Source organism: Juglans microcarpa x Juglans regia, chromosome 5S (assembly GCF_004785595.1).
Source record: "Juglans microcarpa x Juglans regia isolate MS1-56 chromosome 5S, Jm3101_v1.0, whole genome shotgun sequence".
NCBI lineage: Eukaryota > Viridiplantae > Streptophyta > Magnoliopsida > Fagales > Juglandaceae > Juglans > Juglans microcarpa x Juglans regia.
The window spans coordinates 28287968-28359681 of NC_054603.1; the positions used below are offsets into that span (position 1 = coordinate 28287968).

The 71714-nt window shown below is 38.0% G+C and overlaps 6 protein-coding genes across 10 annotated transcripts in view; 4 read left to right on the forward strand and 2 right to left on the reverse strand.

Moving 5' to 3' along the window:
• LOC121266963 overlaps window positions 1-872 on the forward strand; it is a 3179-nt gene extending 2307 nt beyond the window's left edge. Inside the window, exon 3 of the mRNA XM_041170830.1 lies at window positions 167-872. Coding sequence (XP_041026764.1) covers window positions 167-538 — 372 coding nt within the window. The 3' untranslated portion in view covers window positions 539-872. The remainder of the gene's footprint in view (window positions 1-166) is intronic.
• Window positions 873-3392: 2520 nt separating this feature from the next.
• LOC121266962 (pentatricopeptide repeat-containing protein At3g53700, chloroplastic) lies at window positions 3393-6249 on the forward strand. Its single transcript, XM_041170829.1, has one exon. It carries the CDS (start codon window positions 3504-3506, stop codon window positions 5817-5819), a length of 2316 nt encoding a protein of 771 aa, XP_041026763.1. The 5' UTR covers window positions 3393-3503; the 3' UTR covers window positions 5820-6249.
• Window positions 6250-28337: 22088 nt separating this feature from the next.
• LOC121267278 lies at window positions 28338-29006 on the reverse strand. The gene has a single exon (XM_041171126.1). It carries the CDS (start codon window positions 29004-29006, stop codon window positions 28338-28340), a length of 669 nt encoding a protein of 222 aa, XP_041027060.1.
• Window positions 29007-31606: 2600 nt separating this feature from the next.
• LOC121266964 (eukaryotic translation initiation factor 3 subunit A-like) lies at window positions 31607-44001 on the forward strand. Of its 3 annotated transcripts, XR_005940950.1 has the most exons (16): window positions 31618-31757; window positions 32018-32292; window positions 33837-33915; window positions 34440-34921; window positions 36466-36681; window positions 36821-37189; window positions 37291-37320; window positions 39192-39419; window positions 39526-39687; window positions 41303-41524; window positions 41627-41833; window positions 41912-42118; window positions 42349-42429; window positions 42729-42930; window positions 43186-43765; window positions 43801-44001. XR_005940950.1 is itself a non-coding variant. In XM_041170831.1 (14 exons), exons 2-14 carry the CDS (start codon window positions 33870-33872, stop codon window positions 43668-43670), a joined length of 2937 nt encoding a protein of 978 aa, XP_041026765.1. In that variant the 5' UTR covers window positions 31607-31757; window positions 33837-33869; the 3' UTR covers window positions 43671-44001. The 3 variants fall into 3 exon arrangements, 1 of the variants encoding a protein (XP_041026765.1); XR_005940949.1 differs by lacking the exon at window positions 32018-32292 and having other exon boundaries at window positions 31607-31757; XM_041170831.1 differs by lacking the exon at window positions 32018-32292 and having other exon boundaries at window positions 31607-31757; window positions 43186-44001.
• A 1685-nt stretch (window positions 44002-45686) lies between these two features.
• On the forward strand, window positions 45687-46252 carry LOC121266965. The gene has a single exon (XM_041170832.1). It carries the CDS (start codon window positions 45835-45837, stop codon window positions 46186-46188), a length of 354 nt encoding a protein of 117 aa, XP_041026766.1. The 5' UTR covers window positions 45687-45834; the 3' UTR covers window positions 46189-46252.
• Window positions 46253-46289: 37 nt separating this feature from the next.
• LOC121266966 (short-chain dehydrogenase TIC 32 B, chloroplastic-like) lies at window positions 46290-53541 on the reverse strand. Of its 3 annotated transcripts, XM_041170833.1 has the most exons (9): window positions 53182-53541; window positions 52832-53025; window positions 50949-51180; window positions 50755-50834; window positions 50511-50664; window positions 50137-50215; window positions 47051-47135; window positions 46878-46922; window positions 46290-46748 (listed from the first exon to the last, which is right to left on the reverse strand). In XM_041170833.1, exons 1-9 carry the CDS (start codon window positions 53190-53192, stop codon window positions 46573-46575), a joined length of 1056 nt encoding a protein of 351 aa, XP_041026767.1. In that variant the 5' UTR covers window positions 53193-53541; the 3' UTR covers window positions 46290-46572. The 3 variants fall into 3 exon arrangements, with proteins under 3 accessions (XP_041026767.1, XP_041026768.1, XP_041026770.1); XM_041170834.1 differs by lacking the exon at window positions 53182-53541 and having other exon boundaries at window positions 52832-53162; XM_041170836.1 differs by lacking the exon at window positions 47051-47135 and having other exon boundaries at window positions 46645-46748; window positions 53182-53384.
• Between the last annotated feature and the right edge of the window lie 18173 nt (window positions 53542-71714).

Here is a 71714-nt window from a genome sequence, read left to right on the forward strand (position 1 = left end):
AATAGATTGCAAATGTGTGAGACGTGGCAGAATCATGTGCGTTTTAAAAAAAAAATTGCTTATTGGGTTCGTATTTTGATATGCTTTCAGCTTCCCCAGGTTTCATTGTAAACTGATTTTTCCCCTTTCTTTTGGCACTTTATCCTTGGATCTTTCAATATCATAGACTCCTTTGAAGCTTGTATCTGCCCTGAAAGGTAGCCGTGGGAAAGAAGGGGTTCTGCAGGAGAAATTGACAGTGAAATGGGCTCCTGATGTGTATGACCCAACGCCCACATCAGTCTCGCACTCAGTCAAAAGCAAGAGCTTGCAGAAGTCTAAGAACAAGAAAAATGAAAAGAGAAATGGGAAAAAGGGGCAGAAGGGTAACTGTTCACAAGGAGGCGGTCGCAAAGACAAGAAGCAAACACGCAAATCCTCCAAAGTTCCTGATAAATTTGGTAATTTTGAAGTTGGCAGCTCCAACTCCTATTGTGGAAGTAGCTTCCGTCAGAAATCACACTCCGAGGTGCACTATTCAGTTGGAGAAGCTTCGTGAGTCACATTTTTGTTGGATATATCCCATCTTTTGTGACAGTGTGTGGATAAATAAGTATTCACCTTGTTGGTTTTGTTAGTTTTGATGGACTAAAAACTAAGTGGATGCCACATGCAAAGTTTTGTTGACGCTTTGGTGATAAGCCTCAATGACTTGGTTTGAGATATTGTGTGTGATGCTTTGTAAATAGAGCCAGTTTGATTTCTAAGTTTGTATTGTCATGAGTAGAATTGTAATCCATGTCTTGTTTGTGATGAGAGAGTTCTGCCTAGCGTTAAGTATTGTAACATATATTCCTTTTGATTCCGTAAAAACTGGTACAATTCTACTTTCAGTGCTCACCGGTGTTTTGCTGGCTTTTCTTAGGCTTGCGAGCTGAAGGGTTGTCCTGAATCCTGATGTTTGGAAGTGGGAATGTTTCAGTTTCCAGCTTTACCATGAATTATGGCTTTTTTGCACCAATTTTACGTTTTAGCCTTTTTAGGTTGATTGCGTTTTGAATGATGGGGCTGGCTTATGCTGCAAAACTCTCGTTTCTTTGAGTTTAATCTCTTATGCCATATCAAGGTTCTATTTATTTAGAAAATTCAATTTCAGTCTAGTAATGTTACATACAGTTGTAGAGTGTACAAGTATCATGCAATCGTTTTGAAAAAGAGTAGAGTTTATTATTAAAAAATTAATATTTTTTTTCATGAGTTTTGTATTTATTTATTTTTTTCAAAGTGATTGTGCGGTGCTTGCATATTTACGACTGTAACTATTATTTTTCTTTCAGAAATAGAACCCATTATTAGCAGATAATATGGCAACAAAGTTAACACACTGTATTTCGTATTTTAAGGAAAATGATTTGGGAACCTTGGTCATAAATATAATTGCTAGAGCAAACTGTCAAAAATGGAGTTTGGAGAAGAAATGAACTGTCGGAGAGAGAGAAGAGAATTAAATTGAAGGTAGGAAATTCTTGACTATGTAACGCTCCGATTTCGAAGGTTTAGAGAGTTGGCTTTTAATATTTAATATCAATTTCAATAAAACAACTATTAAATCCAGAAAACTCTATAAAATGTTAATCTATTTAATCAATCTAAATATCTAAGTTCTTTCATGGGGACAACAAAGAAATTCTCAGTAACATAAATTAGAAATTCTTCAAAAACTCAAAAATATCCTTAACTCATTAAATCAAAATACCTGGAAAATAAATCAGTTTACTAACTACGACTCTCAAATAAGTACTTGTACCCTCAGACACTTATTCCACTACGATCATCACACCTTGCTAAAACTTCATACTCTTGTTCTCTAGCTGAACTATCAAAATTATCTGAAAACTATATAGAGATAAGGGGTGAGTTATCAATAACTCAGTAAGCAGATGACATATACTAGTGTGTAAGCATGAGCATTTATAGAGTTCAAAATGTAGAACAAAATATTTTCTTTCAAAATGCAGAATCAGAATATTGTTTTCAAAATGCAGCGTCAGAACATGTTATCAAAAATATTAAAGCAAAAGTTCGAAAATATTCATAATCAAAATCTCTTTGGCATAGCATAAACTGAAACATCACATCTTATCTCATCACATCAGAACATATACCATGTTTAACCCCCATGGTAGGGTTGTGCAAATCTCGGTAGCTAACCGAGCAGAAACAAAATGTGAATCTTCCCCTTATTCATTCTCGGAGCCCTGAGTGTGTGCCCATAGGAAAGATCATGCAGAAAACCACTTTGTTTCCAAAGTGTATGCACCAGAAACAGAAAAGTTGGTGCCAACCCGAACAGAGGCCACAGTTTTACACTCGTGGTAAGGTCAGAATGGAATAGAAACAAAAACAGAATGTTATGCCAGAGGTTTTCAGAAATCACATCATATCATATCAGAGTACATAACATGTTCAGAGCAGAACAAAATCAGACTACAAAAACAAAATTTATGAACAAAATTTCATATTCGCTCTCTTTGGCAAAGTTTAGAAACAGAATGTAAAAAATAAACTCATGTCTACACCATTCATAACAGAAAATACTTTCTTCTTAAACAGAATCTCATGAGTAATGCAGAACAAATAACTGAGGTAGTTCAAATTTCTTTTCATAACCAAATATGTATATTTTTCAAAAAGTCAACCTCAGCTCATTTTATTTTAATGCAAAGTTTAACATAGGAATCCCGCTTACCTAGACTTCTTAGCTTTTTTAGAATTTTCCTAAAAAATGTCGAACAATAATTAATCGCCACCTATACATAATAATGTAATTTTCATAAATTTCCAATCCAATACATATTTCAATATTTAAGCCTAAGATGCTAAAATGACCTATTTTAATTCTTCAAAAACATAACTTCACGTAATCCTAAAATATCGTCACATTTTCTAAATTCATCAATGCCCCAATAATTAGTCCGAACAAAACACAAAATCTAACTTATTTACTAATGAGATCAAATTATAAAATAATAAACTTGTATAACATAATTATATAAAAAAACTATTAAAGTATACAAAGCAAAAATACCATCTAATTAAAATAGACTTAATTAGTCTCTCTTTAAAGAGTTCAAAATAAAAGTCTTGCACTACATTGTACTTCTAGAAATATAAAAAAAAAAATGAGTTTGACTGGGTCGGGTGTTACAGTTATTTCACATTAATAAATCAATCTATTCATTATTACCACATAAATAATTCAAATAATACTGATAATATTAGGGATTTTTACAAGTATTATTACTCGTACACGAAAACGACGGGGTGTTCGGTACCCAACACGTCAAATTACAAAGGTTACTAAATGCTACGGCCGTTTCCGTCATACAATTACAAACCGAGTCTTTTTCGGATTTTTCATTAAAAAAAAAAAAAATCCTATCTACTGGAAGTCCCTAGCTTCGTCTTGGCACTTAAAAGTTTGAACTCTCCTGGCGTTGTTACATGTTTGTCAAATTGCCCAAATGGCTGTGTCTTCCTTTCCTTTGTCTCTCCCTCTCCCGCATGCCATAAACCACCACCAACTCCCATCATCCCTCTTTTTATCTCGCAAACCCACCTCCTGTTTCTTCATATCCTTCGCCTCCGCACAACACCACGAGCAACTCACAGTCCCCTCTCCGCTCTCTGATTCAACTCCAACCCATCAGCTCCTTCCAGACTTCACCCCAAAGCAACTCCTCGACACCCTCCGTCGCCAGAGCGACGAGTCTTCAGCACTTAGCATATTCGAATGGGCCTCAAAGCAGCCCAATTTCACACCCGACTCGTCGGTATACGAAGAGATTCTTCGTAAACTTGGGAAGGCGAGGTCTTTCGAATCCATGACAAGTATCTTGGAAGAAATGAAGCTCGCGGGCTGTGAGATTAGCGCAGGTACTTTCTTGATTTTTATTGAAAGTTACGCCGAGTTTGAATTATATGATCAAGTTCTTGGTGTTGTGGAAATGATGGAAGATGATTTTGGGCTAAAACCCGACACGCATTTTTGTAATTTCGTGTTGAATGTTCTTGTTGATGGTAACAAGCTTAAACTGGTTGAAAATATGCATTCAAGTATGGTTCGTAGAGGAATTAAGCCGGACGTTTCTACATTTAATATATTGATAAAGGGTCTTTGTAAAGCCCATCAGATTAGGCCGGCCATTTTGATGATGGAAGAGATGCCAAGCTATGGTTTATCACCCGATGAGAGGACTTTCACTACGATAATGCAGGGGTACATTGAGGAAGGTAATATGAGTGGTGCGTTGAGATTTAGAGAACAAATGGTGGAATCTAGGTGCCCATGTACCGGTGTGACAGTTAATGTTTTAATTAATGGATTTTGTAAAGAAGGTAGGATTGGGGAAGCGTTGAGTTTTATTCAGGAGGTGTCCAGTCAGGGCTTCCGTCCGGATCAGTTTACGTACAATACATTGGTTAATGGTTTGTGCAGGGCAGGGCACGCCAAACATGCTTTAGAGGTTATGGACGTAATGCTTCAAGAGGGGTTTGATCCAGATATATTTACATATAACTCTTTGATTTCTGGGTTGTGTAAATTGGGTGAAGCTGAAGAGGCCGTGGAAATTCTCAATCAGATGGTTTCGAGGGATTGTTCCCCTAACACTGTCACCTACAACACTCTAATTAGCACATTGTGTAAGGAGAACCGAGTGAAAGAGGCGACTGAACTTGCTCGTGTTCTTATGAGCAAGGGAATTTTACCTGATGTTTGTACTTTTAACTCTCTGATTCAAGGTCTTTGCTTGACCAGTAATCATAGAACTGCAATGGAAGTGTTTGAGGAGATGAAGAATAAAGGGTGCCAACCTGATGAATACACTTACAATATGTTGATTGACATCCTTTGTTCTCTAGGGAAACTTGAGAAAGCTTTGAGCCTGCTTAAAGAAATGGAGTCAAGTGGCTGTGCACGGAATGTAGTTATATACAACACTTTGATCAATGGGTTCTGCAAAAACAAGAGAGTTGAGGATGCAGAGGAGATGTTTGATCAGATGGAACTCCTAGGGGTTTCAAGAAATTCGCTGACCTACAACAGCCTTATTGATGGCCTTTGTAAGAGCAGGAGGGTGGAAGAGGCTGCTCAGCTTATGGACCAGATGATAATGGAAGGACTGAAGCCTGACAAGTTCACTTACAATTCCCTGCTCACGTACTTCTGCAGGGCGGGGGATATTAAAAAGGCAGCAGATATAGTTCAAAGTATGACCACAAGTGGCTGTGAACCAGACATTGTAACCTATGGGACTCTTATTGGGGGCCTGTGTAGGGCAGGTCGAATTGAGGTTGCAAATAGGCTTCTCAGAACTGTTCAGATGAAAGGAATGGTCCTGTCTCCTTCGGCTTATAATCCTGTGCTTCAAGCATTATTCAAACGAAAGAGAACAAAAGAGGGCATGATGCTTTTTAGAGAAATGGTGGAGAAGGGGGACCCTCCAGATGCTATAACATATAAAATTGTATGTCGTGGGCTTTGCAATGGTGGAGGACCAATTGGAGAAGCTGTTGATTTTATGGTTGAGATGATGGAGAAAGGATTCATCCCGGAATTCTCATCATTCATGTATCTGGCTGAAGGACTTTGTGCTTTATCCATGGAGGACACACTATTTAAGCTTGTTGATATGGTCATGGAGAAAGCCAGCTTCTCAGACGGTGAAGTTTCTATGATAAGGGGATTTCTCAAAATCCGTAAATTTCAAGATGCATTAGCAACTCTTGGAGATATCCTAGATAGCCAATATCCCAGAAAAGCATACAGGCGAAGATGAAATTAAAATGCTATTGCACTAAACGGTAGGAAGATAAAGGCCGCTCTTCCTGGTTGCTAATCTGAAGCTTTTGGATTACCCTTCAGTCCAGCAGGTCATCTCTGTAAGGGTAATGCAAACTATGAAGGGATTTTAGAAGATGATGTTTGACTTATACTAGATTGAGTCAATACCAAGTAGTAATATTGTCTTTTGGTTTGCCTTGTGGAGGAAATTCCCTCTCTTTCGACTTCATTGTCAATATTTGCGGAAGATGAAGATTAGCTATTTTTGTTGTGTTAAGTTGGCCTGTATCTCATTTCTTTGCAGATATACCATTGTTCCCGGCTCTGGTTTTCTAGTAATGACGTATAAAGCCTTCAGGCTAAGCAATTAACTTGTATTAGGTTACAACCAAATTGCCCATCTACATAGTTGAGCTTCCCCTTAACCTCACGAGGTGTTATATTTTATATTACGCGGAGAATAAAATAGGATGAGTCCAGCAATCCTGATAGCTTCTGCTTCTTAAGCATGCGTTTTACATGTTGAAGGCTAGTCCCTTCTCTTCAATACATAACTCATTATTTACCAATTACGAGTCTATAATCCGCGCAATGCGCAGACTGTTATTTACGCTGGATTTTATAGATCTATATTTAAATATACACTATACATAATCACTATCACAACTATTCAAAATTAAGAAGTAATAATAATTGGTCAATATATAAATACATTAAAAATGGATAAAAAAAAATGTATGTCAGATATATATAAAATGAAGCATGCATATAAAAAAGAATCAACTTTACTGATAAATATTTAATGGTCAATTTACAATATTGAAAATGTAATATACATATGATTGTTCAATTTAAACAAATCTAAAATAGAGACAATTAGTACGAGACAAGATTTTATATTTTTAATTTACATATAGAAAGATTATATTTGAAAATATTACATCAATCTACATAATTTTTTTTTTTCCTGAATTTTTCTCCTCTTGGATGGAACCTCATATTTATGATTATCTTCTTGTGTATTTGAGTTGATGTGTACAATAATTTCCTAAAATAAAATTAGTATCAATAATAAATGTCTATGTATAAAACATTTTAATCATTATGTTTCACGTCCTAATTCTAGCTTGTGCTGAGGAGCTTTGTCTCTTGTGGTAGGCAAGATTTGGCTTCTAGTCTTTTGATTGAGAAGGGCTGTAAGGAGGTTTACTAGGCAGGAGAAGAGTCAAATGGCTGAATAAATAATCAAAAGGTGGAGTACGTTCAGTGTGACAGAGGAGGAACAACATGAGATCAATCTTGATATCAAATGTAGTGGTTAGAAGACGAGGAAAGTAGTGCTTGATAGGTCTGGTAGTATCAGATAGACCCATTAATAGGGAAGCTTTCAAGTCCATGATGTTAAAGGTTTGGAGACTGAATGGAACAGTGCTGTTTAAGGAAGTTAGCATGAACATGTTTATGATTGAGTTCCAATATGAGAAAGACTTGCTGAAGGTGCAAAGGTGTAGACCGTGGTCTTTTGATCGTAACTTGTTATGTCTAAACACGTTTGATGGTTGACAGGCTCTGAAAGACATGATCTTCGAGAGGGAGTCGCTATGGATGCAATTTCACAATATTCCATTCGGAGGCATGACTAGAGAAATTGGCACACAGATTGGTAGTAAGGTTGGCGAGGTTGAGGAGGTAGATGTGGATGAAGAATGTATCGGTTGGGGACCTTTTCTAAGGGTGAAAGTGGCCATTAATATTACTAAACCTCTTGTGAGAGGGATACTTCTTAACTTGGATGGGAACAAAGTCTGGATTTCATTCCTCTATGAAGGGTTACCATCCTTTTGCTTCAAATGTGGAATAATTAAACATGGGGAAAATGGATGTTTAGTAGACTCTACTACGAGTTCCATGCATGGCAACACTCAAACTCAATATAGGGGGCTTGGCTTAGAGCTCCGATGGTGAGAGATGGGCCTAAAACCAGTCGTAGTGGCAATGGAGGGAGGAAGAATACAACTGCACAAAACTCAGAGCTACATGGAGAAGACGATGATGTGGCAGGTTTCAAGGCTAATTCTGGAAAGGATGTGGGAGGTGCTGAAGAGGTGGCAGAATCAGTGGAATTACCTAAGAAATCAGGAAGATATCAGGAAAGTTTCCATAGAGAAGAGATGGCGGATATTAGGGGTCAAACTCCAAATATGGAAGGTAGAAATTTAATTGAAATTTTTTCACAGGAGGAAGAAGCTGTTGGATCTAAGGTGATTGAAAGATCTAAGGCAATCAAGGTGGTGAATGCTGAGAGGGTAATTGATAGAGCTGATGTGGATAAAAGTTATAATGTGACTACTCAATTGGAAACTTCTGAACTTATTAGCAAGGGAGGCTTAGATGTCAGTCCATTAACTCAGCACGGGGATGGTCAGAAACTTCTCAAGTAAACAACAACATACTAGCTAGTGAAGGAATTATGAGCATTGAAAATAACCTGAATAAGTCCATGGTGAGCAGGTGGAAGAGGAGGGTTCGAGATAAGAATGTTATGTCTTTAGACCACACAAACATGAGCTTAGGCTACATATCTCATGAGAGCCCAAAGGCATGTAGGAAAAGGGAGAGAAGAGGAAGGGGACATGGAGCTAACTCAGAGTCTAAGAGGAGTAAATGTTTACAGAATGAGAATGTAGAATACACCAATTCATTGGTAGTGGCTAGTCCCCAGCCCTGCCAAATGCAATGAGTCTATTAATATGGAACTGGCGAGGGCATAGGAACCTTCGGACAATTAGAATACTTAGCCTTTTGACTAATGATAAGTGCCCCAATTTGGTGTTTCTGGTGGAAACCAAAAGCTCAAAGAACCATATGGAAGAAATAAGAAGAACCCTGAGATTTGATTGATGTTTTGCTGTAGATAGTTTGGGATGCAGTGGTGGACTTGCATTACTATGGAGATCTGAATGACAAGTGAGTATTTGCAACTATACAAGGTGGCAAATTAGTGCCACTGTTCAAGAACATGAGAATGGCCCCACTTGGATCTTCACAAGTTTCTATGGTCATCCTGACACTTCTAAGAGGGATGATAGTTGGAAACTTATGAAATATCTTAAACCACCATCACCTATGCCTTGGATTAGCACTGGGAATTTCAATGAGATATTAAGCCAAAGTGAGAAGTTTGGGGCAGCATTCAGACCTTATAGATAGATGGAGTCCTTCAAACAAGCAGTCGAGGATTGCTTACTAAATGACATTCACTCCTTCTGACAGAAGTTTACTTGGTCAAATAATAGGCATGGCAATGAGTTTACAAAAGAAAGGATTGATCGAGCCATGGCCAATAAAGAATGGAATGACTTGTTTCCAAATGCACTTTGCAATGTGTTACCTACAGTGAAGTTCGACCACTCACCCCTCCATATCAGCATGCAAATGAGTGATCTAAGGAGAATAAGGTCTAATGTGATATTTAGATATGAAGCTGCTTGGAAGTTAAGGGAAGAGTGTTCTAAGACTGTAGAAGCAGCTTGGGGCAAAAGGCCTATGGGTGATAATGGGGCCTCCATGATTAGATACAAACTTGAGCAATGTCAAAGAGCTCTTCTGAAGTGGAACTAAACTAAGCAGAATCAAGGTGCCAGGGTAGTTAAAAGAGGAATGGCTAGGATTGGAGAGCTTCAAGAGCATGGAGATGGTAATCATATTTCAAAAGTTCAGGAAATTAAAAAAGAAGTGGATCCTTCTCTGGCAGAAGAAGATCTGAGGTGGAAGCAACGAGCCAAGCAGCACTAGCTAAAGCATGAAGACAAAAATATCAAGTTTTTTCACATGCAAGCCAGTCAAAGAAGGAAATCTAATGCAATCAGAAGCATAATTGACCAGAATGGAGTCATAATGACTGAGTAGAATAACATTGGTGCTGTTTTTATAGGTTTTTTCTTTGATCTCTTTACCACTTCTTTGCCTACTAATCTTCAGAGGTGTTTGCATGGTTTGGCCACTAAGATTACTGATGACATGAATGAAAGGCTAATGTTGAAATTTACTGAAGAGGAGGTGAGAGAAGCAGTCTTTCAAATGAATCGAATGGGCTCACCAGGTCCTAATGGTTTTCCAGCTCAGTTTTACCAAAACCACTAGGATGTGGTAGGGAAGGAATTCTGCAAATGTACTCTACATGTGCTCAATCAGGGTGGATCTCTCCAAGATGTCAATGATACCTTCATCAGCCTCATTCCCAAAGTCAAGAATCCTAAGAGATTGGCTGATTTTAGGCCTATTAGCCTGTGCAATGTAATTGACAAGACTGTCTCTAAAACTCTGGCTAATAGGCTAAAATCTATCCTACCTGACATTATCTCTTTGAATCAGAGTGCATTTGTACCTGGAAGGCTAATTTTTGACAATATTTTGGTGGCTTATGAGACTCTACATTCCATGAACTCTCAGATGAAGGGGAAGACAGGGTTTATGTCTCTAAAGCTGGACATGAGTAAGACCTATGATCGAGTAGAAATGTGTTTTATGGAAGCTATGACCAAGATGGGGTTTAACCAACACTGGATTACCCTTATTAGATCCTGCATATCATCAATCTCTTATTCCATTTTGGTTAATGGAGAGCCTCAATAGAAATTCATACCTTCTAGTGGACTTAGACAGGGAGATCCCCTATCTCCCTATCCGTTTATTCTATGTGCAGGAGTACTATCTTCTCTTTTATCAAAGGCTGAAGCTTGTGGAGACATAACCAGTGTTCAAGTTGATAAGGGTCCTACCAGAGTCAATCATATAGTTTTTGCAGATGATAGTCTCTTATTTTGTAAGGCTAATCCTGAAGAGTGGGGTCGTGTGTTTCATATTCTTGAACTGTATTAACAACCCTTTGGACAAGTCCTGAATAAAGAAAAGACTTCAATTTATTTTAGCAGGAATACAGCTACTGAGGCACAAAGAACAATCCTAAGGATAGCTAGGGTAAAGTCTACTAGAGTTCTCAATTTGGCCATGCTTTCCAAGCAAAGTTGGAGAATAATTCTCTGTTGGCACATGTTTTCAAGCAGAAATATTATAAGAAGGTAAATATGTTGGAAGCTAAACTGGGGTCAGGGTCTTCTGATGCTTGGAGGAGCATTTATGTAGGTTTGCAGCTGCTCAAAAAGGGGTTATTTTGGAGGATTGGCAATGGCAAAAGTGTAAACATTTGGACATATAGGTGGTTGCCAAGACCACAATCTTACAAAGTGGTATCATCTAGAGCTGATTTAGAATGCTGTGAGAAAGTAGTTGATTTAATTGATCTTGATCTGAAGCAGTGGAAGGAAGAGTCACTACAACAACTATTCTCTACTAAAGAAGCTGAGTTGATCAAGTCCATATCAATTAGTCTTTATGACAGGATAGATAAACTGGTATGGTTACATACTACGAAGGGCAAATATTCTGTCTGAAGTGCTTATCACCTCCACAGAGAACTTGAGACTAGTAATGAGGGAGAAGCATCGAATGAGAGGGTGGATTAGGAAGGTTGGAAAGCAGTGTAGAGAATGAAGGTTCCAAATGTAGTGAAGATGTTCATTTGGAGGGCTTGCAGTGAAGCTCTCCCCACTCTATCCAATTTAAGGAAAAGAAAAGTGGCTGAGGACAGCTTATGCCCCATTTGTAGATTGGAGCTTGAGACCTCAGGACATGTTTGATGGGAGTGTGGTGCTGTTAGAGATGTGTGGAGTCAAAGCTGTAGAAAAGTCCAAAAGATGGTATTCCATAGTGAGTTCTTTCTTGATATCTGGAACAATATGATTAATCTTCTCAAACAAGAGGAACTTGAGGAGGCTGCTATAATATCGAGATTGCTTTGGACTAAAAGAAATGAGTTTTCTCATGGGAGAGGCTTCAGACATCCTACTCTTCTACTCAGAAAGGCTAGTGATGAATTGGAGTTATTTAAAAGCTCAAGACAACCATCTCAGAATAGATCCATTCAAATGGCACTTGCACAACGTAAGTGGCAGAAACCAAGGGAAGGAGTATACAAACTGAACTGGGATGCTGTTGTAAATAGTGCAAAAGGCAGAATTGGCATATGTGTGATTGCTAGGGACTTTAAGGGACAAGTCATTGGCACTCTTAAAGCCTCGAGAAGTCTAAGTGGTAACTCGTTTGATGCAGAAGCTCATGCCCTGGTGTTAGATGCTATTTTTTGCAAATAAATGGGCTTAACATAGATCATTGTAGAGGGTGATGCATTGCAAGTGATCTTGTTGAAGAAGAACAAATCAAACTGGAGCTTAGGGGGTTTATTGATAGAGGATGCAAGAAGAATTCTGAATTCTTTCGTCTCCTGGTCAATGACACATACCAACAAAGGTGCTAATATGGCTGCTCATCACCTTGCTAAAGATGCTTTCAATTTTTATGAAGACTTGTTTGATTTGGAGGATTATCCTCAATATATTCATTCCACTGTTTTAAGTGAGATGTTGTAAGCTTTCAGCATTAATAAAGATCATTTTCATTTCAAAAAAATAAAATAAAATCCCCCAACAAATAAATTGAAAAATGAAAAATAAAACCATTATAAAAATAAAATCTAATCCAAAACATGATAAAAAAAACCCTGCAATTCGTAGAATTGTGTAATTTTTTCGTCCATATTTTAAGTTGTACTCATCAAGTCGTAGTAAGATGTATTCTTTGCGAAAAATTTGATGTAAATCATTTGGGAAACCATCATCACTCCGTTCCTACATAAATACAAAGATATATGTTATAATAATGATATATCTAATATTTGATGTACTTGGACTTTGTGTACTCATCTTCAATTTAAAAATATTATATTGATAATCTTTGTACTTGGTCTTGTTTTTCTTAAGTTTTTTTTCAGTTTTACGTAAAATTTTCTCAGCCTCTTTATCAAATAGCACCAACGACGCTAAACCGAATCATTAACCAGTTGCATATTTATCCGATATATAAATAATTACCTAAACACTTAGTAAATAAACCATACATTTAATTAAACTATAGATGTTCACATATGTGTCTGTGCAAATGAATATATATACACCGGATTTGTTTTGTAAAATTACCTTGGTACAATAGGTTTTGGTTCTACCTTACATCGTTCACATCAAGAAAATCCCTCAATGAATTTTACTTTTGCTTTGCATATAAGGCATGAACTATAATACCATCCAAATTTGTTGTCTATTTTTTCAACTTTGCATAAGCATGTGACTGATAATTCCTACAAAATTAAATTGTTATTAGTTATTATAGAAAGTGTATAAACTTTAAAAAAAGTATAGTATATTATATTTAAAACACAAAATCAATACATCCGACTCTGCAGATCTCTACAGATATTATTCTATCTATTTCTGTCGGAGTTGGATGCTTGTCATCATAATTTAAAAGAGCAGTATATGTGCCTGAGGTAGCCCTATCTTTTGGTACTCAATAGTGTAGATAACTGAACACACAATATAAGTTTAATTAGATCTGTACATATTTGTCTAGTTTAGGATACAAATAAACATAACAAATGATAAAAAAAGAAAGTATTACTAGAAAGCACCCTCTTGAAGTGTTGGCCATGTTTCAAGTCATATAGAAGTTGATCGAGTTTAATTTTAAAAACCTTGTGACTATATATGGTCGATCTTTTGATTTCTGTCTAGGGTTCTTAGACAAAAAAGTTTGAATTTTTGTCCATTTTGAATTGCATGTGAATGTTATAAATAAATCGGGATAACCGGCCCATCTACAAATGGTCATTGCATCTTGACAATTCTCAATCATATATCTCGGGCTTCCTGTGAAACTTGAAGGTAATACAATTCTCTTTCAAGTGGATGCAGGAGTTGTATCTCCTCTCAAAACTACATCTCTCAATCCACTATATAAATCAACCATTAATTTACGTTGGTTTCTTCTCATTCACATAAGCCAGGTTTCTTCAATACATGTTTATGCATCAACAACAAATTGTTGAAATAAACGACTGTCATATATTAATGTGTCCTTCTCCTTCATGTTTTTGCAATCTGTATGCATAATATTCTCTCATAGTAATGAATTCATTCTTTCTTGGTGTAGTTCTATGATCAATCCTACGTAAAATACCAAGCCTAAATCCATATTCTCTGTATGGAAAAAGAAAAGGATATTGTAATGTCATAAATGATGGATGCAACTCATTAATCATTTTCAATCCACATTTTTTATATTCAATAACAATATCCCAATGAGCATCCTCAATACCAGTATCACTAATAATAATTGCAGCAATCTTAGAACAATTGGGTAAATTATGTTCTCTTCCATCTGTTGTTCTTGAACTAATAAGATGTAGTCTCATTGATGAATATTATCTTTTGAGCAATGATCCCTTACCATACGAAGAAGTTTCATCAATCCATTCATTTCATTAAGCATTTGGACCAATGCAGTAAGAATTGAAGGTGCAATATTTTTATTAGAGATGCTGTGACTCAATACACCCATTCGATTTTGTACTTCATTCTCAGTATCATAGAAATATAACTGTGCAAATCGAGGATTTGAACCATCTATTGGATTTAGGGTTCCAGTTTTATGATGATTTTGACCATTAATTCGAAAGATGTAAGGACTACCTCCATCATTGATATTCTTGTCTACATTTCCACCCATTGAAGTTATAGCAAGAACGACATTATAACTTCTTATTTGTGTCTTAAATTTTTAAGAACGTTGCCCACCCATAGGACTTAACAGTTTTTCTAAGAGAGAGGGTAGCTTCTTAAGTAAAGGTAACACAACTTGACCTTCCATACAACAAATAGAAAATCTCATTTGAGTGGGCATCCTTATTTTTGAGTTCTCTCTTCATGTCATAATATTGCTTCACAATAGTCACATTCATAAGATGGAGGACCAAAATTCCAAGGTTCTATATATTTTCCTAGAACGTAGAAAACAAAACCAAAAAGCATCATTACTATTAATCCTATTGTAAAAAATGATGTTATTAGATATGAATTATGTAAGTCATTTACTTGGTAGTTCGTCAGTTCTACTATCTATGCTTCGTTTACCATCAACACGCATTCTTGCTCCATTTCCCATATCATCTATTATCATTCGTCTTCTACGTCGCACAAGTTTGCCATCACTTATACTGTCATTTATAATTATTCGTCTTCTACGACGTGCTAGTCTAGCATTTTTCATTTTTAATTTTACTGAAGAATAGTAATGGTCACAAACTCAAAACTACTAATTTAATCCAAATAAAATATACACAAATGGTAGACCTCTTTCACGTTAGTTTAATAGAAAGAAGAAAAAAAGAGGAAAGAAATTGTGTACCTATTAAAAAGAATGCAAGAAATCACCCAAACCAAACGTCTGAAAGCGCCCTGAACGAACGTTTTACAACCTTCAGATGTGGTGGAGACTTACTTAAATAGAACGATTAAGAACATCCGTTGTTATTGGAGAGTGAACATAAACAAGGTTGAAAAATATATGAGTGGGTATAAGAGGTATATGTTTCAAGTAGTCTTTAGAAATCCGTTGTTATATATTTCCTTTGGCAACGCTTGACGTGTGGTTCTTCAATCGCCTTTTGCACCGCTTGACATTTTGTTCTTTTTTCTTATTTTTTTGCCCTATTTCGGTGCAATCTCAACTGCAAATTAAAATAAACAGTTTGTTGGTTTCCTACATGTTCTAATTGGTTATTTATTCCTGATTTTATTGCCCCCTTTTTGGTTCCATCTTAAGTTTAAATAAACTGTTTGTTATGCCAATTTCTGTGGAAGGAATGCCAAGTAAGCAAGTTTGAACTTGGCTTTTGGTTCTTCGATTTTCTTTTGCACCAATTGTGCTCTATTTTTCTTTTCCAGAGTTTCTTCAAAGTTAAGAATTATATTTTATAAATATAAATTCTTTTGCACCTCTTGGTTCATTTTGCACCGATTGTGCTCTTTTTTTTTTCCAGAGATTCTTGAAAGTTAAGAATGATATATTATATAAATATAAATATAAATATAAATGAACTAATATTGATGGAGTATATCAAGTCTAAATTCACAGATCATAAATAAACGAATGTTTGAAAACTTTCGGATGTGGTGGAGATTTACTTAAACAGACCGATTAAGAACACTCGTCGTTATTAGAGAGTGAACATAAAAAGGGTTGAAAATGAAATGAGTGAGTATAAAGAGTATGTGTTTACAGTTAAGTGTTTCAAGTAGTCTGTAGAAATCCCCTATTATATATTTCCTTTTGCACCGCTTGACGTTTGGTTCTTCAATTTCATTTTGCATTTTTTGCACATTTTCTTGATCTTGTTGCCCTTTTTTTGGTGCTATCTTAACTGCAAATAAAAATAAACGACTAGCTGATTTCTAACGTGTTATGATAGTTTTCCATTTGTTTGTGTACTTATTTAAGAAAAAATGTCGGTTATTTTTTCTTCCTGATTTTGTTGCACCTTTTAGTTTTTCATTTGTTTATGCACTTAATTCAGAAAACATGTCAGTTATTTTCTTCCTTGATTTTCTTGCACCTTTTTCAGTGCCATATCAAATGCAAATAAATATGGCAAGCGTCTATTTTTTCTTCCATATTTTTTTTTGCCCTTGTTTCGATGCTATCTCAACTGCAAATAAAAATAAATGATAAAATGTGTAATTTAAAATGCGTTACATGTATTGAATTCTGATTTTTGTGGTAGGAATGCCATGCAAGCAAGTTAGAACTCCGCTTTTATATAATTAAATAGATATGTTTGCTTTAAAGTATCACAAAATAAATATTTTGTTCGCCAAATTTTGAAGAAACACAAACACATATTTATACGCATTCCTGTGTGCATGCTTGCTGCGTGCGTGCATGTGTGCGAGAGCTTTGCCCACCCTTAGTAGTCATTTTTGCTGATTAAAAAGAATGGTTGAATCTTTGAAACTCTTTTATTTGATTGGAGTCGAGCACCAAATAAAAAAAAATCATTCTCCTTGCTGTTCATTTATGCAATAAATTGCATCTCTATCCTTATGTATCAGCAACAGAAAATTGCAAGTTAGCAATGGGAAGAAAGTTAAAGTACTTAAACCAACTTTATTTAACTCTCATTGCTTTAAGTCATGAATATGTATTAAGAGTAGTTTCTACTTGATAGTCATGGCTATTCATCCTTGTGTGAGGGAGGCTGACCAAATATTGTGTTACACACACAACGGAGGAAGGAGAAGACGGTAGGCTCACCTTGAGGGTGAGCAATTTAGGCATTCAATATTCATTTTCATCACTGTAGTAGACCATAGGCATGAAGTGGTAACAAAATGTAACAAACTTACAAAATATTCCATCTTAGACTACCTATTGTATTACGTGTCTCTTACATGAAAAGAAATAACGGGAATTAAAATAACAACGGATTGGACTTGGGCCTCAGGCCCATTTATTTAATTAAACACAATTCTTGGTTTACCAACCCATTTGATGCTTCTGTCCATTGAGATTGAGGCATGGCAGTATGCTTAGCCCAAACGACATAAGCCATTTTTCTAATTGCAGTCCACCTTTAGAGCTTCTTACCAAACTCGATGGAACCCACTTCAACTTCTAGATGCTTCGTGACATTGCCTCTCCATTCAGAACACCTTGCCCAGTGTGGGCAAGAGTCTCTCAGGTGGTGGTAGGGCTCACAGGTAGCGTCTTCTGCTGTTTATCCCTATCATTCAACCAATATCTCAGTCAAAGGGTGTCGATGGACCTTTCGGAGGCTCTGATCGAGTACCTCCTCTGGCTCAGGCTTAAAGAGTCCCCTTGGAGTCCACTGGAAGTAGCTTTAGCATGGGAATAATTGATTGACCCAATTTCTTTTTTAGTAAAGAGAAGTGGAACACTGGATGGATGAGGGAGGTCTCGGGAAGTTTCAGGCGGTATGCCACTGTACTGACTCATTCCTCCACTAGAAAGGGACCGTAAAATCTCAGTGAAAGCTTGGCCTTTCTTCGATGTACCACTGAGTGTTGCCTGAATGGTTGGAGCCTCAGGTACACAAAATTCCCTACTGTAAATTCCCTCTCTTTTATTTTTTGATCTGAGTACTTACTCATTCCGTTTTGTGCCTTGTGAAGGTTTTGCTTCAAAAGTTGCTTAATATGCTCACGGGAACGAAGAGAGGCGTCTATTGCTTCGACCTGTAAGGACCCTAGTGAGTAATCCAACAACCTGGGCGGGGTATAGCCGTATAGGGCCTCGAAAGTGGTTAGCCGAGTAAATGAGTGGGTGGTGGTGTTGTACCACCACTATGCAAGGGGGATTCGTAAGACCCAATCATTTGGCCTCTCACCCACAAAAAAATGCAAGTAATTCTCAAGGGTTTTATTTACTACTTCAGAATGACTATTAGTTTACGGGTGATAAGCAATACTGAAGGCCAGTTCAACCCCTTGTTGTTTGAACAATTCAATCCAGAACCTAATAGTAAAGGTTTTGTCTCGGTTTGATACTATAGAATTGGGCATGCCGTGGTGTTTGAATATATTTGTGAGGAATGAATGGGCTAGTGAGGAGGCTGTATAGGGATGAGATAGCGGGGTGAAATGACTGTATTTGGTGAGGCGATTGACCACAACCCAAAGAGAGTTGAATGATTGGGAGTTGGGAAGGCCTTCTATGAAGCCCATAGTGATATGGGTCCAAGGTTTTGAAGAAATGGCCAGGGGTTATAGGAGGCCTCCTAGTAGAGAATTTTCAGGTTTAACCCTCTGATGACAAAATTATATACTTTAGTGTTAATCCTTGGCCAATAAAAGTCTCTGTTGACTCTACTGATGGTTTTATCAGAACCTGAGTAAGCCCCAATAGGACTATTGTGCAACAAATGAAAAAGATTAAGTCTGAGGTCAGGATTCCTAGCCACATACTGTCCTTGTACTGCAAACAAGCCTCCCTCACATGGTATTTAGGATTGGCAATACCCTTGGCCACGTTTTCCAGCAACTGTTGGGCCACTATATCCTCTTTATAGTACCTTTTTATTTCTTCTAACAGTTTCAGAGTAGGTACAAAAATCATAATCAGGGTGCTAGAGGATTCCTCTTCCTCTCCTATCCTATAAAGGGTATATGTTGCCTTGTTATCTGAACCCTTTCTATACTCAACCACAAAATCATAGCCTAATAGCTTGATCACCCATTTTTATTGCATGATTGTCCCTATTTTTTGGTCTAGTAGGAACTTTAGGCTTTGATGGTCTGTCTTCACTGTTAAGGGCCTCCCTAGGAGGTAGGGTCTCCACCTTTGCACTTCTGAAACCAGTGCAAACAATTCATTTTCATACGTAGACATTCCCAAGGCCCTCCCCTTTAATGCCTAACTATGAAAGGCAATAAGATGTCCTTTTTGCATGAGGACAGCTCCCATTACATTCGCTGATGCATCACACTCTATTTCAAAGGGTAGAGTAAAGTTAGGTAATACTAAAACTGGTGGACTTACCACAACCTGTTTGAGATTAGTAAATGCCTTTTCTGCTGCCCTAGACCACTTAAAGCCATCCTTTTTAAATAATTTTGTGAGTGGGGTAGCCACACCTTTATACCCCTTAATAAACCTCATGTAATACTCAATCAAGCCTAGGAATCCTCACAGTGATTTAACAGAAGTGGGTCGAGGCCACTCCCACATGGCCCTCAATTTTTTTGGGTTAGCTTTGACTCCCTAGGCTAAGATAAAATGCCCCAGATAAGCTATCTCAGGGTTGCCAAATTTGCACTTGGACATCTTAGCATACAACTAGTGTTGTCTAATAGTGGCCAATGCTGTTTTGAGGTGTAGTACATGCTCCTTTTCAGCTCTACTGTATATTAGGATGTCGTTAAAAAAAAAAAAACAATATGAATTTTCGAATGAAGAGTTTAAAAATATGGTTCATTAGGCTTTGTAAGGTAGAGGGTGCATTGGTCAAGCCAAATGGCATGACCAGAAACTTATAATGTCTTTCATGGGTCCTGAAGCAGTTTTAGGTATGCCCTCATTTTTTACCCTAATCTAGTGATAACAAGTCTAAGGTCTAGTTTTGAAAATATTTTAGATCCACACAACTCATCCACAACTGGTATGGGATATCTATCATTCACAGTGGCCTTGTTTAAGGCTTTATATTCAACACAAAGGCGCCATGTTCCATCAGCTTTCCTAACTAGTAGGACTGGTGAGGAGTAGGGACTTTGGCTTGGCTTAATCACCCCTGTGGAAAGGAGTTCCTTCACAATCCTTTCTATTTCATCCTTTTGGTAGTAAGGGTGTTTATAGGGTCGCACTGGTATTGGTTTGGGTCCAGGTATCAATGAGATTTAATGGTCTTGGCTATGAGGGGATAGGTCTGGTAGATCAACAAAGACATCAGAAAATTGGTTAAATAGGTCTTTTAGTGAGGGTGGGGTGTCAAGGTCATTCTTCTATACTTCTAGGAGGTGTAACAACACTCCATTTATTTCCTCCACAATTAGTCTTAGGTATCCCACCCACTTCAATCAATTTAGAACTGGACAATCCCTTCAAACATATTGGTTTTCCTGCCACCTCAAACTGCATGGTTAAGTCCTTAAAATTCCATAGAATGGATCCCTAGGTCTGGAGCCAAACTACTCCCAAGGCCAAATCACATCCTGCAAGCATCAGTATGTAGGCTTCTAATATGAAATTCATGTGCTGGATGGACACATTTAGTGGGTCAATTCCACCCTCACTAGAAATCTATTCACCATTAGCAATTTTTACCACTACTTTCTCAGTCACATTCACCCCCCAATCTAGCCTTGCTTACTATAGCTGGGTTAATAAATTTATGGGTATTTCCTGTATCTTTGAGTATGACAACCTAAAAGTCCCCAATCCTCCCTTTTAACTTTATAGTTTTAGAGTTTAAACACCCAGTAATTGCATGTAAGGAGATTTCTGGTGTCTGCTTTAAGTAGGGGTAACAAATCGTGTTAATGAGACGTGTTTATGTCGTGTATATTTTACGATACGGGTCAACTCGAACATGATCCGTTAAGCTTAACAGATCAGATTTCTAAACCTTAACACGACCTATTAAAATAACGGGTTGACACGATACGACCCATTTTGACTTGTTATGAATTAATTAAATGAGTTGAATTGACCCAAATAATCCATTTGACTTGATTAACATAAGTTCACATAAAATTTGAAATCACAATATCTCTCAAAAATATAAAACTAACTACATAAGTCTAAAACTACAATTCAAACAATAAAAATACCAAAATTACAATCCACAGGAAGTGTGGAAGGCAGTTGTGACTCGTATGAATTGACTCAATTGAGAACGAGAGAGTTAGGAAATACGAAATAGGATTAAGATAATTTTGTTTTTAGGTTAGAAATGATATAATTGTAATTTTGAGTAAAAAAATTTAACAGGTCTAAATGGGTCACTAGCGGGTTAAACAGGTTGACCCGTTAGTGACTCGTTAATGAATCGTGTCTTAACGGACCCAGACCCAATAACATCAAACTCAAACCTGCTAATTTCATGTCGTGTTCGTGTTGGGTTAACGAGTCGTATCACATATTGCCACCCCTACTTTTAAGTTCATGACATCCAACATTTCTCCATCCTTCTCCCCAAACCCTACCACCTTTGTCTCGGGTGAGTCATAAATCACCTCAATGAGATATAGCCTTGGATTTTGACACTTATGACCTAGGATCCATTTGGCCTTATAGTAATAGCAAATGTCTTTTTTTCTACGATCTTTCATTTGTGTTTGGTTGATTTTGTGGATGGGAAGTGTGGCTTTGTTAGGATATTTCTGGTTATCAGGTAAAGGGAGTAAGGCTTGTTTAGGGCCTCAAATGAGACACAAAATTTTCATTTGATCTCATTTAATTTGATCTCATCTTATTCCCAAACATAATTCAAATAAAAAATTTTCTAACTAATTATTACAACTTTTTCAAACTTTCAAATAAAAAAATAAAAAATAATTCCAACTTTTTCAAATCCCCAAACAAAAATATTATAAAACTATATTGTTACAATATTTTAATTTTATAATATTTTTTATTCAACTTTTTTTTCTCTCGTTTCCGAAAATCCAAAAAATACGCAACTCAAACTTCACAAACTATCTTACTATTATTTACAAAATTTTTGTCTCATCTCATCTCACTCCATAAACCAGTCCTTAGTGTTTGGGATGGAGAATTTCAGTAGAGTTAGAAGGGTAAGCAAGGCTTATAACAAGCTTTTTGTTGAAACCCAAATTTTCTTCTTGTAATTTGGCCAAGCTATAGACTGAAAGGAGGGTGGGTGGGTTAAACATTTTTACTGGAAGGCGGATTTCATCCATAAGACCACTCAAAAAGTAACTTATCTTATAATGGTTTGATAAGCCCATGAGCCTATTTGAAAGTGACTCAAAATTGGCCTTATAGTCTTCAACAGACCTAGTTTGGCGCAACCTAATCATGGCATCCATGTTGTCATCATAACAATTACGGCCAAATCTAACAAGCAAGGCTTTCACAAATTGTTCCCAGTCAATTAATTGCCCAAACTCATCTAAGTATTGAAACCACACTAGGGCCTTGCCCTCTATGTGAAATGAAATTAATCTTAACTTGTGTTGTGGCAGGGTATTATGGAAATTGAAGAACTGTTATACCTTAAACCAGCCCATTGGGTCCTCACCACAAGACACTGGGAAGTCCAAGCTCATCGCTCTAGCTTGCACCTCTCCCATCTGTACCAAGGCCATGTCCTGCTGCCTTCTAGAGCTATGGGAAAACTCTCATCTATCCTGGTTTTTCTTTTGCAACTCCAGGGTGAGGAAGGAGAAGACATAGGCTCACCTTGAGGGTGAGCAACCTCTAGAAAAGAGAGAGAAAGAGAAGAGATTTTAGATATTCAATATTCAATATTCATTTTCATCACTATTGCAGACCATATAGGCAGAAAGTGGTAACAAACTATAACAAACTTATAGAATATTCCATCTTAGACTACCTAATGTATTACGTGTCCTTTACATGAAAAGAAATAATGTGAATTAAAATAACAACGGATCGGGCACGGGCCCCAGGCCCATTTATTTAAGCTATTTAACTAAAGATAATTATTGGTCTTCCAACCTATTTGATGCTTCTGTCCATCGAAATTGAGGCCTGGCGGTATGCTTAGCCCAAACTACATAAGCCATTTTTCAAACTGCAGTCCACCTTTAGAGCTTCTTCCCAAACTCGACAGAACCCACTTCGACTTCCAAATGCTTCGTGACATACTGGCTTGTCTAATCCCCTCCATTCGGCTATCTTCACCTCTTCTTTAAAAACTTGAGTTGACATACTCCCCTGTCAATGGTAGAGAAAGTAGAGTCTTGAGACAAACCCTTCGCTGCAGCCTACAACATATTACCCCTTCCTATTAAGGTATACCACCATAGTACTCCAAATAATGCGTATGCGTTTCACAACTTTCTAGAATGTTGCATTAACCGCCTACATGATAACTTTTTTTTAGCAGTGAAGAAAGCTTGGGACCAGATCATTTTCTCAATTCTTCAATTATTCTTCTATTTGCATAGCTATAGCACCTGTAATGAGATATATGAGTTTTGATAAAGTAAAGTCAGTACGGTGTATCCTGCCTATCAATACCTACATTTTTCATCCACTTTTCAATCTACTTTCTTTGTATCTCTTGAAGGTTACTTTTTTCTATGATTTATGGTGCTCTTCCTTTCAAATTACATAAATTGGATAGAATGCTCACCTTTTACCATATTCTTATGCATAACTAAATCAAATGTGTTTTCCTTTCTTCGTTTGGCAGGAATAGCACTACACATTATTTGGATGACAAGAAAAGAAATTGTGCAATATGGGACTTCCCCTTATTCTTTGCAACTTGCATCCAAAGCCATAGCTTTATTAGAAGCACTTAAGGAAACTCACAATTATCTGACATCCTCCACTCATTTAACAAGTTTAATATCCAAGACTCGTATTTAGGCCTCGTTTAGATAGTCAGATGAGATGAGATGATCTGTGAATAATAGTAAAATAGTTTGTGAATAGTAATAAAATGGTATGAGTTAAGATGTTTTATGAGATTTTGAAAAATGGGAGAGAAAAATTGAATACAAAAATTGTTAGAATATAATTTTTTAATATTATTTTTGTTTTTGGATTTGAAAGAATTAAATTATTTTTTGTGTTTTATTTAGAAGTTTGGAAAAGTTGTAATAATTAGATAATGATTAGATGAAAATTTGAAAATGAAAAGTATTTGTGTTTCTAGTATTTAGATATTGAGATGAGATGAGATGAAATTCGAGGATCTTGCAATCTAAACGGGGCCTTAACCGTAGTAGTGGCTATTGGGAGTCGGGACAATTAGTTTATTTTGTTGCACGCATGCTCATACCAATTTTAACACTTTTCTTTTTTGTAATCGTCAATGAGTTAATATAAATTAAGAACACAAGAGGGATGTGATCCCAACAAAAACGCATTATATGAGATGTAGAGCAAGAAATGAAAATGAAGAATGGGCAATAAACTATATAAATTGACCTAAACTCATGTTTCTTAGTCAAGCCAGACCAAGGAGAAAACTGCCTACATTGACTCTTTGCATTAGGGGTGGGCAACAGGCCATCGTATCTAGCCTGTCCATCCCATGCTTGGGGCTATCGGGGGATGGAGCCTGAGCTGGGCCCAAGCCAGCCTAGGATTTCTCCTCTTCGACTTGTCTATATATATATATATATATATATATATATTAAAGAAACCAATATTCTTTAATAAAACGACGTCATTTTGGAGAGAAGTCTCCAAAATGACGTCGTTTTAAATTAGGTTTTGTTTTAAAACACCCACCCCCGATCTCCCCCTCTTTCCTCTTTGTCTCTATCGCTGGTCTCTTAGACTCTCTCCTTCTTATCGTCACCCCCAATGGGCCCAGGTATCTCTCTCTCTCTCTCTCTCTCTCTCTTTCTCTATTAGTGGGACGTTGATGATATTGAAAAAGTCCTCGCCATGGGTAGTGGGCAGATATCCATGGGCCAATCCCCTCCCCCCTTCCCCCGATCAACTAGAAAGGGGTTGGGGCTTGAGGGCCAACTTGTCGGCCGTCCGGGGATGCGGGTAACATCCCTACTTTGCATGTTGTCCAATTTGTGAATTATGGACATACTATTTGAGGTTACAAGTGAGAAAAAAGGCTCTTTGGTCCACTATTTGGTGAGTTAAATTGGTAGTTTCACTTCTGTCTTCTCTATAACCCTAGTTAAGAAATGGGAATAGAGTTGAATAGCTAGATTAGACATTTGTGATTGGTGGCAGAGCATCAATAGGTTCCGTTTGGATACTAAGAGTATCTCAATGATTTATGAATAGTAATAAATAATAATAAAGTAGTTTAAACTATCTGAAACATATATGTTCCCAAATAATCACATGTGGTGATACTGGCATGTTCGGCAGTAACGGAGTAGGGAGGGGTTTGAGTTGAGAGATATGAAGCTGGAAATTCAAGTGGTGTCGTATGTGTTGTTAGTAAACACTCCAAAGATAGGGGGATATTAATTTTTTTTTTTTTGAATCAAGAAATCCATCATCTTTCATATCTCAGTAAAATAGTCATTACAACTCTTATCCTGTAACACAACAGAAAACAACCCCTCAGGGCCATCCTCTATCCAGACCAACTCCTCACTAGACATAATAGCAAACTGTGTAAGAAAGTGAGCTACTTTATTTCATTCTCTATATGTGTGTTTAAGTATCCAATTTGGATGTGTACAAAGAATCCCTTTAATATCTTCTATAACCTGTCCATGCCATTCCAAACACTCATCTCTACCATTTATAGCTTTAATCACCTCCAATGAATCACCTTCGAGTACTACCTTCTGTATATTAAGCTTTGCACATAAGCAAATGGCTCTCCATAAAATAGTAGCTTCAACAATCGCAACAGATTGGATACAATCTTTTGGCAGGCATAGAGAAAGCTGTACATTCCCTTCCTCATCTCTAACCACCACCCAGCTCCCATCTTTCTCTGGTTTGCCTTGGAAGCAGCATCCCAATTGACCTTTACAAAGCCTTCTCTGGGAGCTTCCCATCTAACCATCCTTCTCTCCACTGCAGTAGGTTTGATTCTCTTTATCCCCTTCTGTTGTGCTTGTTGGAACTCATTAAGATTTGCTCTTGCTTGCTGCAACACAATCCCAGGGCTAGTAAACTTTTCTTCAAAAATCCACCCATTCCTTCTGAGCCATATATATCGCATAACTGATACCACCAACTCCATACTTTCCAAAGGCAATTCAGCTATTAATTTCCTCCATACCACAACCAAATCCACCTTAGATGACATCCACTTCTGCACTGGACTTTCCTTCTCAGCCCATACATCCATTGCTGCAGGACAGCTCCATAAGACATGGCAACAATTTCATCTTCCCTTAAACAAATAGGACAAACTGGCTTCTTCACCACCTTTCTTCTATAGAGGTTCTCATTAGTGGGAAGACAATTATTAAGGGCCTTCCATAAAAAATTTTTAACCACTCCCGAGGTATTGAGTTGCTACAGTTCTCTCCGCCTTTCTTTGATCTTCCACCCATCAGATGGTTCCCCTTTCAAATCCTTCTTCCTGCTAAGATAAAGATGGTAGGCACTCCTTACACTAAAATACCCATTCTTAGAGTAAGCCCATATTCTTCTATCCTCCAAACCAGAATAGCTCACAGGGATATTGTAGATGACTTCAGCTTCCTCATCATTAAAAGTAGCCTTCACTACCTTTCTATTCCACTTACCATCATTCCCAATCAACTTTGCCACCTTTGCTTCAACATTAAGATACTTAGGAGATTGCACTCGATGAGAAGGTTTATTGGGTAGCCATTTATCCTCCCATACTTTAATGTTTAAACCATTGCCCACTCTCCACACAAGCCCTTCCTTCAACAGTTTCATAGATCCCCATATGCTTCTCCAGATCATAGAAGGTCCATAGCCCAGCTTTGAGTTCAATACATCAGAATTTTTAAAGTACTTAGCCCTTAACACCATAGAAGCAATAGAGTCTGGTTTATTGACAAGCCTCCAACACGGCTTTGCTAAGAGAGCAATATTGAAGCTTTCCAACTCTCTAAAACCAAGTCCTCCAATCATCTTTGCACATCCCACCTTCTCCCAGCTAGCCCATTGAATTTTTTTTCTCATAGTTTTTATAACCCCACCAGAATCTAGCCATAATACCAGCTATTTCCTTACACAACCTTTTAGGCTACCTAAACACAGTCATATGGTATGTAGGAATGGATTGAATAAATGCCTTAATTAAAACTTCTTTAGCAGCAGGAGATAGAAACTGATTTTTCCAGCTGTTGACCTTCTGCCAAACCTTGTCCTTAATTTCTCTAAAAGTGTCATAACGAGCTCTTCCAACCCTTGTAGGCAACCCCAGGTATTTTTCACAGCTACTTTGCACCATTGCCCCAAGATCTTTCACAATCCTCTCTTTCTCTTCCTGTCTAACTCGAGAGCTAAACAACACAGTGGTTTTTTGTAGATTCATGCATTGACCAAAAACTTCTTCATATACCCTTAGGATTTCCTTCACTTTCAACCATTCAGTCCATTTAGCCCTTGCAAAGATGATACAATTGTCAGCAAATAGGAGATGAGAGACCCTTATACCTCCTCTTGCAGCAGCCATTCCTTTGATTTCACCCTTATACTCAGTTGCATTAATAAGGCTACTCAGGCCCTTAGCACACAATAAAAACAGGTAGGGGGATATTGGATCCCCTTGCCTAATGCCTCGTGAGGGATATATAACATCACCTGGCCTTCCATTCACCCACGCAGCATAAGATACAGAAGTTATACCTTCCATAATCAAGCCAACCCATCTCTCCCCAAACCCCATTTTCTGCATAATAGCTTTTAAAAAAACCCACTCAACCCTTTCATAAGCTTTTGAGATGTCCATTTTCAGTGCCATACTTCCTCCTTTCCCCTTGGACCTGGTCTTCATTGAGTGCAGTATTTCATAAGCTGCTATTACATTATCCAAAATCAACCAACCAGGAATAAAGGCACTCTGGTTATTAGCAATGATCTTATAAAGCACCAACTTAAGCCTGTTTGCAAGGGTCTTCAAAATTAGCTTGTACAAAACATTACATAAGCTAATTGGTCTAAAGTCACCAACCTTCTTAGGCTCAGACACTTTTGGTATAAGGGCCACATAAGTAAAATTGATAGATTTGTCAAGTACACCCCCATTTAGAAAACTTAGCACTGCATTACAGACCTTATCCCCAACTGTAGACCAAAAGGTTTGAAAAAAACATGCTGCAAACCCATCAGGGCCAGGGGCTTTCAATGGACCCATTTGCTTGAGGGCTGCCTCAACTTCCTCCCTAGTGAAAACCTTTTCCAATTCATCATTTATCTATTCAGTGACTCGAGACCCAATGGATTGTATCCCCTCCATCACCTGATCACACGAAGAGGCTGCTGTTTTATAAACCTCAGTGTAATATTGTCTAAAGGCCTCCACTACCTCCTCATTTCCTTCCTTTAACTCTGAGTTAGCATCCAAAACATAAATGATTTGGTTCTTTTTTCTTCTTTGCTTAACACAAGCATGAAAGAACTTAGTATTTTTATCTCCTAAGGAACACCAATTTCTTTTTGCCCTCTGCTTCCACCTTATATCCTCATTCTCCAGTAATAAACCCACCTCTTGTTGTAATATGTGAAGTTCTGCAGCATTGTGTGGCCCTTCTCTATCCTGCAGCTCCTTGATTTTCTTGTTCAATAATTCAATATCCTGACATCTCTCCCCATCCCTTCTTCGAAAAGTACTGCTCAACTTGCCACCACACTCTCTCAACATTTTCTGAACACTCACAAGAGGTTCTTTGGCACACTGAGTAGTGTCAACCCAAGCTGTTTTAATTACCTCTTCACATTCATTCTCTTTTATCCAACTTGCCTCAAACTTAAAAGAATACTGTCTTCTTGAACCAAATCTTCTGTCCTGCCTCACATACAACATAATTGGAACATGGTCTGAACTACTTGCTATGAGCCCTTCCACTTTAGCCTTCTCAAACATATTAATCCATTCATGTTAACAACATATCTATCCAGCCTTTCTTTTGCAAAAGTGTGGTATGAATGTCTGTTACTCCAAGTAAAAATGTTACCACTCATTCCCACATCCACCAGTTTCTTCACTTCTAAAGCCTCCCTAAAACTTGAAATCAATTTCTCCTCTCTTCTATTACCTCCCCATTTCTCATTTTGTGATAATAATTCATTGAAATCGCCAGCTACACACCATGCCCTTCCATCAAGTGGATTCAACTGCTTAAGAAGCTCCCAGGATTGCCACCTCTTGCTTGCATCTAGATGTCCATATAATCCAATAAAACACCAGCTTCCTTGATCCCCAACTGTAATAGAGGCACTAATATGCCACTGTGAGTAACTCTCTATCACTACATCATTTTCCACCTCCCAAACAAGGCTAAACCACCTTTTCTTCCCAGTGGATTAATAGCTAAACACCCTTCCATCCCCAATCTCCTTTTTAACTTTTCAACAACAGTAGCTTTAGTAGGTGTTTCAATGAGAAAAACAATTTTGGACCTCTTATTCTTCACCAAAAGGTAAAGATCCTGAACTGTCCGAAAGTTTCCAAGCCCTCAGCAGTTCCAACATATGGTATTCATAATGCCAGGTGCTGCTGCACAGTAGCCACCAACCCTAGTCCATCATCATAGACCATAACATCATAACTTTTCATTTTCTTTCCTTCCACATGCATATCATCACCATCCCCCACACACTCAGTGCCTCTCTTAACCCCAGAATTTATGCTAGAAGACTTACCAAACTTAGGCCTAGTTCTAGCCCTTCTCTTCCATCGTGAAGATCTTGTGCAATTCAAGTTCTGTTCAACTTCATTGGAGCTTAACTTCCCAAACAACAAATTGTTCTTCTGCAGCTCATTCACCTCTTGATCATCATTCCCCACACAAATTAGAGGAATAGTCACTAGTTCTTGAGGTTTCACAAACAACTCCCGATTTTCACACAGTTGAGAACACACATCATCCACTCCCTTTCCCTCCTCAGATACCTCCTCACCCCTCCCTTCCTCTTGAGCCTCCCTTCTCCTCTCTTCTTCATCAACTCCATGAAAAGGATCTGAGCAATCACCCCTATCATCTCCTCTTCCTCTCCTTTTTTGCTCTCCCACCTTGACTACACCTCTTCTATTTTGAGGAAGAGCTCAAAGCCAAACACTATACTGACTTACACTCCCCTCACTCTCCTTACAACCATCCTTACCATGGGCAATTCTTCCACAACTAAAACATAATCTAGGTAATTTTTCATACTGAAAAGGTATCCAAATTTTCCTTCCATCCACAATGATGGTCCTGCACATTAACTTCACTAACCTTCCCCATCGAACTCCCAATCAATTCCCCCATCTGTTTATTCATATAACTCAAAGGTAGATTTAACATTTGCACCCATAGGTACGTATGGTCAAAATCAAACAAGCTTGGTTGCAATCCCCCATTAAAATCAAGCAACATAAATAGGTAACTGTCAAACAACCATGGACAACCATCAAGCACCTTCAATTATCTCGTCGATTAACAAAGGTAATCACAAAGCAATTACCTCCAATTTCTTGAAATTCAAAGGGCTTACCAACCTTCCAGACTTTTTCCATCATAGATCGAGCAACTTCCTTTCTGATTCTGCACTCAGAGATTATCTTCCCAACCAAACTTCTTTCCCCTTTCAGTTCCGTAGAACCACGTACACATTTCCCAATCTCAATTGGACAATCCTCCTCATCGTTTAGCTTTAATCTCTTCCATACTTCCTCCATTTCCTCCATCGCACTGCTAAGCCTGCACTCGCAAGCAAAGAGAACCTTCATTCCTCAGTAGAGGAAGAAGACGTAACTGCTTCACCTCAAAGGGTTCTCCAGAGCAGGAAAAGTGTTGAGAGAAGAAAAAATATTCCTATAAGGGAATATTAATTGGGGTGCCATGTATCATACCTATATATATATTTTTTTATTTAGGAAAACCTAATTGTATTCGTATTCATTTAGAAGTAGCTACATTGTACAACTTATCATTAGAAATCAAATAAATATCCTCATTTGAATAGAGAAATGAGATAAGATAATTTTAGATAAAAATTAAAATTTAAATAAAATATTATTTTTAATATTATTATTATTTTAAAATTTAAAAAAATTAAATTATAATATTTTATATAAAAATTTTAAAAAAATTATAATGATAAGATCAAACCGTTCTCTTATCTGCTTAATCGAGGCAGACCCCTCTTTCATCCAATACTGTTAGAGCAGTGCTATTCTGCCACCTGAGTAGTACGGCAGAATAGCACCACTTGTTTATACCGTTAGTTAATTTTTGTGTTTTTATTTTTTTTATTTTTTTAATATATTTAACTATTTTAAAAAAAAAATTATATCAATACACGTGAAATCACATTTTTAACTGCCAAGTAAAAAAAAAAAAAAAAAATTTCTAAAACGATATACTTTAACGGTCAAGGAGAGGCGGTAGACAAATTTTTTTCGTACTGTTAGCCATCAATGTATCAAACGTACTGATTACATAATAATAATAATAATAGATAATAATAACAATAATAATTTGAAATTGGAAAGTTTTGGCTACAAACTCTGGTCCGATCATGATGGCAGAGTGATTACAGGTAGACTTGCGAGCTCCATTCGTTTCTTCGTCTTCGGTTCTTAGGGCAACCTCGCTGCAGATCCTGTACCAAAAGAAGAGCTTAAATCCAGGTCTCTCCTCCTCCCTCTGTGTGTGTGTGTGTGTGTGTGTGTGTGTGTGTGTGAAGAACTAGCAGATCCGGTGGGTCTTTAAAGAACTTCTGTTCTGATAAGCATGCCCGAAAACTGCGAGCTGTTACAGCAAAATATGAGTAGTCGTAGACTCGCGAGTGTATTTTAGTTTCTATGTAATTGGTTGCTGGAAATTTGAAGCTGCGATTATGAATCCCGATTCTATATTTGATACGTAATACGTAATCTCGAATTTCCAGGAATTGAGAATTTGATTCTTCGAAACCCGTTGGAGAACATGAAAATAAAAACATTGGCTTCTTTGTCGAGTTTCTTCATAACGATAGAACTCACAATACAGTATCTTTGGAAGTGTTCTACACTGTATTGATGTCTCCCACGTCCAAAATAAATATACAACTAAGACGATGATGTTTTATTGCAAGACCTAACGTATTCTCGTCCCAGTTGATAAGGAAAGAGTTATTGATTTTAATTTTTAGCCACGCTAACTCCAAGTTTTTAACTATTAAATGTAAGTTTGCTGTTTCATTTTGATATTTCACAGTTCTTGGTCTCTCTCTCTCTCTCTCTCTCTCTCTCTCTCTCTCTCTCTCTAATTCTATTTTCTTCACAAGTGCTTCCCAATTCTTTAGCCAGTTAAATTCCAATTTTAATTTTATTCACTCCAAATGTTCGCTATTATCTGTATTTATCACTTGATTCAACTAACGGACTAATAGTAGTGAAGAGACATATGCCTGCTTTTAGTTGATTTCAACGAAGAATATGATGTGTGCGCTCATAATAAAAGTTGACTTTAAAATTTTATTTAGTGGACTTAATTAGTTAACTCATAAGCTACTGATGAAGGAAAAAGGAGACACAAAACTCATAAGCTACTGTGACTCGGGCAACACTATTTGTGTGGTGGTTCTTTGTGCAGGACAAAACGTAGCTTATTTTTGTTGCACAATGGACTGTATTGGTTTGTTGTTGTAGTGATGGAATAATTATTTTATTTATATGTTATACTAATAAATAAAAAATGTTATGAGATACTTTTCAGATGATAGTGATGAGTCCCACAAGGAATTGTCTTTTAGAAAATAATATGGGTCCTGAAACCTTACACGCTCCAACATATGGATTACTTTTCATATGGATTGGTTTCGTACAGTTGGGTCCCGCAGTTACTTTTCATAAATAACAAATTTTATGAGATGCTATTCTTTATATGGGTCCTGCAGGGAATTTTCGTTCAGCTGAACAATGATGAGTTAATATGAAAAAAGTGAGATTTTTTCAGATGAAATAAGTTGTGTGTGTTTGGATGGAGAGTATATTCATCCGTATGTTACAATCTGAGATAATCTCAGATAGACTTTGCATCCAGATGCAACCTTAGTTTTCCCAAGTTGGTCATGTGCTACATGAAATGGTTTGTGCAAAAATCCTCCATATGATTTTTTTGATCGGTAAACAAGATTTTATTGATCAAAAGAATAGGCAAAAGCCCAAGTATACCATATGATTTATTTCCTATCCTAATATTAGCCATTTACTAAGGATTCTGCTTTTTAACGAATTATTTTTGCATGAGTTCATATTGCTAAAGAAGTTTTATTTTTAACCTGGATTCTTATTATTTAAAAAAAAAAAAACAATAAGAAAAATATACTACAATTACAATCATTTCTCAACCAAGGAGTTTATTCCTTGACATTGAAGCAGTCTCATTACTTCATTGATCTTTGTTATACTTTTGTCCATTCATGTCAGAAAGGGGATAAATTTTTTTGATAAGTAAGAAAGGGGATAAATGGGCCCACAAAAATGAAGCATCTCAAGTGAATTTTGTTTCACTTGATACTGAAAATGCTTTTTTTTTTTCATGTGAACATGCATCAAATTGGCCTTTTAAATAAACATTTCATTCCTTTCTCAGGGTAAAAGAATGAAGTTTCTTTTATTTTTTCCTTTTGTTGGTTAGTCTTGAATTTGGGTTGAGAAGTGTTAATTTATTACATAGAGTCTGGATCTCTTATTAATTTGGTATCCCATGCTGTATTTGAGCAGGCAAAGAATCTGATTTTGCTCGAATTGATTGATATGGGGAGTTTTGCTAAACCAGAAAATGCTTTGAAACGAGCTGAAGGTAAGTGGCAGATATTTATGCTGCTTTTTCTGACTGGTGAACCTTCTTTCTAGTAGGTTGCTTCAAATGATAGATCTATATCTGAGATCTTTACTGCATTGCTTGAAACTGTGGTTTCATACTTAAGTTCAAACAAACAATACTAGCAATGCTATTGCTTATGGTGCTATACATGGGAGCTCATTTAACCCCTTAAACAATATACTTTTCTTTTAGCTTGAATGAGCAACTTTTTTTCTTGAATTGATTGAAGCTTCAAATCACTTCTTGTGGCTGTGAATACCACATGGGTTGACAGGTTTTCTTATTTAGTTACTAGATTCTTCAGCTCGCTTTTGTAATGTGCCTAGAGATTGACATTGGAGATACGCATCTTTTATCCTTCTCTAGTGCTTGAATACTTCAGCCTCATGCATTTATCACTTGATGTAGTGCCTTCACTAAAGACACATCTACTTATTTTGCCTGAGTTTTGGCTTGATCATATGTTCTTGAACTGACACACTGGCATGTATATGATACAGAGTTGATTAATGTTGGACAGAAGCAAGATGCTTTGCAAACACTTCATGACCTTTTCACCTCAAGGAGACATAGAGCATGGCAAAAGCCACTTGAAAGGAGCATGTTTAAGTATATAGAGCTGTGTGTAGACTTGCGCAGAGGTCGGTTTGCCAAGGATGGACTCATTCAGTATCGTATCATATGTCAGCAAGTAAATGTTGGTTCTTTGGAGGAGGTGATCAAGCATTTCATGCATCTATCAACCGAGCGAGCCGAACAAGCTCGTACCCAAGCACAAGCCTTGGAAGAAGCTCTTGATGTTGAAGATCTAGAAGCAGATAAAAGGCCGGAAGACTTAATGCTAAGCTATGTGAGTGGAGAGAAAGGAAAAGATAGATCTGATCGGGAGCTTGTGACACCATGGTTTAAGTTTCTTTGGGAAACGTATAGAACAGTGCTTGAAATATTACGAAACAACTCAAAATTGGAAGCACTATATGCGGTTAGTAAATAGAATCCTTTCCTTTGGTATTATTGCTGGGGAGGTGCATTTCGACTCATTAAGTTTATAACTGCCTCGCATGGACTACTTATAAAAACAACTGCCTTACATGGACTATTATTGCTATATTTTATTTCTTTTAAATAATTATCACAGTTTTTTTTCTTGATATTTGATGGCATAGTTCCATAGAAGATAATAATAACAATGGAACTTTTTATATCTTCAGTACACGCAAAGGCTGATCTTGTGTGTTGTATTTTTACATGTTATTTACTAACTTTGACATTAAGGAGTATGCCATTCAAATGATGAGTTTTCTGCCCTGAGGGTTAGTATAAGTGGAATGTGATTATTTATTTGCCCCTTGTGTTTATATTGTATAAGTGTTAAATAAGGTAATTACTCGTGTGTATTCATGACTTTCTTGTATCTCTAGGAAATCATGCATAGGTGTTGCTCTTTTATATGCCCCATGTACTTGGGCTATGCCTACTTTCTATCATCAATAAAATTCTTATTTACCGATCAAAAAATGTGTGTTACATCTTTTAGTCACAGTGAAGGTCTTCTGGACTTGGGTTATAACACTTCAAAACTAATTGCTGGTTAAATAGTAAGTAAAACATGAACATTGACTGCCTTTTTTAATAAATAATGCCTGCGTTTTAGAAGCTGCTATAGCATACTATTATCAGTAATCTTGAATGTTTTTTTTTTTTTTCAAATTCTAGATAGAGGAAAGTGGTTAATAAACCTGCTGAATTCACCAATTTTCCCATTGGCTTGTGTGGGAAAGAAAATTTGATTACAAAGAGTGATTCTACCCCCAGTCTGCAGCCAGAGAAGCAACAGATGCACACTTTTGGGAGAGAATATCTGCTGTATATTAGATTAGTGGATTTGAACCCCAATGAACCTCTGAACATCTGTTAGAAAAGAAAGAACAAATAAAATGTAAGAAGCAGACAAGTAATCATCTGTTTCTGGGAAGAAATTGAGTCCTACTGAGAGGTCCACTAGAGATCACAATGTTGAAGAAAGAACAAGATGTTTCTTTTGTTCCACTTTTAGATGATCAGAAAAGAAAGAAATGGTTAATATGTTTAAGATAGGTACTTATTTACAAAATACCATCTCAATTTATCCTATTTCATCATCTCTGGGACATGATATGGCGCGGAAGGATGAGGACTTCTTGTTACTAACTTTAGCATTAAGGAGCAAGCTATTCAAATGATTAGTTTTACCGCCTGGGCTAGTATAAGTGGAATGTGATTACTTATTTGCCCCTTGTGTTTATATTGTTTATTCGTTAACCTAGGTTTTTTTTGTGCGTGTGTTACATCCAATAAGAGTTAATGCTTGAACAAAAATCCATCATTTTGCATCATTTTCTGATTTATTTCATCATTTTTATCTACCACTATATTCTGTGTTTGAGTTTTTATTTTTATTTTTTTTGCATATCTTGTTGGTGCACTCAGTAACCTGCACTTTCAATGGATTAAATGAAGCTTTATTAAACTTCAAATTTTGTGTAGATGACGGCACATCGAGCTTTCCAGTTTTGTAAGCAATACAAACGAACAACAGAGTTTCGCAGGCTGTGTGAGATCATAAGGAATCATTTGGCAAATCTCAATAAGTATCGAGACCAGAGGGACCGGCCTGATCTATCAGCTCCAGAAAGCTTGCAACTGTATGCTGACACAAGATTTGAGCAGCTAAAAGTTGCCACTGAGCTTGAACTCTGGCAGGTTTACTGTCTTCCTTTTACTATTATGTGCATTTAGACAGGTTGGTTGAGTGTAAACAAAGAATTAAATCACAATTTGCCTATTAGTCATGTTAAAAACCGCATCTCTTTCGTTAAAATTTTTCTGCATATTTCTGCAGGAAGCCTTTCAATCTATTGAAGATATTCACGGACTGATGTGTATGGTTAAGAAGACGCCCAAATCATCCTTGATGGCTGTTTATTATGCTAAGCTAACTGAAATATTTTGGATTTCTTCTAGCCATTTATATCATGCTTATGCATGGTTCAGGCTTTTCTTATTACAGAAAAGCTTTAATAAGAACCTGAGCCAGAAGGATTTGCAATTGATAGCATCATCTGTAGTATTGGCTGCCCTTTCAGTAAATACTTATGATCACACCCATGGTGCATCTCATTTGGATATAGAGAATGAGAAACAGAGGAACTTGAGAATGGCTAATCTCATAGGATTTAATCTTGAGTCTAAATTTGAGAGCAAAGATGTGGTACTGTAAATTATTTAACTGCATTTTGTCTCATTTTACTTGATTCATACAGTTTTGCAGTTCTGATTACTTTCTCTCTGTTCCTTTCTTGTTTTTCCCAGCTCTCAAGGTCATCCCTCCTTTCTGAACTAGTAAGAATTCTTCTTTTCTAGGCTATGCTTCTCTTTGTTCCTTTTTAGTTATTGGTTTCATTCTTGTGGTGAATATTGCATACATTCTTTTGTGGATGGCTTTCAGTATATACTTGTACATTGTAGACTAGACAATATTTTTTCGAGATTATTGACATTTGGCTTTATGATGTCCTTTTTATAGATGCTGTTTAGTTGATGCAATTGGTACCCCTTGTTATTGGTGAATGCCTTGGTTGTTGTTGAGCTTAAACAAATTATCTTTTCTTTTAGCCTTCTGCCATGGCTGCAGTTCCTCTCCATGAAATGCTGATAGAGATCTTGATCACGAAGTTAGTAAGAAATTTTGGACTTCAATTTTGTAGTGAGGCAATGCTAAATCATCCTGATAAGGGAATATTCATCCAGAGTCCCTTATGCATCTTGATCCTATTTGGAGGTCCTATTATTTGATTTTCTTTTTCAGTGGGTTGGGAATGCTTGTTACTGATATGGCCACTTAAGCATGCCGATAGAGGTCTTGATCACAAAGTTAGTAAGAAATTTTGGACTTCACTTTTGTAGTGAGGCAATGCTAAACCATCCTGATAAGGGAATATTCATCTAGAGTCCCTTAGAGCACTGGCATTGGCTTAAGCAAATGCCAGTGCATCTAAATTTATGGCTTTTTATCTCTTAAATTTGCTGCATTGGAGTAGTCATAACTTGCTAGCTTGACATTTGAGCTACAGTATATGTAAACTCATCTCTTATCTTTGAAGTAATACTATTCATAGCCAAAAGAATATTTTATTACAATATTTTAGGTTGAGGAAAATTTATAGTTGGGAAATAGGTTGAGGAAAAATAATAGTTGGAAAATAATAATTTAAGTAAAAATTAAATTATTAATTAACATATGGTTAATGTAGTTACAAAATATGAAAAAAAAAATTAAAAAAATTATTATTAAAAAAAATATATTATATTATTATTTTGACTAATCCAATGTGGAGTTTTGATAAGTAAATAAGTAACTTTATTGAATAGAATGAAACTAGGCAATGCCCAAGTGCATAGGAAGTATACAAAGTGAGACACCTAACTACATTCTAGTGAACTGAAAAGAAGATAGAAGCTCATGGGCATTCCCACCCTTCAAAACAATAGCAGAAAACTACTGTAAAAGAGAGAATATAAAAAAATTCCAGATTTCCCCCACTGCATGCTCCTTGTTGTTAAAACACCTATCATTCCTTTCTGACCATAGGCACCACATTAAGCACAAAGGTATCATACGCCACGCTGCTGCCAATTGTCCACTGATATGCCTCCTGTTCCAGCACACTAGTAATTCCACCACACTCTTAGGCATTACCCAACTCAGTCCAGCTCTATCTAGGATACCAGCCCATTATTCCCCCGCCACCTCACAATGTAAAAACAAGCCAATGTAGAGTTTTGGCTTGAATGGTTTTGGATTCATGGAAAACATGTACTTTTAGCTAAATTTTGGATATGACTTTGATGAAACTAATGCTAATGCTCAAATTATGCATCTTGATCCTATTTGGAGGTCCTATTATATGATTTTCTTTTTCAGTGGGTTGGGAATGCTTGTTGCTGATATGGCCACTTAAGCATGCTTGAATTTTTTATGTGATATAATGTTCTCGTTTGTTGTGTGCCTCTAATTTCACTTCTTTGGGAATCTAGTTTTTTTTTAAATGTGTTTGCCTCTAGTACAACCCTCCAGTTATGAAGAAATCCTTAATTATCTGTTTACTTGGGAAATAATCTAGGCTGTAACTTACTGATATTGAACCTTTCTCCAAGTATTTTTTACAATATTTTTTTCTCAATCAAGTTAGTTATTCTGGGCATCATTGCAGGTTTCCAAAGGTGTAATGTCTTGTGTGATTCAAGAAGTGAAGGACCTTTATCATCTTTTAGAACATGAATTTTTCCCTCTAGATCTTGCTTCAAAAGTTCAGCCGTTGTTAGCCAAAATCTCAAAGTTTGGGGGCAAGCTTTTGTCGGCTCCTTCTGTCCCTGAATTGCAATTGTCTCAATATGTTCCTGCAATGGAAAAGCTTACCACCTTGAGATTGTTGCAGCAGGTGCATTTTTGTGTCTGTCTTGATGGTTATAGTTTTTTGGATATAAATTTATTGCTTTCCATGCATTTGGTCTTGATTTTCAATAAGCTTCCCTTTCACTTTACAGGCATCCCAGGTGTACCAGATGATGAAGATTGAAAGTTTATCTAGGATGACTCCATTTTTTGATATTTCTGTTGTGGAAAAGATATCTGTGGATGCAGTCAAGTATAATTTTGTGGCCTTGAAAGTGGACCATATGAAGGGTGTTGTTATTTTTGATAACACGGTAAGCTTATGCTTGTGCCTTCAAATTTTGTGCTTTTGGTTGCCTTCCCAACCTGTTGGATACAAGTGTCCAAATTGTGAGGATAAATGGTCCACATGGCTAGGTTGGGATTTCTTGAAGCACCATGTACATACATGGGATAAGTGCACAGGGAAAAATGGAGGACAAAAAAAAAGTTGCTGTTCATGTGAACAGTGTGAAGCATTTCTGTGCACTTATCCTGTCTTAAGCATTTCTGTTTCTTGTAATGGTACAGATAAACATGTTTGATAGGTGATAGTCTATGTAAAAATAGTATTTTTCTTTTAATTTTCCTACTTGTCATTTTAAGTTGCAACTCTGCTGGAAAATTGTGGTGGACCAATGTTTTCAGGCTTGGATAGGACTGCAAACCTTTGCTAGGGGGGCTATACTTTGGTACTAGTTCACCAACAGTTTAGGTTTGTTTGGGAACTTTGATTTTGTGAGAACCATTTTGGATTGGATGGATTTGCTGTATTTGTATGACCATTTTCTTCCTATAGTGTTTTTAGGAGGGCCACTGGGGGGGGGGGGGGGGGGGGGGGGGGGGGGGGGGGGGGGGGGGGGGGTGGAGGGTCGAGAGAGAAAGTTTGATTTTTTTATTCACATTACAGGGGTGCAGGTGTAACTTGTGTTAAAGGGTGCATGTTTGGGAATTCTGTACAAACCAGATTGTCCTCGATTTATTAAGTTGGATAATTACTCAGAAGTAGTTTTACTGTTTTCATAGGTATGAAAAAAAAACTGTCTAAGTATGAGTCTGTTGTTAGGTTATATTTTGGCCGTGGTTATTTTCATTATTGATTGTCATGAAATGCCTCAATTCACTGGTAATTGCCATATCAATGCATCTATTTAGGCCCCATTTATGTAGCTGAATTTCTCCTATATATAGGGACTGTACTCTCACCTGGTCCTTAGTATTGGGTTCAAGATGGGACTTAAAATTGTATAATTGGTCTGGTGGGTCAGCCAGTGTGGAACACCCAAAAAACTGATGTTGGATCCTATGCTTTTGCATGCCTGAGTTCTTGCTCAACTTTCAGACTCCATTTCCGCATATCTACATCTTCAGCTGAGCTACACCAGCTACACTAATTGTGGTGTTTGTTTTTTGTGTTGGGGTTATATTCTGCAATCTGTTTCCCAACAAGCATTTGATCTTGCACTTGAGCTACATTCCTACTGGCTATGATTATCCCGAGCAACAAGTGATTCTTTGTATTTAGTAATATCAACTTTTCTGTTTTAATTCCCATTCTAGATTTTGTATTGACATAATCTATCACGTCCATCTGGAATGATAACATTCTAACTGAATCATTCACTAAGGAAAGTTAGATAAGCTAACACCAAAGGAAGAAAGGTAATATTGCTCCGATGATCATGGATGTACTGCTATGTACATTGTGATTATCATGCTAAGGTACTAAATTCATACATGGTGTGCTGCATGGTCAGCAGATTTAATGGTTTGAAGGGCCTCTCTTAAGGCGATAATTCTAAATTTCTGCTATATCACCTCCTTAAAGGAAGTTGGTGTTTATAGTTCATGGTGTGGATGTGGCTTACTTTGGCTGTTCTTGTTTTTCAGAGTCTTGAGTCAGAGATTTTAAGAGATCACTTGGCCACCCTTGCAGAAACTTTAAATAAAGCTAGAGCAATGATTTATCCTCCTGCTAGAAATGCCTCAAAAATTGGTGAATTGCTTCCCAGTTTAACTGAGATTGTGGATAAGGAACATAAGAGACTACTTGCTCGAAAATCCCTCATTGAGAAACGCAAAGAAGAAGAAGAGCGCAAACTTCTGGAGAAGGTTCTTTGTAAACTAATATTCTTGCCTGTGCCTTGTAACTTGATGTTTTAAGCTTTAGTTGTGATTAAATTGTTTCCTAAGGAATCTTTTTTGTCTTTGAAGGAACGTCTGGAAGAGTCAAAGAGGATGGAACTACAAAAGATAACTGAGGAAGCAGAAAGAAAAAGACTGGCTTCTGAGTATGAGGAGAGGAAGAATGAAAGGATACGTAGGGAAATAGAGGAGCGGGAACTTGCAGAAGCCCAAGCTCTTCTTCAGGAAGCTGCACAACGTATTAAATGGAAAGGAAAGAAGCCGGTCATAGAGGGAGTGAGTTGAAGAGTGGTTTTATTTTATTTTTATCTGCTTAGCAAAGGTTCAGAAAGTATTGACATTTTCTCAATACAGGAAAAACTTACGAAGCAAAGTGTGATGGAGTTGACTTTGAGTGAGCAACTCCGAGAAAGACAGGAAATGGAAAAGAAATTGCAGAAAATTGCCAAAACCATGGATTATTTGGAGAGAGCAAAAAGAGAAGAGGCTGCTCCCCTGGTTGAAGCTGCATATCAACAGCGTTTAGTGGAGGAGAAGCTATTACATGAACACGAGCAACAGGTATTCCTAAAATTATTGCAGCATCCTGAAGGATTGCTTTCTTGCAAATTTGGAGATCTCTTTTTTGAGAAGTTCTATTCTGTACTTCTTTTGTTTGCATATAGTAAAGTTTCATTCGTATCATGTCCTGCAAATTGATTCTTGTTCACAAATCATTACCCCTGTTCCCTCCCCCCTCTGACCCTTAAGTTCATCACTATGCTTGCCGGTTGTCCTGTGGTACTCTGCAGCAAGATATTGAACTTAGCAAACAGCGCCATGCTACAGAGAAAAAGGAGAAGGAGAGGCTGGCTCCAATTAACCACAATAAGGTTAGTACCTGATTTGGTCTGTAATTAACTTATGTCTGGATATCTAGGGATGCTTTAGTCTTTAGGCATTCAAAGACTGCTGAACTTATATTGATTATAAGGTGTGCGTCTTGGAAGTGGTTCCCAGAATTCATACTGTTCTGCTCCCATATTTATCCTGGAGTTCTATTTTCTCATCAGGCTTACCACATCCTGTTTTATGACATCACACAAATGTAAAAATGTTGTCATTTTGGCAGTCTTTGGCTGTGCCTTGACAAACTATGAATTTTTTTTTCCCCTTCTTTTTTTGGGTGCAGGAAATATTTCAAGAAAGGGTTGTCAGTTGCCGGGAAGAAGAATATGCCAGATTGAGAGGGGAGAGAGAGGACCGAATCTCACAAATCTTGCATTCCAGGAGACAAGAGAGAGAGAAGATGAGGAAGTTGAAGTTTTATTTGAGTTTAGAAGAGGAAAGGCAGAGAAAATTGCATGAGGAGGAAGAAGCACAGAAGCGCGAAGGTAAATTACTTCTGTTCATCACAACTTTTTGTTTTTCATCCAGTTATAAGTTTGTAAAGATGAAGGAAATGCTTCATCCCTCTTACCATCTGTTACCATGAATTGCTTTGATAATTAACTTGTTTCATTTTGGTGATGTATTTACTTTTTCATTACCCAGTTATTTGCTGATGTAAATTACCATTGGATCAGAGAAATGGTTTGTCTTTCTTAATATGTCATAATGTATAATTCTTGCGGTTTTGTGACTTCCAGAAGCCGAGAGGCGAAGGAAGGAGGAGGCCGAGCGCAAAGCAAAATTGGACAAGATTGCAGAAAAGCAGAGGCAAAGAGAACAAGAACTGGAAGAAAAAGAGAGGCAAAGGAGAGAAGCGCTTTTGAGGAGGTCCACTGAGGGGCCTTTAAAGCCTTCTGAGCCGCCCACTGTGGCCACCCCAACGGAGTTGGTATCTGCTGCTCCAGCTGTTGCTGTAGCTGCACCAGCACCAGCACCAGCACCTGGAAAATTTGTCCCAAGGTTCAGGCGGGAGAGAACTGAGAGCTCCGGGCAGGCTCAACCTCCAGAATCTGATCGTTGGGGTGGAGGCAGACAGGATGACCGAATATCCCAAGCTGATGATAAGTGGCGTAGGGATGACCGCAGATCCTCTGGTGGGTCGTCATTTGGTGGGGGTGGCAGTTCAAGGTCTACTTCGACATGGTCATCATCCAGGATTCCCCCTCGTGGATCTGAACGCTGATTTTCAATTAAAGAGGCCAACTTTGGAGGTTTAGCAGCTGATTTTAACAGCCGGCTTTGGAGATTTTGCAGCTGATTTAACAGCCCACTTTGGAGGTTTTAGCAGCTGATTTTAACGGCCAGCTTTGGAGGTTTAGCAATTAGGCTTTTCCTGCCAAAATGTGGTTGTGGTTCTTTTCTGAATTTCGCTTCATGTGCTGGGTTGTTTATTTAATTTTTCAGTTCTTATATTTATTTATTCTTAATTAAGATTTTACTAGTTTGCTTAATTCATTTGGGATTTTGTTCCCAGCATGTCTAGCTTGGTTTAATGAATTTTGTTCTGTACGATGTAGGCAGGCCTCCTCTGTTGGGGCTTTTTTCCTTCTTTATTGCGTCAGACCTACACACAGACACAGTGGAGGGGTATAAAATATTAAAATGAATCAAACACAATGGGGGAATTCAAAAAAAAAAAAAAAAAATTTACCATCCTACATTCTATAAAAAGTATTCACAGAAAAACATTTATACCTTGTGAAAAAGTTATTAGTGTGAAAATAAATATTAATTGATGTAGAGAATTTCTCTAATTCGTAAAGATGCATTTAGAAATAATAATTCTTTTTATCAGTAATTATTTATCACTCTATATTTTATATCTTATAAAAATAAATAAGCTGTCAAATGTGAAGTGTCGAGATAAATAATAATTGATATATAGTAAAATTTATTCAGAAAAGTCTAAAACACTAATGAATTTGGTCCCACCACTATCTGCCCCTACCACTTCCAATCCATCAACAACCATAACCTAAATGATGGCAAAGAATAATCGAAACAAACGACAAGGATAGGTGGAGATTAGAGGTCAATTAAGAAAAATATCTTCTGTAATGATTTGTCTCAAGAAATGTGACTTACACCAAACGGTAACAACTCAACAGCCATCAGAGTCAGAAGATAATGCAGAAGCAACTGAAGATAGTAATTCAACTTGGGGATAAAATAGAAATGCAGAAGTCAAAGAAGATAATGATTATGATAAGAGAAAATAGCAAATTAATTTGTAATCTTCAATTCCTGTAACTCATTGTAGGAAGATGAATCATCATCAAGGAATTAAAAAAGAGGGGTGTTAGGCTGCCGTCGGCTGGGCGTGCCGCTTAGTATGAATTTATTTATTTTTATATATTTTAATATTTGTAAAAAATAAAAAAAAATATATTAATATATTAAAAGTTATTTTCTTAATTATTAAGTAAAAAATAAAAAAATAAAATACATAAGTGATCAAAGTATAGAGATAAACTTAGGCGGCATAGTAACATTTTTCATTAAAAAAAATTCAATACTTTTGATCACATTCCATTTTCTAACATTTGTCCTCTTCATAATTGATAGAAGGGAAAAATATAATAAGGCCTTGTTTGTTTTCATAATCATTTTCATCTCATCTAATCTAATTATTATAATTTTTTTAAATTTTCACACAAAATAAAATAAATAATTTAATATTTTCAAATCTCAAAATAAAAATAATATTAAAAAAATATTTTATTCAACTTTTATTTCAACTCATCTTATCTCGCAAAAACAAACCATGCCTAAATCTCAGATGTTGAACGTGATTAAAAAAAAAAAGAAAAGAAGAGAGAGATATCCTCTTCCACCTTCGTTAATAGAAGAGTGTCCTGGTTGCAATTTTAGAAAGGAAAATTCTATACACCATACTACTATCTCATTTTCATCTTACTAAATATAATGTGACATATTTATTACCATTAAATAATTATTTATTGCATGCTTCTTTATTATTTAATGGTGATGAATGTATCATATACCACTTAGTATGATTAAAATAAGATAAGAATATAATGTATAATATTACTCTAATGATGTAATATATAACGATATCAACTTGGGAGAGAGAGAGCGAGAGATCGAGATCATACAGAACTGCCAAACTGTCCGTTTTTCGACTGTCACGACTCACACACGTATGTATATTCCCGAAAGTACAAAAAATTCTTGTCAATGGAGTAGCTCTCCGTAATTTCTTACCGAACCCACACCTAAACTACCAATTCCCAACAAGCAGTTATGAGTTAGGTCTCTCTCTCTGTATATATACTCAATCGTGTCTATCTGGCTAACTCACTAGCTAATAATCCAACGTTAGGACGATGATGTTTGTTTTCACCTCCATAATCGCGCCCCTTACCTCTCGGTGGCCATTAATCGTCTACGCTGCAACATGGACAGCTATCTTGACAGTGACAGTGGCGGTGGCCTCCTTTGCGCCAGAGGTTGCTTTCGTGTCGGCGATATCCTCGTCATCCACAGCGTGCGACGAGACGGAAGGGTCAGTTAGAGTGCCGTTGGACGCGATGGGAGAGATCCTCTGCTTGCCGGCCCACCTGCTCAGCAAGTCCAAGATTGACTTCATCGTCCCTCCGGTCTTTGCCGCCGTCGTGGTGGCTGCATCTGCTTGCTTGGTGAGGGCCCTCTGCCTTTGGGAGGAAGACGAGCCCCATTAGCAACTTCTTTTTCTAATGTATTTTATGTATTATTTATCATGTGATATATATATATATATATATATATATTTTTTTTTTTTTAAATTCAGAATGATATTCTCTTTTGAATCAAATCAGTACTTTATCATTAATGAAGAACTTACAAATATAATTTTTCAAATCTAAATATATAACAGACATGGTGCAAATTCTTCACATATACGAAACCAATAACCAAATCATGATGTATTTTACTTAAATGGCACTCCCTGACACTATATATGATGTAAACGACTATAAAGTGGATCAAGCTGGTTTTGGGGTATGAAACAAGAGAGTTTATAGCAAATATAAACGATCAACTTTATAACAAGCTGCAGATCCTCATGATGTATGAAGAAGTATTCAAGGTTTTGAAGCCGACTTGACCAATTCGTCGCTGAAGTCCCAGAGTTTTTTAGCCAACACTTGATCTTTTGCAAGTGCACTTGGCCCCATTTCATTGCAGTCCACGTAGTAGTTTCCAGTCACACCTTTCAAATTTGGGTGGAGTGCCACATAGCAGCTCGTGGCTGCTCCCTGTTATAAACACACAATTCCAGTCAGGACTACAAAATTTTCTCATCATGATCAGCCAAAGCATTCAACATGATCCTTAATTTTCTACTTGTTAAGAAGAAAAGAACAACAACTTGCATGGGCAATCTACCTGGGTACGTCTTTCCATAGGAAATAGGTGAACACCTTTAGGATTCCTGCATGCAAATTAAGATGACCAAGTTATGGCAAAAGAATATCATCTAGCTAGCTAATTGTATTCTTTTTTGTTTGAGTGCTGCGCGCTACTCATCATGCATTCTGTGTTGATGGAAATGGAGCGTACTCATCAGAAGGGCAGAATGCCTCATTAGAGGAGTCATTATCAGTCCTGGGTGGACTGAATTCGCTGTAATGTTTATACCTTCTTCCTGCATTTCGTTGAAATTAAACATGGTCAATGAATTAGGACAATGAGTAATGGGCGCTATATATATCATGTGATTCAAAGATACGATATATTCTTTTCCCCGTTGGGAACTTGGTTATAATGTTTTCATATTATAAATATGTTGTAACTGATCCCATTTTTCTTTTATATGGCTACGAAGGGTGAGATTTGTTTGGTTATGAAGGCATTGTACGGGAAGCTGAAGAAGCTAGAGAAGATAATTAATGGCAATGAATATTGGCAGAACTCGAGATAGTGCATTGAAAATGATCAATATTCTTCTCGATCTTGCAAACAAGACTTTGTACCATATTCTTATGAACATGTTAGGTAGAACACATCCTTAAAAATTGGCTTATAAGAGAAGGGTGCCTAAAGACTTATAGATTACCAACCAATTCCACGGCGGTCCCGACGCTCACATTGGCTCGCTGTGCGTTAGGTCTTTTCTAGCTCCGGACGAACACTGCCATGCCGGCATCACCTCCCGTGCCACACGATTGCAACCGTGCCAACATAGACTGCATACGTGGGGTGACTCTGATACCATTAATTTATTATAAACCCACTAGGTAGAACTCACCATTGAAAATCAGCTTACAAGGAAAGGGTGCTTGGACTTATAAACCATCAACTAATCACATACTTAATCGATGTGGGATCGTAATACATATTTTATGAATGAAGAATCATCTACGGCATGCATGCCATGGGGTCATGATAGAGGTACATATAGCAAGTCTCGAAATTAAAAACTCTAAATTCACTCTATATCCTAGCACAAACGACCGGAGTCAGTCATAATTGTATCTTGGAGGAGATCAAAGAAAATTTGGTTACAATTTCTAGCTAGCTTTCTAAGAATATTTGGTTACAACACTACTTTGGGGGAAGATACCAATCTACGGTCGACAACCCTTTTGACATTCCATCGACGAAACCTTGTTACTTTTGAGAATTCTCCAGGCCAGTGAAGGGTTTGTAGCAAAGTGCAATCAACATCATAGAAGGAAACAATCAATAATATTAGTAAAAAACAAGGACTCTCGTAAAATGCTTCAAGTACCAGTACGTATAAAGGGATTAGGTAGAGGGACCGTCTAAAGTGGAAGAAAGGCAAGGAGAAAGAGAAAAGGACGCCTCTTCAACGAGCTCAAATTAACCAAGTTCATGTTGTGGAAAAAAGTGGAAAATATATTACTATTAAGGAAAAACATACTTATCAAACCCGTTTATTTTGCACATCCTCCACGTCACTGGGCGTGGATTGTCAATTTCACCCTTGTTTAAAACTTCTCATTTCTTTAATTATCTAGAAGTTCGAAAGACTTCTCATAGGCAAAGCTCTCTTCACGTTTGGGAGGGAAGTTCTCTTCTCCTTCAGTCGTTCGACGGAAACCATCCTCAAGCAATCACTAGTTGGGGAAAGGATCTACGGAAATGCTCCTTCCGGTAGAAATGGATCTTTGTCGGCGTTCTGGAGATATGAACGAAATGGGTTTGTTCTTCAAAGGATGAAGGGCTTGGAAAGGTGGGGGTCAGGATCTGGATTTGGATCTACCTACTTGCATAAACATTGAATAGGTTAATTTGGACCCATGTACTTAGATTCACACAACTCAAGTTTCTCAAGCTTTTGAGAAAGTAGAATAGGTAGAGGTTTTGGTTGGTTTGCAGTGAAAAAACAGAGACAAATTAAGAGAGTGGAATCAAAGAATGAAAAAAATGCCTGATTTTGAGGCAAAGCTCCACTATCTACAAGGTGGAGAGACACATAGAGACAGAGAGTATAAACTTGCTGAATTTCTAAGAATAATGATAGGCTTACTATCTCTTACTATCCGTTCACTACTCCCTCTATTTTTTTACGTTTCTTTCTTTTCAGTTTGCACGCTCAGAAGCTTCTCCGCATCACTAATCCTCTGCTCCTCTGCACTCATTTGTTAGAAACTCACCTATCAGAAACTCTGCTCTGCACTCCTCTACTTCTGTATGAGATTTGACATAAATACATTGCTAGGAGCCACCAGCTTGTACTGCTGATTGTGCCCATAGTGTATTTAGAACTTTTATTTATTTTTCATTATTTTTTAAACATCCTTAATCATTAAAAAAATTAAAAAATATTCAACTTTATTAATAGTCACTCCCTTAACCGGGTTATGCTACTCATCATCACATACCACATACCTTACATATTTTAATTATTTATTTATTTTATGCATGCTAAACTAATTAAGTTGTTCTACTAATCATCCATACACTACATATATACTTGTTATAAAAAAAGAAAAAAAAATTAAAAGAAGTGTGGTGTATGGTGCATGATGTGTGAGATGCTAAGTAGAATTATTCTTTTCCTTAACATAAAGCAAAGTTTCTGGCAGGCGAGTTTCTGACGGATGAATGTAGAAGGTAGCAGTGAATGGGTGGTAGAAGGTAGCAAGTCTATCATTATCTAATTGGTAATACTCTTGATGGGCAGCCATAATTGGATAGACACAAGCAATTTTCGAAAGAGTTATTCTACTCAACAACCTTATACCAAACACATGTTGAGTAGAAAATCTCTTTTATTTTTTTCTCTCGGCAGATGTATGGTGTATGGTTGCTAAGTAGATTTTTTCTTTCTGAAATCAATTGCTTTCCTTCTATGCGAGAGCTGAGAGATGAACTTTCCTTCCTTCCTTTCTATGCCGATATGTTTGTCTTTTTATTTTTTAAATAAAACAATGCCACGTCACCAAGTGTATTGTAGGTGCGCAAAATAGAAGACTTCTTGGTAGCAGAACTGCTCTTTCAAACGGAGTGCGCGACACTTATATACCCTATTGCTATACAAATTATTTCCATTTTGACAACTATCAGCAACATATATATTTTGTCTTCTAAATAATTAAAGATGATACAAATAATAATAAAGATTTCGTTACAGCTAGCTAGCTTTTGTCCAAAGATGAAAGATCACAGTATATGATTACCTGAAAACGACGAGACAGCTCATTGGCATGCAATATGTTTGCTAGTTTGGATTGTCCATACGCCTTTTTGTTAGAATAACTGAAACAAATATGAAAAAGGGAAGAATCATAGTGCCGCTCGTAATTAAGTGTATATATACAAATACATATAATATATCTTAATTAATTAAACTTAATTAATTAACTAAGTTTAATTATTAGGCTTTGCCACTTAATTCCCAGACCACCATAACAAGCTGAACTTTCTTATTAACCTTTGGATACTAACGGCGCAAGTGATTAGAGATGAAGACTTGAAGTTGTGTTGCAGTAAATCATAGTTGAGAATCTCAAATAATAAAGGCAAAACAAGCTTTCGATGATCAAATAGGTACCCAATGCTATCATTGATTCTCTTAAATCGAATCCCATGCGCGTAAGAGTGGTGGTGTGCTATTGATGACAAGTTGACAATCCGGCCCTCGATTCCGGTTGTTCTTGCTGTCTGCTTCATTTTCTCCAGCAGAAGATTTGTTAAGAGGAAATGGCCTGAGAAGTGAAAAGTGAGAAAATTGTAACCAGCACTCTGATCATTGGGACGACATGGACCCACCGGAATTTACTTAATTTGCTACCTACCAAGATGATTTGTTGCGAATTGCAGCTCTATTCCATCTTGTGAAAGCTGGAAGGGGCAGAACATGACACCGGCATTGTTTCTGAAAATATAATTAATTGTATAGAATTCATTTATTTTAGTTTGGTAAAAAAACTAGAGAGAGAGAGAGAGAGAGAGAGAGAGAGAGAGAGAGAGAGAGAGAGAGAGAGATCACATCAAGATGTTAAGGGGAACGTCAAGAGCAATGAAGTTGTCAACAAATGCTCTAATGGACTTCACTGAGCACAAATCGAGTTTCAGAACATCCACACGCGCAGTTTTGTTGTCTTCAAGAATAAGCTCTTTCGCTGCATTAGCAGCTTCTGTGTTCCTGGCAGCAATGATTACATGAGCTTTTCGAAGAGCCAAGACTCGTACAGTCTCCAAGCCAATTCCACTTGCCCCACCTACATCGATCATTGAGTTCTTCATTTGAATATCCATACTTTTCACCCAAAACTTCAGTCGAGTCAATTAAACGAAGTACATGATCTTGAAAACTATTAACATATATATATAGAGATGCACTCATTATTATTGATGCATGCAATAATTTAAAGCTCATTTGAATTTCTGTAATTTCTCCTACATGACTTTAATTAGTTTGCGCATGAATTTCAAGATATTTTAAATCCGAGCGGTGTATCATGTTAAACTTCGGCCAATCTTCATATATCATGACGTCGTACGTGGATCGGCCTGGCCTGCATGCTGATCTTTAAGTTCTAGTCCTATGCAAGATTGATCTAGCTAGTTTATCATGCAGCCTACACGTAGCTTTGTAAATAATTAATAGACATGACTAGTTGGTTGTGCAGTCGTTATCCCTCTCTTTAATAGCCATGACTTGGATATATATATATGTTCTCATCATGAACATCCACATGACGCTCAGATCAACATGTTCTCATGTTTTATGCTTTTAGGAGATAGCGTTGTAATGATAGAAAACTTGCAAACGATCATAGCCAATAATAGTACTGCGACGTGTAAAACTTTTATCCCATAAAAAACCAAGATTAAAAAAAAAAAAATCATAATTTCAAATTTAAAAATAATTTTAAATTAAAAATGAAAATAATAAAGAAGATCAGAGCGGGAGTACTGGATGGGGGACCCCAGGCCTCCGGCCACAACCCCACTTCCCTTGCATGAATGGTATATATATATAGTCGCGCCACCAATATTAATTCCTGCATGGGATAGGGAAAGGCAAAGATAGATAGATAGATAGATAGATAGCTACAGTAGTGCATGCAAGCTGGGAATTGGTATAGTAGTTGCTGGCCGAGGGGCATCCCTAATCACCAATATCGCAATCAATAGGGATCCCGGCCAAGAGACGAATTCTCAAAAATATGAGGCAAATTCTCAAAAATAAAATCACAAGAGACGAATCCTCATGAAATGGGAAAACATTGGCCAGGCATTCGACTAAAATAAATTAGAAATTATTTTATAATATTGTGGCCGGAGCTGATCATGACAAATTAGGAAATCTTGACATCGTAATATTCCTTGGCCTGTTAAGAAAAACCACCCAATAATATTGTGTTTAACAGCAATAATATCATAATGCATATATGGGTATTGTTCTACCTGTTTTAGCATTTTATAAAAAGCTCCATTAATGAGCAAGTTATATTTGTTAAAATAAGTTAAAATGACTAGATTGTACTAGATTAAAATAGTGAAAGTACCGTACTGATATCTTTGTCAGTTTAAGTGCTGATTTGGATTTAGAGATGAGATGAGATGTTTTTATATGAAAGTTGAATAAAATATTGTTAGAGAAATGAGATTTGAAAAAATTAAATTGTTTTTGATATTTTGTGTGAGAATTTGTGAAAGTTATAATGATGAGATAGAATGAAATACTTTTCGAATCCAAACGGGGCATAATGTTAGTCACCACTATAATCGATTAGCAATGCAAGAAATAGGGGCGATTTTAAATGAATTAGATGAGGAATCACGTAAATGGAGACAAGAGGAAAAGAAAAATGAATAAGAGGAATTAATTTGGTAATAAAATATAGAAATGTAGAGGTAACTGACCAGTGACAATAGCAGTGAGGTTGCTGGCATCAATCCCTTCAGTAACCTCTTCAGCAGTTGAAGCTGATCCAAACCCACTCCGTCCCCTCCACCCTGTCATCGATGAGAATATGCCCATTTCCTTGAATCCGGCCCGCTTTTTAAAGTACAGTAGTGCTCGCAAGAACCGCAACACTTCTCCTACTGTCTCACCACTGCTCTGATCAAGAACCTCAACATGATCATATATATATATATATATACACAGAGAGAGAGAGAGAGAGAGAGAGAGAGAGAGAGAGATTTAATTAATTATCTATCGTTGGTCAGCTGAGAAAGGTACAGCAGGTCATGTGCAGAGAATGGGAAACCTTATGTGCATGAGATCAACATGTATGGACTTTGACAAGTTGTAGGTGGTGGCCGTAAACCAGAGAGATCTACATGTATGCAATAAATGCTCGCCGGTGAGGTGCTGTTAATATTCTCAACGCCCTATCAACTGCATGTTTCAATCCTCCTCCTGATCCTCCTCTCTCTCTCTCTCTCTCTCTCTCTCTCTCTCTCTCTTCTTTATGATCTTGAATTTGTCGGAGATGCATGAACTCTTTTGCATGCTTTAGCTGCAAATTATCGAATTAATAGTAGTAGTAATAATGGTATGCAGGAACGGTTGCTGGGGATTAATTCACCTACGGGATAGTTTAGGTACCGTTTTATTAGGTGGGAAGGAATAAATGAATTAATAGTAATGGCCGGTGATCATGTATTGTAAGTGCCCAGATTATTTGGTGGGAAAGTTGCATTGAAAGAGCCCATATTATTTGCTTAATTATGATGTCCAAGAAAGAATTAGTACGTACTCTGCATCAGCATGCATAACCATTACTCAATTGCACGCCCGGCACTGTACGTAGTTTAGCCTTGAGAGAAAATGATCGAGTAAAAGGTCCGCGCGCTCCAGTTCGATTTTCACAAGAGTGACAAGACACGAACGCATTGCGGCGGTCTCGGCGGGTAGGTGGGAGATTAATTAGGGTTTGGATTTTACCCCCAGTTCATAATAATTGGTAATGTATATAGCTAGGACCATTTGGGGCCTGAATAATTCTATTTAGAATTTTATAAAGGCTATATACATATATATCACATATTTTTTAATTTTCTTTTTCTTTTTTCCATATATGGGGTATTGGTGATGAGTAGAATAATTCAATTAATTTAATAAAAATAAAATAAAATAAAAATAAAATAAAATAATTCTTTTAAAAATAAGTAAGGTGTGTGTGTGGTGAGATAATGAGTAGCATTCATTTATTCATATAAATATATATATATATATAGCTATTTTGTAATTGTCCTAACTGTTCTCCAATCATCATATATGTATATATGATTTTGATGTTGAATATATTAAAAAATGTCAAGATTTTATTCACGATTTTCTTATTCGTGAATTCTTGCAGCAACCATGAGCAAGAAAAAAGACAAAAGGAAGAATATTGTCACTCCTCCCCCAATTCCTAATATTAAGCTTATTAAAAATGAGTCTGCTACTCCATTAGATAGCTAATAGGTTTACTACTCTTGGTAGTATTCCTACTATTAAACCTGCTTCATTTTCATCTGCTCTTAGTACACCTTATAACTCCCTTATTATGTTTTTGTTTACTGTTACTATGATTACATCGATACTTGGTTCAAATTGTATATATTAATACAAAGTTTCTTAATTATACTGATAATATCACCATAGGTGTAATTATCATAATTAAGGAGTCGAGATATCAGTAAATTCATCCTTAACTTTGTGAGCAAATAAATGAGATAATCCATCAATGAATTTTTGTAATCCATCAATAAATTTTTCTTTCCAATATGGTTTCTTACTATCTTCCCTAAGCATAACTCTAGAAAGAAAAACATCCTAATACCATATATAATCAGACATTTGACACTATCTCAAATTATTCAGATAACCATTCATGCGATTAGTAATGTTGGATGGAGTTTCAACAAAATGTTTAATAATAGTATAAATCAAAATATTAATACCATCAAGGATACCCCTTCCTATAGTTTGATAAAAAAAAAAAAAAAAATAGGCATGTTATCATCATCATGTTTGACATCATTTCTAATGGTTTATCTTGCTTATTCTGAGAGTTGTTTATCCCAACAGTGTCGAAACATTCTAGAGAATCTGGTACTTAATAAATCAACTGCTCAGTTTGATGGAGATTGTAGTTATTAATAAATGCGACCACAGACATCTTGTTCATGGTATTGAAGATTTTTTGTTCAGATAATCCATCAAGATTTCATTCATACAATTTTTTAGAAGAAACAGAAAACTGAGTTTGAAAAATTCTTTCTTCAAACTGTAAATCAAGAGGAGTAAACTTGGAATACCAATTTTTTTGTAATAGTCATGGGATTAGGTTACTTATTTTTTGCTTTATGCTTCCGCCCCCTTATGGTATCAAAGCCATTATTTATGGCTGCTCGTAGATGATTTATATCTGTTCATTCTTATTCATTGAACTATCTTCCAATCCTTCCTTGGTACTTTGCTAATAGTGTTCTATTCTTGTCTTTGTTGGCCCCACTCCAGTCATAAAGTGAATCCCGAAAACCGTGTCTATAATGCCCATTTTGCTAGAGAAAGCGTTTAGGGCATGCGTGGGAAGAATTATTTTCAAAATTATTTTCAAATAAAAGAATATCTTTATTGTCTGAGGAATCAAAATAAGATGATTATTCTGTAAAAAACCAAAAACCACTTCTTTACCTTTGCTACTTAAAGCATTAGTAGAAGGTTCTTTCATTAATTCAACAAGTATTTGATTAAGTTTATCAAGCATGTTGGCTGGTTTGTTATTGGGACCTTACATTATCTCCTGTAAAATAATCTAAGGTTTTTCAGGTTTAGTAGTAGAAACAGGGCTTTCAACTTTTTCTTCAATACGATCTAATTGTTGACCGATAACATGAAGAGTTTCATCGACAAAATTATTTTGATCAATAATCTTCTTTGTTTCAGTAAAAGTAATAGCATTAGAATCAGTATTGGGTAATTTAAAGGAGAAGCATTTATATCTACTCTTTTATGGAAAATAATAATTGTCTCAAAAGGGGGATGACTAGATCTTATCACTGTTTTCTCTTATTCCTTAGCAAAATTTGTTTTAACAATATTTAAACTATTTTTAGAAACATAATAATTTTTAACAAAGTCAAAGAATAATATATGCTTTTGCAAGGCATACATCTTGACTTCCAATTTTCGTTTAACACGTAGTTTTTCTGAATCAGAAAAGTAGCATAACAAGATTTTCTCTTATTACAATTTTAACAAGACTATATTCATTATATAAAGTAATCAAATCAATTTCAAAGGCTCGATTGATCACAATAAATTGGTTGTGATGAATAGGAACGACCATATCTAAGGTTGTTGGGGATAAAGAGAAAACATCTTCTTCTTCTTTGTCGACTTATTTGTTTATGGCTTTACCTTTGGATACTTCTGTATCTTTTGGTAGTGTAATAAGCAGAAATAACTTGAGAGGATCTAGAAATCCCTTTCAGTTTTAAATCAGGTCTAACAATTTTGACTGGATCTTCTAGAAAGTTTAGAAATACATAGTACTATAGATAAAATTTTTTTAATAGTACTATAATTAATTTGTGCAGTATTCTAGACTCTAGAAATACATACAAGTACAATGAACAATCGTGAACAATAAATTTGAGTCCAATCAAAAGGAATATATCTTTGCAGGAACCAATAGCAGGAATCAAGGGGTCTTTATCAGGGGTCTTCAGCATTTTTTGTTGGCTTGTACCAACATCAATTATTTCATTATTTCTGGATGGGGGACCAATCACTGGATAGCCTTGGGGTTTCTAGATCATGTCCATATATGTTATCATAAGGATCAGTATTATCAATATGTCCAAATATATTATCTTGAGTTTGTCCCTTTAATTTGACCGTTCATATATTTTATTTTATTTTTTAATATATTTTTTACTTAATAATTAAGGAAGTGACTATTAGTGTAATGATATTTCTTTAAGAAAAAAGTTTAAACATGTTTAGAAAATGTTTGAAATAAAAAGCCAAAAAAAGAAAAGAAAAGTGCAATTTGCACAGGGTACATCAAGTTGGCAAACTTGGATGACATAGTAGAAGTACCCATTAATGTGGGAGAACAAATGATGGGAAATATATATGGTTTACACCTTTAAATTAATATGGTTTTCATGATCATATGCGTGTTCAAGATCTAATGATCTATCAAAGCTCTTAAAAGTATTATGTTTAAAATTCGTACTATTTGTTTAGGTTTGACCGGAACAAACTGGACATGATGATGATCATGTGCCTGATCAATCTTAATCCAGATTGAAAAATGACCAAACTTTATAGTTTAGAATGCCTGTGAATCAACCATAAGTTTTGGTAGATTAGAGTGCATGATATAATTACAAAAGAACCACAATATCTGCAAATTAATTATATATTGAATTGATTGTTTTATTTTAGAATGCAAAATTTTAACATTCTCCTGAAATAAATATTAAAGTTATATATAAATAAAAAAAAATTATCCATTATTCCTACACCACATATTGTAACAACTTCCGACAATTATTGCATTGCCACAATTACGGTAGAGGCAGGCAAAATGTACGACTGATTAATTTGACAACAAATGATGAAAACCGAATGATGAAGAAGTTGCTGGACCTAAAGGAAACAAATAGCACGTATACTCATTAATTATCACATGACTAACATCTTGATCTTTATAAGAAAACTCTCGTCCATATTATACATGGCTGTCGATCGATCAATATATAAAGAAATTAGTCAGTTAGATACAATGATTGCGCGTTGATCAATTTATTCATAGCGACGGATGATCAACGATCTTCACACCGCCTAGCCTGCATAGTTTGAACCCTAATTTCACATAAAATTGTTGTTTACACAGTACTGGCAGTACTCAACGGTAATTTCATATAAAATTGTAGTTGTTTACATAGGGTCATGCATGCATGTTGAATAACTGAAATTTTGTTAGGGGCTCACTACTTTTAAACCTATTGATGTCTAAAAAATCGCACAACAGGCCAAAAGAGCAGAAAGAGTCATTCATAGCCTGCTATGATAATTCGAGTCTCAATTGGTGTTGTTTCGAGCTCCCGACAGTGATTTGGTGCGGTTGTATAGTGTCGGTATGTACATCCATAATAGTGAATATGAAGTAAATGCAGGGAAAACAAATGAAGAAAGAGACATACTGATTTATGTGGTTCGGCATGATGCCTACGTCCACGAGCATTTAGGGAGTGGAGATCCATTATAACTTGAGTATTTTACAGTCTGTCATAGCATCTCATTTCTCACTATACAATAGAAGTCAGTGATCTATTTGATGAAGGAGATATTCATGCTGGAGCTCTCGTCATGAGGTTGAATAAGATGGAAAAGAAGAAGTCCCCTATGAGTTGTCTGACCATTTTCTTTTATTTGATCCCTCTTTCCGCTAGCCCCTCGGTAGTGGTGAGAAACGACCACTTTTTTCCTTGCATGTCTGACATTCTCTCATCTTTCCACATTTTCATTTCCATCTCTTCTTTACTTTCCTCATGACATATTTCCTTCCTTTGTCCTGACACCCTCATTTCCCTTGTCCCCTCTTTGTCTTCTCTTCCTCTCCCTTTCTTTATCTTCTAGTGATGACTCTTTGGTGGGTTGGGCCTGGTCTACCTAGGCCAACAAAGACCTTGATAATCTTTAAGATAAAATATGCAACAGAGGTTGCCCGTAAAAATCTGTAAGAAGATAAATTTCGAGAGTTGGTCCCTGGTTGTCCATTTTACTTTCATTAAGTAATAAAGAATTCTGAGCTCGAAATTAGGTAAGAGATGTACTCGACTGCATAAGATGCGAGAGCGGAGCTCGGACATGGCATGAGATGTACCATGTAAGATGCTAGCGCGGAGCTCGGACGTGGCGGGAGACATACTCGACCATGTAAGATGCCAGCACAGAGCTCAGATGTAGCGGGAGATGTACTTGACCACGAATGATGCAAGCGCAGAGCTCGGATATGGCGGGACTTGTACTTGACCACGTATGATGCAAGCACGGAGCTTGGATGTGGCGAGAGTTATACTTGATCACGTAAGGTGTGAGTGCAAAGTTCAAATGTGGTGGGAGATGTACTCAACCACCTATGATGCGAGTGCGGAGCTCAAATGTGGCAGGAGGTATACTCAACTGCGTATGATGCGTAGTCGAGTAGTTCGTCTTGATGAATGTCTATCGTTAATGAAAAGTCTATATCCATCTGATGTTTTTGTTTTCGATTTTGTTGCCGTATTTTTCCCTTTCAATGTGAGCTACTATTAATGTTTTCAGTTTGCTATTAGTGTCGAAGTTTGTATGTTGTAACCCACGCAAAGTGGTCAGAGGGCCGTTGACCCATTGGGTCCACCTTAGGTAGTTGATGAGCCCGTCGAATCATTCCTAAAGGTAACCCGCGCAAGGTGGTTGCGGAGTTCAGAGGCTTGTTGACTCCGAAGACTCGTTCCCAGAGGTAACCCTCTAGTAATAGTTATGGCACGAGTGTAGCACTCGACACGAGTTTAGGGACTCATCTAGGCAAGTCTTGGGACTAGTGCCCAGCGTAAACTTCACAGTGAGTATAGAGACTCGACTTGGCAGTATGAAAGTCTGCAAGTCAAGGAACTTGTGTCCAACTGGTCTTGTGGGCGAGCCCTAGGGCTCTAGTCTGACCAATGCATTGCCGCGAGGTGGCTCGAAGGTCGACAAGTCAAGAGACTTGTGTCCGACTGGTTGTGTGGACGAGTCCTGGGGCTATAGCCCGACCAATGCATCGTGGCAAGTCTAGAGACTCGACTTGGTGGCACGAAGGTCTGTAAGTGGAGGGACTTATGTCCGACTAGTCATTTGGGCTAGCCCTAGAGCTCTAGCCCGACCAATGCATCATGGTGAGTCAAGGGACCCGGCTTGGCTGGCGCAAGGGTCAGCAAGTCAAGGGATTTGTGTCCAACCATTGTGTTATGACGAGTCAAGGAACTCAGCTTTGCTGAAGGAGACACTTGTCTATGCCAAAAAGGGTCAATTTGGTTAGTGTAAACAACCCAAATCACAAAGTGAAGTGGCAAACCTGACTTGCTCTGCCAGAGTGTTGCGAAGGTTGGAGGCGTGTCGATTGAGGCCTGTGGGTTGCCATGTTTTGGCGGTGACAAAGGTTCGATCTGTCTGTTTGCACATCAATGTCAAGCAATTTGTTCCGATTGAGCCATATTGGGACATCCGAGCAGTGCCCGAGTGGGATCTTGTTGCTAGTGTCCAATGTTCCTCGCCACCGAAAGCAACTTTGTTAGTAGAAATAAAATTGACACAAATTTCGAGAGAGATAAACCATAGACTTTTGGTTGCCGTAGTCGATTTTGCTTGATTGAAATCGAGCAAGCAGACTTGGGAGAATAGGTTGGTGAAGCACGTTGGGCGAGCAAGTTGGTGGAGCGTGTTAGGCGAGCATAGGTCAGTGGAGCACGTTACATGGGCCATGCAACGTGTTGGGAAAGGCTGCTTATGGGCAAAGTTAGCTGTTATCTTCGTTGTGGTGGAGGACATGGTACGTTGCATGGGATAGGCAACGTGTGGACGGGGAACTCCCTGTCAATGATGGAATATACTGGCCAGTGATGGACCGTATGGTCCGAGACAATGGCCATGTTCAGGCCACACTCTGGCCGAGGAAGAGCGATGACAGAGAAAGTTTTGTGGCTAAGCACGGGTTTGCCGAGCAATGGGTAATAAAGTTGCATGGGCCATGCAACATGCCTAGGAGGACGCTCGAACTGGATTAGGTCCCTCCTTATGGCTGAGTAACTCCAAGAAGCTCTAGACGTGTAGGTGATGGCTGAGCAAAATGGTTAGAATGCATGTGACCAGGATGTTACTTGGCCAAGGAAGATGTTTGAGAGAAGGGGCTTAGGAAGTGTAGTTGCTTGAGCATTCTTTTGGCAGGCTATTACCTACTCGTGTGGATGGGACACTTGAGGCAGATGGCACCTCTTGCCTGGTGAATCAGCATGTTCTAACACGTGTTGTTTGGTGTGTGAGTTGGTCAGGCAACCAGTGGCCGAGATGCTCATGGCTAAGAGGAGTGGTGGCTCAACTGCATGTATGTGGCCGAGCAGTTGAGTCCGTGATGGGTTGGCCAAGTTGTTCCTATCTGTGCTATTCATGGTCGGGCAACCTATGGCCGAGGAAGTTTCCCGCTGCATAACCCATGGCCAAGGAAAGTGAGTGATCTACCTGGTACATACCCGACTGTGTGCATGGCAGGACTATGGCTGAGATACACATGGCCTGCGAAAAGTGAGCAAGAAGCAGATCATGGTTTCTCGCCATTGTGTGGTTGGTGAGACTGACTGGAAAGCTTAGTTTCTCACCACTGCATGGTCGAGGAGAATGACTGGGCAGCTTGGTTTCTCACCACTGCGTGGCCGAGGAACTTCTATGGTCGGGCAAGGGAGTACCCTCCACGTTGCCCTAGGAGCTATCCCTGACCATGTTATCGTTGGGGAAAGGTTTATGCTCACTTGTATGTGGTGTCCAAGAGACCTAGCTGAGCACTCCACCGGCAACAGAGATTATCGACAGTCCTAGTGGAGGGTGGCGTTGCCCACCAGCTTATGGTGGCTGTGGGGGAGGTCCCTATTGGGTGTGTGTTGCATGCATCTGTTGCTTACCGTGCGTCTAGCTTGGGGTCATCTCATGCTCGCCATGGTGGTTAGGGACCACCTCAGGGGTAGCAGAAGGTGCCGATAGTCTGAGTGGTGACCGCCAGCGAGGACACAGAGCTCATGGTAGTGCCATGAGCTTGTCGTTCATGGCCAAAATCCATCGTCAGTTGGTCAGGGTGGTCGGGAACCCAACCTAGCTAAAACACATAGCTCATGGAAGTGTCGTGAGCTTGCTGTGCACATTTCATGCACTACGTCTGCGGCCAACGTGTTAGACCCCCACGTCGAGTTGCCTCTAAAGGTGACGCACATGCCTTAGTCATGGTGGGGTCATATACCTTGGTTAGCCCACAAGCATGCATTGGCTGGTGGGGTGACACGCACGGGGTGCCCAGCATGCATATATGCCTTGGCCTGTGCGATGGCACACACAGGGCGCCCAGCATGTGGGCCAGTGAGGTTAATGAGTGCCTGCCCATGCGCGCAATCATGCACCCAGCGCCCATGTGCCTGGTATTGCATGCAGCAGGGCGTTGCGTGAGCATGCGTGTTCCAGTGCGCAGGCCCATGGCACGTTGATGGGCCGCGTGGCTCTACGCACGCCCATGTGCTGCAAGGCCATGCGCAGCACGGCCTACCCACCCAGTGTGCGCGCACCCGTGCTCGCACAGCCCCTGCCGCATTCTAGCGAGGTTAGTGGCATGCCCCCAAGCATGCCATCCAGCACACGGCTCCAGCCCATGTCTTGCAAGCTAAGCAAATGGCATGCCCACCAGGCATGCCATCCAGCATATGGCTCTAGCCCATACCTTGCAGCCTCAAAGCCTAGACCACCAGCCTAGGCCATGCAGCACACAACCATGGCTCACCATCAGTAAGCCATGCCGCACTACCTAGCCATGGACCAGCCCGAAGACCACCATGCACCAACCTAGCCCACCATGGGCCATGCATGCCACGGCCAGACTTGGTCCATGACCATTATCATGTTATTTATTTTATTTATTTATTTTCAAGGGACCTATTGGGAGTTTCCAAATTGTATTGCTTATATATAGGACTCCATTCACTTGTCTTAGAATCTTTTGGCAAATTTCTTAGAGGAAAGACTATTGTTTGAGATATCATAAACGGTGCATTTGCACTTGAGCTTTTTGGGTGAAATTCATGAATCCCAAAGAGAGGATTACACATGGCAATTCATTGAATAGGTGTAATTCATTTATCTTGTTTTCTTGCAACTTGGTGCAATCCGTGAATCCAAGTTGTATTTATCAATATATGAGGTTTATTCAATTCTTTTTCAATTCGTGAATTAAGTGTTGAATTTTCATTATTGTTATTTGTTCATTCAAGTTCTTAAGTTTCATGCTTTTGTTCTTGAGTGTTCTTCATTGTGTTCTTGGTGTTCATCTTAATTTTTGCTCTTCCAATCCATTTAACCCTAAAAGTCGACTAACCATAGTGTTAGTCAACTTTTCATAATTCATTTACTCCATCTTGTTGCCCTAGCCGAAACACACTTCCATTTGAATTCAAATCCAATTTTTGGCAATTACTTGCCTTAATTGGATTTGCCCTAGCCGCCCACTCCCCTTTCCATATTGGAGTTCATATAATTTAGGAACCCTAGTTGACCATATCCTCTCCCATAGCCGGCCATATCCCTTCCATATTCCTTCCATAGCTGGCCATATCTCTCAACCAATCAATCAAGCTACACTTGTGGCCGTCCAACCCTAGCCGCCCAACACCAAACCCTAATTCCATCTTCCATGTTCCAAACCCTAAACCTAAACCCTAAGTGGCGCCAACCCTAATTTCCACCATTGTCGTGCGCCTCCTTCATCCATTGTATCCCAGACACTTCATCATCTTTCTCATCATTCCACACACCAATTCAAGCCTAAACACATAACCTCACCTTACCAAAGTTGTCAACGTTATGACCCTTTTTCTAGAACCAAGCAAGAGAAGAATGGGCATTCGGTCATCTCAAGGAGATCCTAGGCGTGGAGATCATAGTGTTTAGAGACTTGACCGAGGTCCCTAACACAACGGTCGCCATCAGTTGGGAACCACCTGGGGGGGCAGACACCACCAGTGAGCCACTTGGTGGTCTCTGGCGGCGTTGAGCTTTGTGTTTTTTACCTCGTGCGAAGTTGCGCACGTGATTCTCCCAACAGAGATTTTTCCACCAAGGGTGGTCCATCTGGAACAGAAGCTGCAAGTGGGTCAGGTGGTTCCCACCTATAGGTCCGGCACGCTCACGGCTGGCTACTGTAAACCTCTCATTTGTGCACTCGCACTTGCATGCCATGCACAATCGGGATGTGCATGCCATGCACAGTGTTCGCCCTCTTGTGCATGTTCTTGGGCACTGTACATAAATTACAGTGTCAAGGATTTAGGCATTGTGCGCTTGCTCACCCATGAGGATGTGACTATATACATCTGTATATGTGCTCGCCCACTTGTGCAAGTACTGAGCATTTTAAGTGCATGGAAGGTGGACTTTGTGTGGCAGTGTGCATTAGGTGCAATGTTTGCCCGCCAGTGCATGTGCATGTGTCCCATGCATGTACTACACCCCATGGGTCGAGAAGATGAGTGGCCCGATCACTTGAGCTGCAAGTGCCATGTGCAGGCAGTTAAGTGTACAAGATTATCAACTACATAGGCGATGAAGAGTTTACTCGATCGATTTTCATGATGGTGTCGTTAATAAAAATAAGAGCAGGAATGTTAGGAGTACTTATTTGAAGAAAGCTTCATTTGCTCCTTTGGAAATTATTTAGCACGCTGGAAAATCGTCCTTCTCCCACCTCCGATGTAGAAAGTGAATCAGATCCCAAAGACGACGCCAACTGTTGATGCTTAGAAAATCGCACAATTGGCCGGAAGGGGAGAAAGTCATTCTCGGCCCACTATGACAATGCCGGCCTCGATCGGTATTTTTTGGAGCCCTCGGCAGTAGTCTAGTACGGCTGTACGGTGTCGATGCGTACATCTATAATAGTGAATATGACGTAAATGCAAGGAAAATAAATAGAGAATGAGATACACATATTTACGTGGTTTGACATGATGCCTATGTCCACAGGCATTTGAGGAGGGGAGATCTACTATAACTTGAGTACTTTACAGTCTCTCGTAGCCTCTCATTTCTCATTGTACAATGGAAGCTAGGGATCTATTTGCTGGAGGATATATTCACACTGGAGCTCTTGTCGTTAGGTCGAACAAGCTGGAGAAGAAGAAGTCCCCTGGGAGTAGTCTGGCCATTTTCTTTTATCTGACCTCTCATTCTGCGTGCCCATCGGTAGTGGTGAGAAACAACCACTTTTTCCCTTGCATGTCTAACAACCTCCACCTTTTTCTTTTTGTCTCTTCCTTACTTTCTTCCTAACACCTTCCCTTCCCTTGTCTTGACATCATCATTTTCCTTGTCCCCTCATTTTCTTCCCTTACTCTCTCTTCCTCTGTCTTTTAGTGATAACCCTTTGATGGACTGAGCCTACTCTACCTGGGCCAAAGTAATTTACCCTCTTCAAATCTGATGAAAAATATTGAAAAATAAATTTCAAATTTTTTTGTGATTTTCCATTGTTTTTGGACTAGAAGTTATGTTTTCTAAATACTTCAAAAATAAAAATACCAAAATCCATTTTATTCTTGTTTCTTCCTTTTATATTTTAGAAGTATTGTTACAATTATAAAAGGATTTCATAAAATTAAATTTATAAATTGAAATAGTTTAATATAATACAATTTAATCTATCACTTTAAGTTACGTTAATTTATAAATTTAATTTTATAAGAAAATTTTGTAGTTAAAGTATTTGTTTTAATTTCTAGCTATAAGTGAGAAAGTACAGGACGCCTTTACTCTAGATGATCGAGCCGGCCTGACCATGCATGCATGCATGGTTTTGACAGTTTTGTTCATTACCATTGGATGTAAGTGACCGTGCTTGATTTATATATATGTTGTCACATATCGTGTCTCATCATCATATCTGCATATACTGGTTTTTTAATAAAATGCAGTTTCTGATCAATTTTTAGATTGTGAAAGGCATAGAGTAGATCTACGGATGGAGCTATATATTATACGTACGTAATCTGAAGCGCTACGTTTTTATTTGAAGTACTTTCGGCTTGCATGCGGCCATACTAAATTAAACACATGCATGCATGCTGCAGCAAGCAGCGTAGCAAAGCTAGAGTACTGCATGATCACCATCCATGCATGCATCCAGCTTGACTCTGATCTTATCATGTGGAGGAGTAGTACGTGCGTAATTATCACCTTAAATGGCAACTACTCCTTTAAAAATAGTATTTCTTTTCTTCGAGTAATACTATATATTATAAAAAATATTATTTATATTTTAAAAAAATTTATAAAAAATTTACTTCCTCACATGTGAGTTATTGATATGTTGAAAATTATAAAATTTAAAATTCAAAATTTAAATTTAAAAATAAAACTAATAAAATAAATCTTGTAAATAAAAATATAAATAAAATTTATAAATATGTAACGTACGTTACTCATATATGATTGTCTATTTATCTTCCTACAGATTATCCTCCTCGATCTTAGATACAGGTGAATCATGCATGACTCTTTTATAATATCTCTAGCCGGCCACTTACATTCTCGAGGAAATTAACATTAAATACACAGAAAAACATGTGCAAGTCTGCATGATGATTCGCCCACCACTTTTGTTTTCTCCTTTTTCGTAGTGCCTTGAAGCAGAATTTTGACCTAATTATATAATTAGTTGATATCGCCGAATGAAGAAATTAAATTATCTTTATTGCCATATTATATGCGTACGTAGATGCGCAGAAAGAAAAATTTAAGTTGTTTTTCAAAAGAGAGACTATGTACAGTACCGTAGTACGTACTCTCTCTTTTTTCTTTTCTTTTTGATCAATATACTCTCGATCAGTAGAGAAGTGCTAAATTCGGCTAAATTTGATACGTTAGGTCGTCTTTTTTCAGTTAAAAGAGCTTTACAAACAATTTTTGAGCTTATTTTTGTGAGATATATACATAGTAGTAATCGTACTGAGGATATATAAGATATATGGTGCATGTTTCGTGTACGTTCAATGAATCGGCTAAGACAGTCGATCGGGATGGACATTAATTATAATGGCCTTAGCCTTAATTAGGATGGGCACTGGTCATAATCCATAGTCCCCAAGTGTTCCATAATTTTGAGGAGCAATACATGGTGTCCATTCAATGACCAAATGGGAACTGTCCCAAGAAAATAATGATATGGGACAGTACCGCGTTATGTGGGGAAATTGCATAGTCAGACACCAATTAATTAGTAATTCTGATATTCAAAGAAAAATCCTTTTGGGGACTACGTCATTCAAGTTATCCCATCGCTTATAAAGAGTTGCTATGGCTGGTCGTGAGGAAAGGGTAGAAAGATAATCATAAGAAATTTACGAAACCTTATCAAGAAAATCAATAAACCTCTTGAAGCAAAATAATAATAATAATAATAATAATAATAAAAGTAGCCCCATCACTACTCATGTGCTAGCTAGCTGTTGCCATCATAAGTTAGAGTTTGAACAGAAAACAAACGTTGCGAACCGTTTAGAAACGTTCGAACAGGCAACTCACTCTTTCCATCTCAAACATGTTCGAACGGCTTATTCAATTATAAAAATTAATATAATTTACGTTTGATCATCAATTTGTTTGTTCGAATGTTTCCTCATGTCTATTTGGTCGAACGGACTGGTATCGATCAACCAACCATGAAGTACCCGTTCAAATATACATATTGTTCAAACGGTTTTTTGGTCGTTCAAAAGACTTCCTGAAATGAAATTCAATTGCCCATGAATAAAAATTTTGTTCGAACATGATCGAACGGTCCAACAAAATTTCGTCCAGTGATATTGAGACGACCTTGAGATGCGTTATTTTAGTCCCAAATATATTTTGGGACTAAAATCCAGTCTTTCGGGACCTTATTTGTTGTAGTGGTTGTTGCTATCACTGTAATTTTTTTTTTAATAAAAAAAACTATTTTAATATAATCTCTTTGACCTTGAATATTAATGTTCTCTATTAACCCTTCTGCAAACCGATATGCAAAGCTCTGGACTTCCTTGGTCTAGCCCCTACGCAGCTCCACCCTAATGCGTAAAGGATTTTGGTTTGCTGCTGCATGGAGGATTTTGGTTTGATGTAGGGCGCTAGAAGAGGTCGACCCAGACCATCCATATCTCACTGCTTGGGAGTTCTTCTTGGCCACATCCTAAAGCACAAGGGGAATACCTGCAACTTCCATTTACACCCTGGGTAGGATCCATTTAGAGTCACAACACCAATGGGTCAAATATTTGAATCGGCAAGGTATGGGAGTTCCCTGCCGGACAGACTGTACGGAAGGATTATCTTGTGCAGGCCATATGTGGGCCCAAGAAAGGCTTTTGCTACACTTCAACGCGGCTCTCTTGAACTCCGCTCCTAAAGAGTCCACGATTTGCATCTCTCCACCCAAAGTTGACATTGAGGTAGTTTCCTCCCCGGAGGTTGGAGACTGAGGTCAGGACGGCGTCAATTCAAACAAGCGAAGATTCAGTCGTTGGCATGAGTTTGAGGCTGAGGAGCAGTTGATGGAGATTATTGAGGTCTCGCCCACCCTGCCTGAGGTTGAGTCTGTAGTGTTAAGCTCGGATGGGAGTAAACCTCCCGCCAGTGAAGATATGCGGTGGGTGCCGGAGCAAATCTCATCCACCAGCCCAAAGGGAGGTGGTGCTCAAAAGGAGCCGGCGTTTAAAGAGGCAATGGATGTGGTGTTAGATGAGTCCAAGTCGGAACCTAGATGCGGTGCTAAGATCTGCTCTGATATGAACTCGTGGGAATGGAATCCCTTGAACCCACAATCAATTTGAAAACTCACCCAAGAAAGTCAAAATCAAGTCAAAGGAAGGAGAACCTAGACCCGTTGAGAACTCATTTCAAGAACCTAGATTATATTAAAATCTAGACCTGTTGAAAAACCTGTCTCAAGAACCTAGATTACAAGGAGAAATGCCACAAAGATTATGATTTACCTTTGATAAGTTCAAAAGTTCAATCAAGAACAAGAGGAATAAACTCAACTCACAATGAATAAATTCATCAAATTTCATAAACTTCTTAAAATGAGGCTACAAAAAGTATTTAAATCAAAACCTAATTAAATCCCTAACCAAAATAAAGTCATTTCTTCTAAAAATACCCATAGATGAATAGTACTGCTACTATAGTAACTCACTACAGTACCTCTTTAAACCCTAATTTCTAAAAATAACTTTCCAAATAAGTCGTTGGCCAAAATACAAGGCCTTACCAAAAACTCTATTTCCTAAGAAATAAGACATATGTGGGCCAAGCACCCTCAAGCCACATTATTCTAGACTAATTCCTATAACAAATAAAATAAGCCCCTTTAATTAAATAAACAAATCCAATGCCTTCAATCACATTAAAATAATAATAGGCCCTAATTTATGTTGCACTCTTCCATAGCTTGTATCACGTGGATGATCACTGGATCTCATTCTCTCAAGTCTATCTTGAATATTCGACTTTTGCTAGACTCATCTCAAGTGGATTGCACCAATCCTTGCATTGCCTCATTCAACTTCTTGGCTCTTGACCTTGTGATTGGCCCATCTGGAACTTGCAAAAAATCTTTAAGACTAGGTCCATCTTGATGCCCATCATGCTCCCTTCTCAAAGAACAGGCAAGTCTTGTCCTGGATTCCCTTCCACTTCCCAATCAATCTGGATCGGGGAAGGCGTGAAAGGAATCCATCCGAGAGATGGCCGGGTCGCTTAGAGACTTATTCTCCAGGGTATATCCTATCACACTGGCTTCACTTTCTTTTCCTTAAGTTCACTTTTAAGTGTTTTGACCTCGTTTTTCTTTCGTGACAGGCGGCGGAGAAACTGGCTACTTTCATTGTAGACGGTTGGGAAACTCTGGAGGAAGAGAACTGGGCACTCCATTCCTTGGCCAGTTTAACCTTATGACATGCCAAGCAGGAGAGGGAAGAGAAGAAGAAGTTGGAGGAAGCCCTCTTCAAGGCCGAAATCAACCGCCGCCTGAGGTGAAAGAGGATGGCCTAGCTTCATTGGCAGAAGGCAGCACTCAAAGCTGATCTCGCAAAATCACGGGAGGAGGCCGGGCAGCACAGGCTTAAGGCTACGCTTCAAGGGCAGGCAAAGGAGACCTTTCAGGAGTCGCTAGACATCCAGGCGGCGGAGTTGAAGAAGTTGCAATAGGAGAACTCGCAATTGAGGAAGCAATGTGACTCTAACACCCAATCATATAATTGGCTTAATTGGGAGTACAAGTCCCTCTCCGAGTCCTTGAAGAAGAAAAATGAGTCTCTCAAGTCAAAGTTGTAGTAGGTTAAGGACTTAGAGGTCAAGGTCGCTTTGGCCCATGCCATTGAACTAGATGAGAAGACCCAGATGAACGAGGCTGTAGCCAAACTGGCCGAGCTAGAGCACCGGCTAGCCGCCAACAATGTCATTTTCAATGAGTTGCATAGTGACTTGGCGCAAGTGAATGAAGTGTTCCCTCGCCTGGATGCCCAATTGAGTCAAGCACCGTTCATTCGAGACCAGGCCTAGTCATACAGTTACATAGAGGGCTTGAAGAGGATGCGAGATCGTGTGCGAGAGAATCCATAGGGTGATTTAAGATCTCTTAAGCTGGCAACCTTACCCCTAGACCCGCTAGCGCTAGAGTATGGCACCTCAATAGGCCCGGATTTGATGCTTGACACCTTCCCAGATGACCCTACCAGCTGATTTTGTACCCCTTATTGTACCATAGATATATTTCCTATATACTTTGTATTTGTTTGCGCTCTTTGCACCATGTATGTTAATAATAGCTCCTCCTTGTTTCATATTCTTTACTTTGTTGATGTGTAAAACAATTCGGATTAACCGTCACCAATAACCTGACTTTTATATGCAAGATAATCATAACAACATCGGGGAGGTTGGACAGTTTGTAGGACCGAACTCGCCTCATAGACTCGTAAACTGAACTTGTAAACTTGTAAGCTCGATGGTTAGACTCATAAGACTCAAACTATTGGCAGGATTTATAAGTTCGAGGGCCTTGCCATCCAAATTTCCAAACTGGACTTGCCCTGTGGTCTTATAAACTAGATGAAGGTCGAGCAATACGTAAGACTGGACTCACCCTAAGCCTTGTAAACTTTGGGGGAGGTCGAGTAGTACACAGTTGCGAGGGGGTCTAGCAGTACATTTGACTGGACTCGCCTTGAGCCTTGTAAACTTCTAGGGAGGTTGAGCTGTACCTCAAACTGGACTCGCCTCATTGGCTTTCGCAGTTGCGGGGGAGGTCAAGTAGTACGTTAGACTAGACTCGTCCTAGGCCATGTAAACTTTGAGGGAGGTCGAGTAGTACATCAAACTGGACTCGTCTTGTTGGCCCTCAAAATTGTGAGGGGGTCAAGTAGTATTGTTTACACATTATTGAAATAAATGCCGCTTACACTTTTAGCAAAAGAACTTCCGCAAGTGTTCGGTATTCCACGAGTGTTGTAGATCCTTCCCTTGTGCATCTTTGAGCCAATACAAGCCTGGGTGGTTGTTGGTCGTGACTACGTATGAGTCCTTCCATCTTGGTCCTAGCTTTCTTTTGTCCCGAGTGGTTATCCCTGCCTGCCTTAGCACTAGGTCTTTGACGTTGAAAGATCTCGGTCAGACTCACTAGTTGAAGTAGTGTTCGACCCTTCTTTTGTTAACCACCATCCTTACCTCTGCTTCTAACCTTCTTTCTTCCAACAAGTCGATCTCTTCCATTAATCTCTCGCTATTGGAGTCTTGATTGAAATGCTGGATTCTGTAGGTGGGCATTCCTTTTTCAACAGGTGCTACTACCTTGTGTCCATAGGTGAGGGCGAATGGGATCTCTCCTATTGGGGTCCTGATCGTGGTCTGGTAAGCCCATAGTAGCCCTGGGAGTTCTTCTGCCCATGTTCCCCTCTTGTTGTCGAGCTTCTTCTTAAGGATCCCGAGTAGTGT

Coding starts and splice junctions, on each gene's coding strand:
- LOC121266962 (XM_041170829.1), top strand. CDS start 3,504: ATGGCTGTGTCTTCCTTTCCTTTGTCTCTCCCTCTCCCGCATGCCATA.
- LOC121267278 (XM_041171126.1), bottom strand. CDS start 29,006: ATGTTTGAGAAGGCTAAAGTGGAAGGGCTCATAGCAAGTAGTTCAGAC.
- LOC121266964 (XM_041170831.1), top strand. CDS start 33,870: ATGGGGAGTTTTGCTAAACCAGAAAATGCTTTGAAACGAGCTGAAG. Junction 39,688..41,302: donor TTGTTATTTTTGATAACACG/GTAAGCTTATGC, acceptor CTTGTTTTTCAG/AGTCTTGAGTCAGAGATTTT. Junction 42,119..42,348: donor TACATGAACACGAGCAACAG/GTATTCCTAAAA, acceptor GGTACTCTGCAG/CAAGATATTGAACTTAGCAA.
- LOC121266965 (XM_041170832.1), top strand. CDS start 45,835: ATGATGTTTGTTTTCACCTCCATAATCGCGCCCCTTACCTCTCGGTGG.
- LOC121266966 (XM_041170833.1), bottom strand. Junction 50,835..50,948: donor GTTCCCCTTAACATCTTGAT/GTGATCTCTCTC, acceptor TTATATTTTCAG/AAACAATGCCGGTGTCATGT. Junction 47,136..50,136: donor AGCTGTCTCGTCGTTTTCAG/GTAATCATATAC, acceptor AACGAAATGCAG/GAAGAAGGTATAAACATTAC.